Source organism: Lycium barbarum, chromosome 10 (assembly GCF_019175385.1).
Source record: "Lycium barbarum isolate Lr01 chromosome 10, ASM1917538v2, whole genome shotgun sequence".
NCBI lineage: Eukaryota > Viridiplantae > Streptophyta > Magnoliopsida > Solanales > Solanaceae > Lycium > Lycium barbarum.
This window is the reverse complement of record NC_083346.1, coordinates 117,307,713-117,379,653: the sequence shown is the minus strand read 5'-3', so window position 1 is coordinate 117,379,653 and position 71,941 is coordinate 117,307,713. Positions and strand designations below refer to the sequence as shown.

The 71,941-nt window shown below is 35.5% G+C and overlaps 4 protein-coding genes across 19 annotated transcripts; all 4 read left to right on the top strand.

Moving 5' to 3' along the window:
• Positions 1-27,134: 27,134 nt before the first annotated feature.
• LOC132613418 (uncharacterized) lies at positions 27,135-32,234 on the top strand. Its single transcript, XM_060327440.1, has 5 exons — positions 27,135-27,497; positions 30,304-30,415; positions 30,571-30,691; positions 31,003-31,187; positions 31,734-32,234. The coding sequence occupies exons 1-5, from the start codon at positions 27,292-27,294 to the stop codon at positions 32,037-32,039; spliced, it is 930 nt and encodes a 309-aa protein (XP_060183423.1). The 5' UTR covers positions 27,135-27,291; the 3' UTR covers positions 32,040-32,234.
• A 1,868-nt stretch (positions 32,235-34,102) lies between these two features.
• LOC132613406 (mediator of RNA polymerase II transcription subunit 15a-like) lies at positions 34,103-44,547 on the top strand. Of its 8 annotated transcripts, none has more exons than XM_060327425.1 (13): positions 34,103-34,309; positions 36,860-36,930; positions 37,525-37,696; positions 38,854-38,928; positions 39,496-39,900; positions 39,990-40,755; positions 41,144-41,242; positions 42,034-42,145; positions 42,724-42,801; positions 42,912-42,945; positions 43,028-43,096; positions 43,841-43,902; positions 43,996-44,547. In XM_060327425.1, exons 4-13 carry the CDS (start codon positions 38,863-38,865, stop codon positions 44,012-44,014), a joined length of 1,710 nt encoding a protein of 569 aa, XP_060183408.1. In that variant the 5' UTR covers positions 34,103-34,309; positions 36,860-36,930; positions 37,525-37,696; positions 38,854-38,862; the 3' UTR covers positions 44,015-44,547. The 8 variants fall into 8 exon arrangements, with proteins under 8 accessions (XP_060183408.1, XP_060183405.1, XP_060183403.1 ...); XM_060327422.1 differs by having other exon boundaries at positions 39,478-39,900; XM_060327420.1 differs by lacking the exon at positions 37,525-37,696 and adding an exon at positions 36,220-36,285 and having other exon boundaries at positions 39,478-39,900.
• Positions 44,548-46,763: 2,216 nt separating this feature from the next.
• On the top strand, positions 46,764-57,955 carry LOC132613413 (mediator of RNA polymerase II transcription subunit 15a-like). Of its 5 annotated transcripts, none has more exons than XM_060327430.1 (11): positions 46,764-46,953; positions 49,162-49,270; positions 49,426-49,543; positions 49,982-50,052; positions 51,190-51,264; positions 52,293-52,719; positions 54,189-54,209; positions 54,727-54,788; positions 56,171-56,245; positions 57,165-57,410; positions 57,583-57,955. In XM_060327430.1, the coding sequence occupies exons 1-11, from the start codon at positions 46,886-46,888 to the stop codon at positions 57,610-57,612; spliced, it is 1,302 nt and encodes a 433-aa protein (XP_060183413.1). In that variant the 5' UTR covers positions 46,764-46,885; the 3' UTR covers positions 57,613-57,955. The 5 variants fall into 5 exon arrangements, with proteins under 5 accessions (XP_060183413.1, XP_060183412.1, XP_060183416.1 ...); XM_060327429.1 differs by having other exon boundaries at positions 54,718-54,788; XM_060327433.1 differs by lacking the exon at positions 54,189-54,209 and having other exon boundaries at positions 46,765-46,953; positions 54,736-54,788.
• Positions 57,956-61,652: 3,697 nt separating this feature from the next.
• Positions 61,653-71,651, top strand: LOC132613414 (mediator of RNA polymerase II transcription subunit 15a-like). Of its 5 annotated transcripts, none has more exons than XM_060327437.1 (9): positions 61,653-62,202; positions 63,950-64,018; positions 64,652-64,722; positions 66,039-66,113; positions 66,655-67,234; positions 67,664-67,716; positions 69,590-69,664; positions 70,710-70,937; positions 71,382-71,651. In XM_060327437.1, the coding sequence occupies exons 2-9, from the start codon at positions 63,988-63,990 to the stop codon at positions 71,475-71,477; spliced, it is 1,209 nt and encodes a 402-aa protein (XP_060183420.1). In that variant the 5' UTR covers positions 61,653-62,202; positions 63,950-63,987; the 3' UTR covers positions 71,478-71,651. The 5 variants fall into 5 exon arrangements, with proteins under 5 accessions (XP_060183420.1, XP_060183418.1, XP_060183419.1 ...); XM_060327435.1 differs by having other exon boundaries at positions 61,655-62,202; positions 70,692-70,937; XM_060327436.1 differs by having other exon boundaries at positions 61,656-62,202; positions 67,655-67,716.
• Positions 71,652-71,941: the final 290 nt, after the last annotated feature.

The window sequence follows — 71,941 nt, the reverse complement described above, 5'->3', positions numbered from 1 at the left end:
AGCTAGTGATCACCAAAGTAAAGTTATCTTTTAGTTAGTGATCACCAAATGTATTACTAAATTAGTTTTTCTATAAATAGGACCACTCATGTCCTATGGAAGATATACAGAAGTGAAAGAAATCATATCAATCTTCAAGTCCCTCTCTTATATGTTCTCTTGCATTTTAATTTTTATTATTTTATAATACGTTATCAGCACGATTGTTTACTCTTGAGGATTAATATCTCCACCATGTCACTTTGAAACTTCTGCGTTTACCATATAAGGTATTGTATTCAATTCTTTATATTAATTTAGATTATTAAAAGTGCAGGGATATTTCATGCTTGGACTCTTAAGAGGTCCACGTTGTGCTCCAAATTTTCTCATCCATTACACTGACTTTGGCTTATATAAGAACATGAGCACCATTATCAATATGCTCAAGGAAAAAAATAACAAGCATTTTGAAAACAAAATTGCTTCAAAGAGCGTTTAATTCTTCCATGTTATCTATGGCACAAAGGTTTGAAGACTAAAGGTATTTACGAGTCTCTAATCTTATTTCTATTAGCACCTTGAATGTGATTCAAGTAATACTGCACTCATTGAATTAAGCTTGCAAAGGAACCAAAATATATATGATATTGCCTGACTATTTTGTGCCCACAAAATTTATTAATGGGAGAATGTACAATTTGCAGTTTTTGTTTGCTCCCATTTGATGTATATTATTGTTTTCTCTTTGGGATACTTCGGCCTAACTATAAAATTTTCTTTGTCTGATTATTTGAGGTTGACATCTCCATATTAGCTACAGGAAAAGAATTAGAGAAAGGTATTTTATGTCATATAACCTTTCGCTAGTTATCGCTCAAAATTATTTACGCGAAATATTATTTTTCAACAATACAAGAATTGATGCAATGGTGATACTTATATTTAGTCCATTGAATAACATTTTAGTGGTTATGCCTATAACAACATAATTGCTATACAAGTCAGACATGCATATTATAAGGATAATAATCACAATTCTCCTTGAGTTCCGATGAAACTAACATTCCAAGCATATTAGAGCTAAAGGCTGTCGATTTAAAAAAATTGATTTTCTAACTTATGTATTTGGGTCACATGACTATGTTAGAGATGTACCCATATTCCTTCTTGGAATTTAAATCACTTGTAAGCTTTATAAAAATATTGGGTTAGCATTAAATTGTTTAGATATTTGATATTATTTTGTTGAAGTATGAAAGAGATAATTTTCTTTCTCTCTTATGTTCAATTTGTATTACTTATTTTCCTTTGTTACTATGTCCATGAATGATTATTATTAACTTGAACTCTAATAGAGTTTATAAAAGTGTTGGACCCAAGAATGGTTATATTTCAAATGTCTTGTTGAAACTTAACTTACTCATGTATATAATAATGAAGTGGTTGAGGGTAAGATGGTGGATTCAAGTTTCATCACAATAAGAGGGCAAGACATCGGGTTTCGAGTGCTGGTGTACCACGATGACAAGATGTTGGGTTTAAGTCCCAGCGAATTATGGCCTAACACGCCTTTATATGTGTAAGGCGTTGGTTTTGAGTCCCAATGCACCATATTGATGATATAATGATGATTGCGGCAAAATAATATATACTTTTGATGAAACAAAATTATGAAGTCCATCCCACTGAATTTGCTCCATCCCCTAAAGAGAATGTGGTAGGAGTACATGATAAGTCTGAAAGATAACAAAATAATTATAGTGTCCGTATGAATGAGCGTGGACCTGACAAGGCAAAATAATCGGCATCATTATGATAATTATAAAAGGAAGAACACTATGGGTTCTCAAAATGATCCTTCAAAAGGTGAAGGTGATATTTGCCTCAATGTCGTGAGCACGTGATTGTTGTGTGACCTAATTTGATAAATTATATAAATCCTCCATCAAAAGAAAGGAATACAAAGCGGAGGCATACTTGACCTTTCAAAGCGATGTCGAGGTGGGTCATATAAATATGATAAATATTAAGACATGACAATGAGTTTATATCAAATTTATGAAACACATATATAATTATAGTCCATTCCTTAGAGAGAATGCGACTTGTGATAAGCATCGTGGATGCTGGCCCATTCTTGAAAGTGAATGTGGCAAGATCTGATAAAAGATATGGATAAATATGTGCTTATGTATGTATATGCTAATTCCACAACTCACCTCTGGGGGAGGTTTGAGAGAAATCGTTAATATGGAATAAGTAGTCATTGATCATCTTGTCGATTATGATTATTGACAGGAAAAGGTTAAAGAGAAATGAGTCTTGCCTATAATAATTTGATTGGAATGATATAAATTTCTCCTTTAAAAGATATGTTCACCATACGGATGGTGTTATGAAATATGTGGTAGTACACAATTAATTGGGAGCTCTGGAAGAGCCAATTTATTACTACTTTGGAGGAATTAAATTGATTATCAAGAAAGCATTATACTGTAGTAAGTCTCAAAGAAACTTATTGAGTTTCAAAGATTCGCCAAAGTGGCCATTCATATTCAGACTATAAATGATGGGAATATTTAATATCTTTATATTACTACAGTCATATAACGGGTAGGAAATATAAATGTGAAATGTTACCCTGCTTCCCTCCTGTTTGCACTACACAAATATGAGCATGATGATGGAATCACATGCGATGGTAAACTAGAATTTTATTGAAATAAATATCAGTTGGCATGACCGGTTGGCCATTCCGGTTCTAATGTGATGCAAAATAATTGAGAATTCACATTATTATATATTGAAGGAATAAAAGTTTCTTCAAGAATTCTCTTGTGCTACTTGTTCTCATGATAAATTGAACATTATACCAGCTAAAGATGGGATTGAATCCCTCAATAATTCTGGAACATAAAAAGGTGAATATGGACCCGTTCACCTGCCATGTGGACCGTTTGCTATTATATGATTTTAACAGATGCATCTATGTTATGGTCACATGTGCATTTGGTATCAACTTGCAGTTTGTTTTTTTTGCAAGGTTGTTTGCTCAAATTGTTAAATTAAGAGCATGGTTCCAAACTATAAAATTATATTGATAATGCTGGTTTACATCCAAGTTGGTTTAGCCGAAATTGCATGCCTCTAATTATAGCTAAACAATTGGTTATGAGAACAAATCTCCCAAACAGAGTTTTGGTATGAGATGTGTTATTTAATATGTAGCAGCTTATATGCATCAAGCCAACAAGGTTCCCCATTACAATTGGTTCAAAGTCAGGAACCAAATAATTCCCATCTAAGAATGTGAATGTGCGGTATATGATTCAATTGCTCCACCATAACGCACAAAGATGGGTCCCCCAAATAAGGTTGGGGGTAAATGTTAGATTTCCTAGCATTAGGAGGAGAGATGATAAGCAGATGGAAAAATAAATTATATATAATGAATTATCACTAGTATGATCCTCGTTTAAAATAGAATTTCAGTTAACTGCCAGACGTATTTGCTGACCAAAGTGAAAATCATATTCCAGCTGCAAATGCTCCTACTAGAATTAAAATCCTTGAAGGATAGAATCTATGGCACGCCTGAAGCGTGATAGACCAATCGGTTCCAAAGGTAAATCTCCTTGAAGAAGGAGAGGAGAAAATGATCAAAATGGCCATAATAATGAGGCAAGTGCTTTAAAAGAGCACCACGACATAACACTTCATAAAACCTTGGGAAAGGTTCAGGTACCTGAAAATGATTAAAAATGAAGAGATCTCAATAAGTTATGTCGCATTGGAACCGATATCAAATGACCGTTGACGACATCTTTGATATAATGTAGCGCTCAACATTATAAATGGTAACGAGGATCTTGAATTCAAATCTGTCAAGAAATGTGGACAGATAGATGATTGACCAAATGAAAATATGCAATTCAAGTATTTTTGATTTCACGTGGTAAATATGAAATATTTTGGATCTATAGTCCAAACATTTGAAGATATAATGTCAGTGGGGTATAATGAAACTTTTGAGAGAAAAGTGAAATGAATTATTAATCTGTAAGATATAAAATACGGCGCGTACCTTGTGGTATAAAGGTTTTTTGCAAAAGACCTGACATTATTGTACGGAGATGTGTTCTCTTGTGGTGGACGCAATGAGGTTTCATACAGTCTGGCAGTACATGAAAAACTTGAATGCGTATACTGAAATATTTTCATGTCTAGCTAGATAGTGAAGTTTATATGAAAATTCTTAAAGGATTGAAAAGGCCTTAAAGCGATTCCATTGAGTACCCCAATGCTGTAAGATCGCTTAACATAAAGAAAGATCAATTTTGGATGTAACACCCCGTACCTTTAACCTAAGCTTTGACCATGATCCTAGACTTAGAAAACCAGATAAAGAATGTGGGAATTGGAAATTTCCTCTTCAGCTGTAAGATGGTGGTTTACGCCCATGAACAGTGACCGTATTTCAGTTTACGGGCCGTAAATCAAATCGTAAACTGGTAGTTGAATGTCATATGGTTAAATACGGATCGTATTTCACAATACGGCCCGTATTTCAAATCGTAAACTAAAACCAAGGATTTCTGAGCATTCTGGAATTTGGCAATTTGATGTCAAATGGTTAAATACGGACCGTATTTCAAAATACGGCCCGTATTTCAAAATGTATTTGGAATTTGGGAAAACTTCCTTCATGAAAGTTGTAGAGCTTTGAAATACCTTACCAACGGTATATTATGGGGGTCAAACGGACATCTGTGCAAAGAGTTATGGCCATTTTACTAAAGAGACGCAGTGCAGTCCATATGTCAAAATACGGACCGTATTTCAAAATACGGCCCGTATTTCAAAATACGGCCAGTATTTCAAAATACGGCCAGTATTTAACTGGGCCAAAAATCTAATTTTTCCAGAACAGTATATATTCATCCATATCAGTTCAAATCATTATTTTTCATTCCTTCAAGCCCTAGAACGACTTCATACCCTCTTCCATCATCAAGAACACCAAGGTAAGCCTACTCTAATTATTCCAAATCAATTCTAATACCTATCCTTGTAATCTAAACAAGAAATCATCATTCCTAAACTAGGGTTTTCAATAAAACCCATCTCAAGGTTCAAGAATTCAAGATTTTGGAAATCTTCTTCAAAGCTCAAGTCTTTAATTCAAGTTTTGGAGCAATTAAGGTATGCAGAACTTCCATCCACATGTGGGAATCTCTACGTTCTTCCCCATGCTCCGTTTCTTGATATCCATGAAGTTCAAACCCTAGGGCATTAAACCCAACATATTGGTAGCCCGTATTTATGTATTTATGTACATGAATTTTGTATCTATATTCGTTATTGTATTCCTAATCTTCCATTACGGTTATTAGGAACCCTAGCTTAATCCATGAATCATGAATTCTTCCTCATGTATTCTCATTATGTTTATATGAAACTTTATGATTTTATGTAGCAAGTTACAAATATGTTTTCAAGTCAATTATATATATATAATTATGAACTATTGTTATTACTCATGAATCAAGAACATGTTTGCAAAACTATGACAAGTTATCTCATGAAACCATATTACAAGATATTTCATGAAACCATGTTTACAAGTTATTTCATGAAATCATGATTACAAGTTATTTCACGAAAATCATGGGCTTCTTAGCCAACTATATCATGTTCATGTTTTTGGGAATTGCTTAGTTAACCGAGAAGGCTCAGATAGCCTGAAACTACGTTGCCACCGTAGGATAAGGGTTGTCAGCAAGGAGGCAACACCTTCATTATGCAGTTTGGATCCTTACATGCTTATTATTACTTAAATCCCATATCCCTAGCAAGGTTGTGAGTGTTCTGTTGGTAGGACGCAAGTACCAGACCATGTTGTCGGTTATACTATAGCATTCCCCACGTTACAAGCAGTTTTACATACATGTATTTCCATTGATTTACTGTTTTCAGACTTTACTCACGTTTTATGCTCATGTCCAAGTTACATTCAGTTTCAGTTCATGTCCTATACCTATACTGTGTCATGTTCTTCATTTCAGCAGGTTTTACATACTAGTACTATTCACCATGTACTAACGTCCCTTTTGCCCGGGGCCTGCACTTCACGGTGCAGATACCGATTTTCAGGAGCATACATCTGCACAGTAGGATCACTTCAGTTATCAGCTTATTGGTGAGCCCCACTCCTCTCGGGGTTCAACATAGAGTCTGCATTAGTATTCAGTTTATGGTAGTCCAGGGCCATGTCCTGATAGTTAGTATTCAGACATGTTTTAGAGGTTTCATAGACAGATGTTAGTTCACAGAGTCAGTTGTGCTTTCATGTTTGCAGAAAATTTCAAGACTTTATTCCGCAAATTACATTTTCTTGATTCATTTAAATTGCATCATATAGATTATGTTGTTTTGATGCCCATGTTGACAAGCAAGCCATGGGGTTCGCTCGGACACATGCAAGCAAGGCCCGAGTGCCGTGTTACTCCCAGGCCATGGTTCGGGGCGTGATATTGGATCTCACGGAAATGGTTAGAAAGTACCATGTCTTAGTGCAATTGATGCACTAACGTATCCTGCTATTACTATCCATGAGATAATGCTTTTATTGATATGCAGGCAAGATATAGCCTCACTTTTATTCGTGGAGACATCAGGATGAATCAAATAATAATATGAATTTATTGATTCTAACTAATATTATCGAGATTTGTTGGTTATGAAATTCAGGACATTCATACGATCTCTATAAAGTTAGATCTCAAACAAATTATGTGAGGATGTTGCCATAATATGACGTTCTACATGACAGTCAATTATACTTATTCAAGTCTGCCAGGATATCAGCAACTTTTAAAGTAAGTCAGGAATGTATCTGGAAGCAAGTCAGGAATGTATCTGGCTGAGATCAATACCTCAGAACATTGTGCAATCATGCGATATTTATTTGGAGATGAAGATTCCAATAATATTATACGAAGCTTGCATAGCTCACTTGAAAGAAGGATATATCAAAGGAGACAGGATAAAGCATTTTGTTAGATTTCTTTTCAGACACAATCTTCAACAGAAGGTGAAATAAATATTCAATAAATTCGCTCGATTGATAATATGGTGAATCTGTCCATTGAAACATTCCAACCTCAACATTTGAGAAGCTGAGATACAAAATTGAAATGCATTGTCTTCGAGACAGCAAGTGAAGTTTTGATCAGGGGGAGTACAATACGCGCTGCACTCTTTTTCCCTTAACCAAGGTTTTTGTCCCAATTGGGTTTTCCTGGTAAGGTTTTTAATGAGGCAGCTATCAAAGCGTATTACTAGATATGTGTTCTCTTTTTCCTTCACTAGGACTTTTTCCCACAGGGTTTTCCCTAGTAAGGTTTTAATGAGGCATATTATCTATTAATGAACATTCAAGGAGGAGTGTTGTAAATAATATTTAATAGTGAATGTCCATGTATCATTCAAGTACTTTGGTGATCACCAAAGTAAGTTACCTTTTAGTTAGTGATCACCAAAGTAAGTTATCCTTTAGTTAGTGATCACCAAAGTAAAGTTAAGTAAAGTTATCTTTTAGTTAGTGATCACCAAATGTATTACTAAATTAGTTTTTCTATAAATAGGACCACTCATGTCCTATGGAAGATATACAGAAGTGAAAGAAATCATATCAATCTTCAAGTCCCTCTCTTATATGTTCTCTTGCATTTTAATTTTTATTATTTTATAACACATAATTTATTTTACAACACATTTTCAGCACGAAGCTCTAGTTTAATTCCGCCAAAATTAAATTTTATTAAGGATATGGAAATTCCCTAGTTATCAGTTGGACCCAAGATCAATTACGATGATTTATGGCTAAACTTACTGAGTTTCAAAGGCATTCGCCAAAATGGCTATAATATTGAGACTACAAATGATGAAAAGATTGAATATCTTTATATTACTACAATGATGTCGGGTAACAAATATGTGCTCAAAAAGTTACCCGCCCTTTACGGCTTATATCACACAAGTGTTTGCATGGTTGAAACGCATGTCATAGTAAACCAGAAGTTTACTACTTTAAATGATTTTTTTATTTGGCATGACCGGCTGGTCCATTCCCGATTCTAATATGATGCGCAAAATAATTGAGAATTCATACGGGTTCTCTTTGAAGAACCAGAATATTTTCAATACAAAGAATTCTCTTGTGCTGCATGTTTTCAAGGCGAATTAATCACTAGACCATCAGCAATTAAAGTCGGGTTTGAATCTCTTGCATTTCTGGAACGTATACAGGGTGATATATGTGGGCCCATTCACCCACCATGTGGACCATTTAAATATTATATGGTTTTAATAGATGCACCTACAAGATGGTCACATGTGTGTTTGTTATCAACTTGCAATTTGGCGTTTGCAAAATTACTTGCTCAAATAATAAGATTAAGTGCACAATTTCTGAATTATGCAATTAAGATAATTCGCCTCGATAATGCTGGTGAGTTTACATCCTAAGCTTTTAATGATTATTTTATATAAACTAGGATAACAATTGAGCATCCGGTTGCTCATGTCCATACTCAAAATGGTCTAGCAGAATCATTAATCAAGTGCCTCCAATTAATTGTTAGACCAATGCTTATGAGAACAAAACTTCCCATTTCGGTATGGGGTCACGCTATTTTGCATGCAACAACTGTTATATCTCATTTTAACCGGGTCAAAATAGTGTACAACATATTGGTGATTCCCAATTGATTGTGCAAAAGAATCGCCGCCTAATTATTTTTAAGGTGAATTAGGACACTGAAAATAATGTCAAATTAACTCTGTTTAAAGGTTCACGTAACTTATATGAATCTAGGTAAGAGTTCTAGTTATCCTAAAGGAAAGGTGTTAAGTATCCTTTAAGATCCGTTAAATACGGTTAACCTGCCAAACTTAGGTGAATGAAATTAAAACTATATATTTGTCTTAAGGCCTCAAATAGGTGAATAGTTAATTTAGAAAACACTTATTAACCTCAAGATGAATTAAGAAAGAAGTGACTTATAATTATCACAACAATTTTGTGTTTAAGAAAATTAATGTCACACCCAACCGTAGGTAAGGCGTGATTGGCACCCGGCACCTTGCGGAAACTGAGCGAACCAACTTACAATTGACATCCTCTATGTCTCGAACGGCAACAATAAGATCAAGAGGCTAAATATGAACATAATATCATGCATAAGTAAATGTACAATAGACTCATGATGTCGACATTACTATTGTCACACTCTGACTAAGATGTACACAGGAACTGTCTGCAAAGCCTCTATGAACATGACTGAGGTGTACAAGCCGGGACAAGGCCCCGACGTACCCTTAACACAATTCATATATATATATATATATATATATATATATATATATATATATATATATATATATATATAGACTCAGACTCGGCAATGCTTCGGGAAGAAGTGGAGCCACCACTCGAGACCAGTACCTGAAGGCAGCCTACGATGAAAGGTCGTCCTCGTCTCGTCTATCTACACCTGCGGGCATGGACGCAGCGTCCACAAGAAGGGACGTTAGTACGAACAGTATACTGAGTATGTAAGGCATGAATAGTAACATAGTAAGCGATACCGAACATGGAAAATAATATAGTGAACGTATGAAGATGAAGTAATATAAAAGAGATCAACCCGTGCCTCTGAATTCCCTTTTAAGGCGAATGTCGTACATGCTTAGCTTTTAAAAAAAAGACTTTTCCATATATATCTATATATAATATCTCGTCCGGCCGTTAAGGCCCGATAATACATATATATACACATAGCGTCTTGCATGGTATTATCTTACCCGGCCATGTAGGCTCGGTGTCATCTTATCCGGCCCTTTCGGGACTCGGTGTTATCTTACTCGGCCCTTTCGGGACTCGATGTTATCTTACTCGGCCATTTAGGCTCGATATTATCTTACTCGGCCATATAGGCTCGATATTAACCCCAGCTGATCAGTGGGATGCAATGCATACATACATACATACACACACATAAAAAAATACATACATGAAATCAACATCATCATTGGCTTTACCATTATCATCATATCATTCCTGAAGGATTAACCATCGTAAGATGAAATCGACGATGTCACGGGAATCTTGAGAATCATGAACTTAGATAACATTGGAAATAGAATCATTATCTTCGCTATGTCTCACCTCGAAGGAACGAATAACATGAGGTGAGACCATCAACAATAAGTAAGATCTAGGGATTCATGGAATGGCTCAATAATCTCATAATGCCCTCAAACCATAGCTTCGGAGTTTCTAGAAGAGGATCATCATCATCGTCACAACCATCATAGAGCAATATTCTCATCTTTGACATCATCATTATCATTGCGAAATCGTGTTCATCGTTGTTATCATAAGAGCGTACGGAGTCATAAATCGCTGGTTTGGAAAATACGAATATTTTGGAAAACATTTACGAATTATTAGGAAAGGAATTATGCGTTTGAATCGTAAACTTCTAACCTTGAAAACAAGGAGGATATGAAAATATTTATGGAATTATAATCATAGGAATCATGCCTTTGAAAGAAAAGGGACGAGCCTTAACATACCTTTTTGGTCGCCTTAACTTTAACTACTCAACGCTTGTCCTCCCAGGCTCGTAAATCTATATTCAAGAAAATTTATATTGTTGTTTGACTCACCTTTATACGCTTGTCTTCGTCCTTCAAATAAATCAATTTATAATCTGCCGAAACTCTGCCGGACACCATGACAGGGTTCGTCATCATCCCTACAGCCGCCCCATCCAGTCATCACTACAAGTTTTGGCAGGTGGTTCTTCAGGTTATAGCGGGCACAGTTCTAAGCAGACTTCCCGAGGTTCTTACTCTCGATCTTCAGACCGCGGAGGGTATTCTGGTTCTTCTATGACAGTTCAGCAGCCTATGGCCAGAGGAGTATGTTTTGAGTGTGGCGAGACAGGGCATTACGCGAGAGAGAGTCCTAGATCCAGGCAGAGTTCCAGAGTTCCGACATCTAGGCCTCCAGCATTGCCAGCTAGAGGAGGAGGATATTCTAGTAGAGGGGGTTCGCAGTCGGGCAAGGGTGGCCATCAGCCTAGCAGAGGTGGTCATCAGTCTGGTAGGGGCAGCGCTCAGTCAGTGAGAGGAGGATCTCAAGCAGTCTGTGGTGGTCGTGGAGGCACACAGTCCGAGGGTGGACGTGCCCATTTCTATGCTTTTCCGGGTAGACCAGAGGCCGAGGCCTCTGATGCAGTTATCACAGGTATTATTTCAGTTTGTCACCAATCAGCTTCTGTCTTATTTGATCGAGGTTCTACTTTCTCTTATGTGTCCACCTATCTACGGGTCTGGATATGCTTTGTGACATGCTTGATGTACCTATTCGTGTCTCTACTCCTGTCGGAGATTCTGTGATAGTAGATCGGGTTTATAGGTCTTGTGTGGTCACGTTTATGGGGTATGATACTTGGGTAGACTTGGTTATTTTGAATATGGTGGACTTTGATATTATTTTGGGCATGGACTGGTTATCTCCTTATCATGCTATTTTAGACTGTCATACCAAGACAGTCACGTTCGCCATGCCAGGTATTCCACGGTTAGAGTGGAAGGGTACTCCTAGTCTAGCACCTAAGAAGATCATATCATTTCTTCGGGCGAAGAAGTTAGTGGATAAGGGATGTTTAGCATATTTGGCTCATATTCGGGATACTAGTGTGGATACTCCTTCCGTAGAGTCAGTGCCAGTTGTTTGTGAGTTCTCAGAGATTTTCCCTACAGATTTGCCTGGCATGCCGCCTGATCGAGATATTGACTTTTGCATTGACTTGGAGCCAGGCACCCGACCTATTTCTATTCCACCCTATCGGATGGCTCCGGTAGAGTTGAAGGAGCAGTTGCAAGACTTGTTGAGCAAAGGATTTATTAGACCCAGTATTTCTCCTTGGGGTGCTCCCGTTCTGTTCGTGAAGAAGAAAGATGGTACCATGTGGATGTGTATCGATTATCGACAATTAAACAAGGTTACAATCAGAAATAAGTATCCAATACCTCGCATTGATGACTTATTTAACCAGCTTCAGGGTGCGTCGATCTTTTCTAAGATTGATTTAAGGTCAGGCTATCATCAGTTGAAGATTCGAGCGGAGGATGTTCCGAAGATCGCTTTCAGGACCCGTTATGGTCATTATGAGTTCTTAGTGATGTCTTTCGGGCTTACTAATGCCCCTGCAGCCTTCATGGAGTTGATGAATGGGATCTTCAAGCCTTACTTAGATTCATTTGTGATCGTGTTTATTGATGACATCCTGGTGTACTCTCGGAGTAAGGAAGATCATGAGAAGCATCTGAGGATCGTGCTTGGCCTGTTGAAGGAGAAGAAATTGTATGCCAAGTTTTCAAAGTGTGAGTTCTGGCTCAGTTCCGTGGCCTTTTTGGGACATATAGTGTCCAAGGATGGGATTATGGTTGATCCCAAAAAGATCGAGGCGGTTAGAAATTGGGCCAGGCCTACTTCGGTGACTGAGATTCGGAGCTTCGTAGGCCTTGCGAGTTATTATCGCCGATTTGTGAAGGGATTTTCATCTATTGCTTCCCATTTGACTAGGTTGACTCAAAAGAATGGGCCTTTCCAGTGGTCCGATGAGTGTGAGGAGAGCTTTCAAAAGCTTAAGGCTTTATTGACTTCAGCCCCGATTTTGGCTTTACCAGTGGAGGGAAAGGACTTTACTGTTTATTGTGATGCTTCACGCATTGGCTTGGGATGTGTGTTGATGCAAGAGGGTAAGGTGATTGCGTATGCTTCGAGACAGTTGAAGGTTCACGAGAAGAACTACCCCACTCATGACTTGGAGTTGGCAGCAGTAGTCTTCGCTTTGAAGATTTGGAGGCATTACTTGTATGGAGTTCATTGTGAAGTCTTCACAGATCATCGTAGCCTTCAGCATGTGTTTAGTCAGAGAGATTTGAACTCGAGGCAGCGTAGATGGATGGAGTTGCTCAAGGATTATGATATTACTATCCTTTATCATCCGGGAAAAACTAATGTAGTAGCTAATGCGTTGAGCCGAAAGGCAATGAGTATGGGCAGCTTGGCGCGTCTGATTGTGGGACAGCGTTCGTTAGCTATGGAGGTTCAGTGTTTGGCTAATAGTATGGTGAGGCTCGATATTTCAGAACCTGGTAAGGTTCTAGCTTGTGTGGAGGCGAGGTCGTCACTTTTAGAGCAGATTAGGGCCCAGCAGTTTGAGGATGTGAAATTGTGCAAGATTCGAGATAAAGTGCTAAGTGGAGAAGCCAAAGAGGCTATTCTTGATGATGAGGGTGTTTTGAGGATTAAGGGGCGCATTTGCGTTCCCAGAGTTGGTGATTTGATTCCGTTGATCTTGAAAGAGGCTCATAGTTCCAGATACTCCATTCATCCAGGAGCAACAAAGATGTATCGTGACTTGAGGCAACACTATTGGTGGGGTAGAATGAAGAGAGACATTGCGGAGTTTGTTGCTCAGTGTTCGAATTGCCAGCAGGTTAAGTATGAGCACCAGAGACCAGGTGGTGTGCTTCAGAGGATGCCCATTCCCAAATGGAAATGGGAAAGGATTGCTATGGATTTCGTGGTTGGTCTTCCGAAGACTTTGGGCAAGTTTGATTCGATTTGGGTTATTGTGGATAGGTTGACTAAATCTGCACACTTCATTCCAGTTCAGATTACTTATAATGCAGAGAAGTTGGCCAGGATTTACATTCGAGAGATAGTGCGATTGCACGGAGTTCCTATTTCCATCATTTCCAACAGAGGCACTCAGTTTACGTCCCATTTCTGGAGGACTTTGCAGAAGGAATTGGGAACTCAGTTAGATCTTAGCACCGCGTTCCACCTGCAGACAGATAGTCAGTCCGAGAGGACTATTCAGGTGCTTGAGGATATGTTGAGGGCTTGTGTTATTGATTTTGGTGGCCATTGGGATAAATTCTTACCCTTGGCAGAGTTCTCGTACAACAATAGCTACCATTCCAGTATTGATATGGCGCCATTCGAGGCTTTATATGGTAGGAGGTGTTGTTCTCCTATTGGGTGGTTTGATGCTTTTAAGGTTCGACCTTGGGGTACAGATTTGCTGAGGGAGTCGTTGGATAAGGTGAAGCTTATTCAGGAAAAGCTTCTGGCAGCTCAGAGTAGGCAGAAGGAGTATGCTGACCGGAAGGTTCGTGATATGGAGTTCATGGTTGGTGAGTAGGTCCTATTGAAGGTTTCACCCATGAAGGGTGTGATGCGATTTAGGAAGAAGGGCAAGTTGAGCCCGAGGTTTATTGGCCCTTTTGAGATTCTTCGTTGTGTTGGCGAGGTGGCTTATGAGTTGGCTTTGCCACCAGGTTTGGCAGGTGTTCATCCGGTATTCCATGTTTCCATGTTGAAGAAATACCATTCAGACGGGTCTTATATCATTCAGTGGGATTCGGTACTATTAGATCAGAATCTATCATTCGAGGAAGAGCCGGTAGCAATCCTAGATAGGCAAGTGAGAAAGTTAAGGTCCAAAGATATTGCGTCGGTCAAGGTACAGTGGAAGCACTGTCCGATTGAGGAGGCCACTTGGGAGACCGAGGCGGATATGCGGAGTAGATATCCTCGGTTGTTCGACAGTTCAGGTACCCTTTTCTCCATCTTTCCCTTGTCGCTCGAGGACGAGCGATTGATTGATTGGCATCTGATGTAACGACCCGTTTGGTCGTTTAGCACTTTTGAACTCTTTTTCGTTAAAATACCCTTTTCGTAGCTTTAAATGGTATTCCTAACTTGTGGGGATAGGGACACGGTTATATAATTGATGTGTAAATTTTGGAATATAATTATTTAATGTGTGTGAATAGCTTATTCATAGGAATTTTATTTGCAGTTATATAAGGTATAAGTTGGAGAATTAATTTGGTGGCTAGTGAGCCTAATTTACACTGTTACATATTAGTTGGATGACTAAGTAATTTGGATAATTTATAAGAGTGGGCTAGGCCCATTTATTCTTAGTCCACATACTAGAATATGTGATATATTAGGGTGAAGAATTATTATTGGCTTTTGGGATTAAAAGTTTGCACGAAAAGAAGGAAAAAAGAAAAGAAAACTGCTCACCGTGAGAGGAGAAGTGGCAGTGCAGTTCCCATCAAATACTAGTTCAGGTTAGACAATTGAATTAATTTCTTCACAGTACCCTCCTTTAATTCGTGTGCAGTCCTTGCCTGTATATATTAGAAATTGGTGAAATTTAGAGGTAGCATAATGATGACTCAATGATTGGAGGGTTCAATTAATGATAAAATAATATAGAATGGTTGTTGGATAATGGAAACTGTACGTTTCTTGTTTGATGGAAAGCATTGGGTCCAACATTCCTATGATTTCTTCTCTTTAAGTTCGCACAAACAGCTCTTTTTGTTTGTGTGTCTTTTTATTCTCATTAAGGACCATTTTGATATTTTCTTTTGATATGGTGTACAATTATCGTACAACTGCGGAGACCCAAAGTACCACATTGAGTGCAGATTTTCATCACCGCAAACGCTTTGAGAATTATTGGTACAAAAAAAAATGTTCTTTTGACATGGGATTGGAAAGAAAATTGAAATATGATAAAATATATATTATTTTATTTAATGTCATAATTGTTTTATGGAATGTTAACGTTTGTCTTAAATTGATAAGTTATTACTGATTTATTAGTATTATAATATAGGAATTTGTAGTAGTTTATCCATAATTATTAAACATTGAAAGTTGATTAAACATTTTAAACCATCATTAGTCTTGTTCCACATAAATCAACACGTGTATTTTTGGGAAATTGCACCACCGCTTACCTTTTGATATTAGATGAGATATTTGTCTTCTTGATCCATTGATATCATGATGTGTATGTACCAAAAGATTGTTGTTGTTCTTCATTTTCATTTTAAGATCACAATGAGCAGCAACAATAATTTGAGCTTCCATTTTCCATTTTCTCCATGAAATTCTTTCAAGGCAAGAGCAATTTTGAGTTTAAAAATGCATATCCCTCTGCCAAATTTATAATTTACTTATTGTTATCTCATCCATGGACTAAGTAAGGTTGAGATTTGTGTTTGGAAAAAAAAGGGATGTTTGGTTTGCTGAAAGGTACCAACACGAAGTTTAGAGAAATATAATATATATATTTAATGCATTAGAGGTGGTTGACTTTGCAATTTGAAGTTTTATTCTTTTTGTTAATTTTATATATATTGTGTAGATGTAATGGAATATTGAGTGTATTGGATTATATGAAAACCTTCAAATCCATGGTATTTGAGTTGTGCAAAGTGAGAATTAAATCCTAAGTTAGGATTTAGACTCGTAATTAACGTAAGTTATATATTTGATAGACACTGTCCGTTTGGAAGCACTTAGGAAGGGAAAAGCTTTGGTGTGAGAGTTTGTGGCACCTGTTCGGCATTGAGGTAGGTTACGGTCTACTTTAGTTAGACTCTGATTAGAGATTCGTATGTAGTTGTAGAAGGTGACGGGGATAGCATATAGGCCTTCGGGCATGAAGTGGAGGTGGATTCCAATTAGGTTGGCTCTGTCAGCTGTTATGTGGGCTTGTCGCCATATGTGTTACTTTCTGTGATTATCACCTGTTTGTATCCCTGTCATATACTAGCTCCCTCATTATATGAAAAGGAATGATAACATTAATATGACTTGTATTTGTTGATTGTATATTGGTGATATTGTTGAGACTGATATCATGTATGACATGCCTTCCATATTATTCTTGTGATGATGGTGAGCTAAGTAATTGAGAGACTCCGAGGTTTTTGCAGGAGAATGAGAGGGACAGAGAGACTCCGAGGTCCTTGCCGCAGATTGAGAGTGATTGAAAGCCTCCGAGGTTTCTGCCGGAGAGCACGAGTGGTACATGGACTTCGCGGGTCCCCCATGGGTCATGTCTTTGAGGCACTGCCCTTAGCATGTGTGTACGAGAGTGGAGTGAGAGAGGTGACTGTTGCATTGCATTGCATTCATTCACTCATACACTTGACTGATCATCTGGTGAATTATATCTGTCTTGATGGATTTCATGATTCCTTTACCCTTTACTTGTGTATTATATGTGGCCATACCTGTTTGCTCTATGTGCTATTTGTTAGTTTCCACTTCTTCATGCGTTATCTAATCATTGTCGGCCTATGATACTTACCGGTACTAGCGTTGTACTGATACTACTCTTGCTGCACTTTTGTTGAGTGCAGAGTACGATCCAGGCTCCAGTTTTACACCCCGTGGTTGATACGCGAGGGTGACATCTTTCAGTAATTCAGGGTGAGCTACTTGGTCATCTGTGGCCCCTGAAGGACCTCCTCTATTTATTTTTGTTTTTGTATTCGACAGACAATATGTAGCCTTCGGGTATTTTCAGACTTATATTCCGTACTATGTTAGCGCTCTTGTACCCTTTGACTAGATTTTGGGGTTGTCGTGACATTTCTAGTTATGATAAGTATTTAAGACTTGATAACTTATTCTTATTTAATTTTCCGCTTATCTAACTTGTTATTAGTAATGTGATTCGCCTACTCGGAGGGATAGTGTAGGTGTCACCACGACTCGCGAATTGGGTCGTGACAATGGGTTTATATTTTATTAGAGAAAATACATAGACATGGTCTGCGTAATATATCTAACTAAACAAAAAGCAATCACCATCTTTGATCATTTCTTACAGAGAAATGTACAGACAGCATTATAATTTCCACCATATAAAGATACCAAATGAATTAATAATTTGTAGCGAAAACTGACTTCGTATAAATATCTAATCCTCAAACAAAATCATTCTTTAAGAAGAAAACATGACTTTAGATTTCTACAGGTCTCAAACTAAACCGAAATATCATTTTTAATATCATTTTTATCATAGCTAAGCTAAACAAAACTCAGTCTTTGACAAATAATTTATTAAGATAGGCATAGTGTTTATCACAAAGGCAAAACAGAGAAAATAAGGAGCGGGTATACCTTTTGGTGCAGCGAACGGGGCTTTCGATCACCGATCTACGCTCAAACCTGATGTTCAGATTCGAGATTTTGGCAAAGATCACAAGAGAATAAATACCTAGTGCTTTGAGCAAAACAGTACGAAGAAGATTAATATTTTCAAGGGGATAAGTGGCGGCCAGAAAAACCTCCCCTCGAACAGATGCTAATGAGATTCATTTATAGGTGATGGAGAGCTAGGTTAGGGTTTCGGATTTCAAATTTTATGGCTCCAAAACGAAAATCAAAGAGCCGTTTGAAATCAAATCCAATCTCTGAAAGTTGATTTTCTCTTAGAAATTTGAAAAGTATTTTGGTCTTTTGTGTTGACCAAATTAGAGAGTAGATATGAAGGGACATTATAGGTCCTGTCTTTTACCCGGAAATGAAAGAACAAAATTTTGCCATGGCTGATGAAGGTTGAATCTTTAGCCAAAAATGAGTAGAAGACAAAAAGATTCTACCATAAAAATAAAGAACGGAAAGAAGCGTTGATAGATGCTAGGGATTGGGCGGGGTGGGGGGGGGGGGGGGGGTAAGAAGGTAATTTTCTTATTATAGGTTTTATTTGGAATGGATCTGCTGGGTTTCAGTTTTGGGCTCAAATTAGCTGACTTGGGCTGCTTTAGTCTTAATGCTCCTTTCTTTCTTTAATTTCTTTGGCTTCTAAATTTACCATAATTCTTATTTTAATACTAATATGTAATTATAGCAAACATACAATGATGACAATGACAATTATAATAATAAATATTAACCATAATAATTATTAATAAAAAATAGTTGTAGTAGTAATAGTAATAAAATAGTCGTAAAAATAAGGTACTTGATATTTTACTAACTTAGAAGATCGAGAAAACAAGTTAGAAGAAAGGAGCGTCACTATTGGATGTCAACAACAACTCTTGTGAGGATCAGGCCCACAAGTTATCATAATGTCTCCCCATTACAATTGACTTTTGGTTAGGAGCTGAATATTTCCCATCTCAGAATATTTAGATGTGCGGTATATGTTCCAATAGCTCCACCACAACGCACAAAGATGGGTCCCCCAAAAAGGTTGGGGATATATGTTGGGTATGAATATCCTTCTATTATAAAATATTTGGAACCTACGACTGGAGATTTATTTACGGCAAGATTTGTTGATTGCCATTTTGATGAATCAATATACCCAGCATTAGGGGAAGAGATAAGCAGCTGAAAAAGGAGATAGATTGAATGCATTGTCATTGTCTCATTTAGATCCTCTATAAATCAATGTGAACTTGAAGTTCAAAAGATAATCTATTTGCAAAATATTGCAAATCAACTGCCAGATGCATTCACTGACCTATCAAGGAGTACTAATCTCATATTCCAGCTGCTAATGCTCAAATTCGAGTTGATATCCCGGCAGGGCAATCAATTAAGGCAAATGAGTATAAAGCACAATTAAAACGTGGTATACTGATCGGTTCCAAAGATTAAAAAAAAATCCTCGAAAAAGAAAAGAGCAAATAATCAAAATAATAATAATATGGAGGCGGTTGCTCAAGAAAAGCAATAGACATAACAACTGATAAAACCTCGGAAGAGTTTCAGGTACCTGAAAATAATGAAAATAAAGAGATCTCAATAAGTTATGTGATCTCAATAAGTTATGTCTCCTCAGGAAAAATATGGAACCGAAATGATATATTTGTCGACAATGTTTTTGCCTATAATGTTGCTGATGAAATAAAGCAACAGAATGAGGATCTTGAACCAAAATTTGTCGATGAATGTAGACAGAAAAATGATTAGCCAAAATAGAAAGATGCAATTCAAGATGAATTAGCTTCAGTTGAAAAACGGGCAGTTTTCGAACCTATAATCCGAACACTTGAAGGTGTAAAGCCAGTGGGATACAAATAGGTTTTTGTGCAAAAACGAAATGAGAAAAATGAAGTCATAAGATATAAAGCATGACTTGTGGCACAAGGATATTCGCAAAAACCTGGCATCGATTATATGGAGACATATTTTCCTATGGTGGATGCAATCACCTTCAGATATCTTATAAATCTAGCAGTTCATGAAAAATTTGATATGCATTTAATGGTTGTTGTCACAGCCTATTTATATGGCTCATGGACAATGATATTTTTATGAAAGTTTGAAGGATTCAAAATGCCTGAAGGATATAAAGATTCCCGAAAAAATCATTCAATAAAGGAACAAAAACCTTTATATGGATTAAAACAATTAGGCGCATGTGATATAATCGCCTTAGCAAATACCTATTAAAAGAAGGTTATAAAAATGACCCAATTTGTCCTTGTGTCTTTATGAAAAGGTCTGGATCAAAATTTGTTATAATAGTTGTATATGTTGATGACTTGAATATTATTGGAACTCCTGAACAGCTTTCAATGGCAGTAGAATTTTTTAAAAAGGAATTTGAAATGAAAGACCTTGGAAAAACAAAATTCTGTCTTGATCTACAAATTGAGCATTTTACAAATGGAATATTTGTACATCAATCAACATATATTGAAAATATTTTAAAGAGATTTTACATGGATAAAGCACATCAATTGAGTACCCCAATAGTTGTGAGATTACTTGATATCCATAAAGATCCATTTCGACCTTATGAAAATGATAAAGAATTTGTTGGTGCTGAAGTACCATGTCTCAGTGCAATTGGGGCATTAATGTATCTTGCCAATAACTCTCAGCTAGATATAGCTTCCTCTGTAAGCTTATTAGTAAGATTTAGTTCTTCCCCAACCAGAAGACACTGGAATGGTATTAAGCATATATTCAGATACCTCCGAAGGACCATTGATATGGGACTGTTTTATTCAAATGAATCCAATTCACAACTAATTGGTTATGCAAATGCAGGATATTTGTCTGATCCACATAAAGGTCGATCCTAGACAGGTTATTTATTTACATGTGGAGGTACGGCTATATCATGGCGTTTAACAAAACAAACTATGGTTGCTACTTCTTCAAATCATGCAGAGATAATAGCCATTCACGAAGCAAGTCGAGAATGTGTTTGGTTGAGATCAATAACTCAACATATTCAGGATACATGTGGCCTTTCATTGGAGATGAATATTCCAACAACATTATCTGAAGACAATGTTGCATGTATAGCTCAACTAAAAGGAGGATACATTAAATGAGACAGAGCAAAATATATTTCACCAAAATTGTTTTTTACTCATGATCTTCAAAAGAAGGGTGAAATAGATGTTCAACAAGTTCGCTCAAGTGATAACTTAGCAGATATGTTTACTAAGGCATTGTCAACCTCAACATTTGAGAAGCTAATATCTAAGATTGGAATGTGTCGTCTTTGAGATATTAAGTGATGTTTTCATCACGGGGAGTACTCCTCACTAAGGCATTACTAGTAAAATATGTGCTACACTCTTTTTTCCTTAATCAATGTTTTGTCCTATTGGATTTTCTGATAAGGTTTTTAATGAGGCAGCAAGCAATGATATTACAAATAAATATGTATGCTTTTCTTTCAGTAGAATTTTTAATTTACATGCACATCTAAGAGGGAGTGTTGTGAACAAATATGAATGACATGTGGATGGCATGTTGGCTATCACTGTAGCAACTCCTCTAGCCCAAGTTTAACTAGGCTATAAATAGCCATGCTCTGTAAATGAAAAGGACATAAAAAAAAGGCTGAAGTAACTAAAACACCCCTAAACTTGGCACGAATTGCAACTTCAGTCTCCAAACTATTGCTGCACTTCAAGACATCTCTAAACTTGGCTAACTGAGTTTTAATACACCCCTGAGTTGTCACATGGCACAACAAGTGTAGTCACACACCAACAGACGCGTGAGAGGTGCCACATTAGCTTTTTTTTTTTTTTGAAAAAAAGAAAGAAAGAAAAATCAATTTTGGAAAATTCATTAAAAAGTATGTTTTTTAAAAATCAGAACAAACTAATTTTTTTTTAAAGAAATATGGAAAACCCATTTTTTAAAAATAAATATGGGCTGGTTTTTTTAGTAAAAAATATGGAACTTTTTAAATCTTGAAAATTGATATTTTTTAAAAAAAAAATGTGCGAAAGCCATTAATTTTTTTTTTAAAGAATCTGGAAAATTGATTTTTTTTTATTTTATTAAAAAACCTGTACTTTTGAAAAATCCGAAAAACTAAATAAACATATTTTTTCTAAAAAAGAATATGGAAAATTGAATTTTTTATTAAAATCCTGGACTTTTTTGAAATTTGGGATACTAATTTTTTTTTAAAGAATAAAGTGGAAAACTAATAATCTTTTTCTAGGTTTAAAAATTAATCTAATTTTCTGGGATTATTTAAAAAAAAAAAGAAGGGTTTTCCACATCTTAAAAAAAAAAATAGCTTTTCCAGTTCTTTTTTAAAGAAGTGTCCTAAAAGAATCATGAAAATCTGGATTTTTCAAGACAGTTTTAAAAAATTATCAAGTTTTCATTTTTTTTTTAAATTCATTTTTTACAGATTTTAATTAAAACTCTAGTTTTTCATTTTTTAAAAAATCAAATTTTCTAGATTTAAAATAAATATTTCATTGTTCCAGATTTTTTATAAAAAAATAAATAAATCAATTTTACATTTTTTTTTCAAACAATTTATCTATGTGGAGGACACATAGGATTAAAATGTCAAGTGGACGGCAAGTGCATTCCACTTGCCATGACATGTCTACTCAGGGGTGTATTAAAACCCAGTTAGTCAAGCTTAAAGGTGTCTTGAAGTGCAACAATAGTTTAGGGACTAAAGTTGTAATTCATGTCAAGTTAAAGGGTGTTTTAGTTACTGCCAAAAAAAAAAAAAAGTACTACTCCTTGCTTTCTCTTTATCTCTGTGCCTTTTTGTTGCTTTTTAGTTTTAGTATGCAGTTTTACTTTACAACAAGGTAGATTGTATAATAAATTTATAAATGATTATTTTATTTAAATTAATGACAATGTCTTGAGGGATAAAGTATACACAGACTTTACCCCTTACTATCTAAATTTAAATTAATGACAATAAAATTAAAAAAATCCATAGACATAATAGAAAATAAGGAACTCATATTTCTATTTTTCTATTATATATAAACGGTGAAAGAGGGCGACGCTGCACTATATTGTTGTACTAAAAGTAATACGAATTGTACTCTCACTTTTCTATAACCACGTGTATGCACTTTTATTCAAGGCAAAAGTCATAGATAGCCCCCTAAACTTTGCCACATTTTTCTCTGGGCTACCTAAACCGAGGGTTGTACCTATTGGGTACCTAAACCAGTCTAAATTGATCCTATTGGGTACCTTTTGCCTATGTGGCGCAACAATTGATTACACTTTTTATTGGGCGCGTGACAGCCCTTTCATCCTTAATTTTTTTTTGGTTAAAACTTTACTTCTTTTAAATAAAATTTAATAGATAAATTAATAAAAAAATAACCCACCTCCCTCCCCCCCCTAGCCGCACCCCACTGTACGTTTTTCTCTTCTTCTTCACTGTGTTCAGTTCTCTTCATCTTCTTCTTCCTTTTTTTTTTTTCTCTTCTTCCTCTTCATTATAACAATTCATTTAACCCACCTCCCCCCCCCCCTCCAGCCGCACCCCACTGTACGTTCTTTTTTTTCTCTTCTTCTTCACTATATTCAGTTCTCTTCATCTTCTTCTTCCTTTTTTTTTCTCTTCTTCCTCTTCATTATAACAATTCATTTCTTTAAATTTTATATAAAATTAATTTGTGAATTGGATGTTATTTCTTATCACCATTTTTTTAGTCCTTTTTAGATCTGAAAAGTAACATTACCATCTTGTTCACCGAAAAAAATGGAGATTTACCATTACTATGACTCTTTTTTTTCATCTCACCTTTCATTAAAGGTTGGTGGGTCTTATAAAGACATTGATAGACCTAAATAAGAGAATAAAAAAGAAAATAAATTATTGGTGGGGTGGGGGGACGGCGGTTGGGGGTGGTGGTGCGGCGGCTGGTTGCAGTTCGCGGGGGGAGGAGGGGGGGGGGGGGGGGGGGGGCGAAGGGGATGAAAATTGGGGGGTGGTTGTATAATTTATTTTTTAATTATTATGATGGATCCCCACCGCCACGTGTCATGTTTTTATTTGATAAAGTTGCCACGTCACGGAGAGTGTAATACACTCTCCTAATTTTACTGATTGTTGTGAAAAAGATACCCAATAGGATCGAATTTGGACTGATCTAGGTACTCAATAAGTACAACCTTCGGTTTAGATATCTCAAAAATGTGACAAAGTTTAGGGGCTATCTATGACTTTTGCCTTTATTCAACTTCCCTTTTTATGAACACATGCTTACCTTTTTTACTAGCTGTGTAGGGGTCAGCTGGTATCCACATTCATTTTCACTTCTTTCTTCTTTTTACTATGTTCATTCTACCCCCCTCTCTCCCCCCCCTCTCTCTCTCTGTTACTAAATTCTTTCCTTGCTCCAAATTGGTCCTGAGCTCTCCGTCCTTTATCTTTGTGCTTATATATAAGTGTCCAAGAGGGATTAACACAATAATGAATACTTGTATCAAAAGCTACATAAATTGTACACTTTAATTAATTATTTTTTTATCTCACATGGACACACAATTGGTTACATTACTAAAAATATATGTCCAAATTACTTTTTCATTTATAAACCAAGATAAAATTAATTAAATTTTTCCCATCTTACCCTCTCCGTCCCATATTACTTGGCCACATTACTAAAAATATATGTTCAAATAACTTGTTCATTTACAAAACCAAGATAAAATTAATTAAATCATTCCACCCTTAGTAATAAATGTTCTTAAAAATAGTCAGTTTTGATTAGAATATATTTATTGGAGTGAGATAGGGGTAAGATAGTAAAATATATCTTTTATTTATGATTTCTTAAGGAGCGTGCAAAAGGAAAAGTGGCAAGCAACATGGGATGGAGGGAGTATATATTTTACTATAATATTCATATTTATTGGTGCAAGTCTCAATAGCCTTGAAAAATAATTTGAAAATGAGTAATTAATGTGAAGGGTAAAATTAATAATAAGAACAAAAATTTCTTTTTCTAGATATGTTAACGTGGACAAGTAAAAATGAATGGAGGGAGTGACTTTTATCTCCGTTTTCCTTCTTTGTCAATACTTTAAACGTAAAGAGAAGACAATCAATAGAAATGTAAATTTGTACAAAAAGTTATATAAAGTGTACACTTTAACCAACTACTTTTTAGTCCCACTTGAACATATATCATATTACTGAATATTTTATTCTCTTCTCATGTATACACGTATGCACTTCAATTTTAATTCTCCTACATATATTTATTTCCTCCATGCACTTTTACTTGTCCACTTTTGAGTTTTCACGTTCTCTAAGAATTAATAAATGAAGTATATATATATATTATCATAATACTTGGTGCATAGCCTCAATAGCTTCAGAAAATGATATGAAAATGAGTAATTAATGTGAAGGGTAAAATAAGAAGAAGAAAAATTTCTTTCTCTTGATATGTTAACATGGACAAGTAAAAGTGAAGGAAGGGAGTGACTTTTATACCCGTTTTTCTTCTGTGTCAATACTTTACTTATTTTACTCTCGTTTGCTTTCTCTGATTATTGTTTCTTTACATTTATATAATGTATGACTTTATATTTTCATTTCGGAATTAAAATTTGATGATTTACGATATAACATATTATACCATTCTAATTTTGATTTCTTTGTAACAATTCTTTTTTTATTTTGATAATTGTTAATATAAGAAATTATAATATATTTTTTTAATTAATTTAATAAAATATTTTATTAGTTTTGCTTTTAAAAATTTCAATATATACATCAATGATTCTAATGTTTGGATCTGAACAATTAGTTAATTGAAATAGATATCAACCTGTCGGTATACATATAAGATATTACAGAATTTAAAAGAAAAAATCTAGAATCAAAATATTAATTTTTCCTCATATTCTTACTATTTTTTTTTTATATCGATGAGCAACTTTTATTGTCATGACAATAAGAAAAAAGTCCGACTCTTTCCATCTTAAATATTTAATTCCATCATCTTTTAATTTTTAAACTCCATTTTTTAATTATAACTAAAGTGATAGTACATAAAATACATTTTGTATGTATTGCATATATACTAACAATTACTCCCTCTATCCCAAAAAGATTGTCCCCTTTATATTTAGAAACAATTTAACTTTATGAGATGATTTACAACCACACAAATATCTAAGACTTATTTTGGACCACATATTTTAAACGGAAAAGGGCCAAATATAGCCCTATACTATCGGAAAAGAGTTAAATATACTCCTTATTATATTTTGAGTTCAAATATACCCTTCCACCGTTAAAGTTAACTAAAGTAGAGCTCAATTCTATATGACATTAATATTATAATTAAGTAAATACACGTGACATGCCATCTCATAAACCAAATTCTTTTTTTTTTTCCTTTCCTAAACGTACAAGCCTAAACTTCTTTTTGTCTGAATTCTTAAATTTCCGATTACTCCATTTTGGTCGGAAAAATTGTTTTGATCCACACCAAACACTTTGTTCAGTTGCTATTCCTTCAAATCAACAGACTACAGGTTTTCCAATTGATGCCATGGCTTGAACAATGGCATTAGAAAATGAGCCGAAAAGGACTTCCAACTGAAGCCATGGCTTCAATAATGGTGGAATCAGTTTCTACCAATTTCGCCGGACGTAATGACCGGAATCAGTTCCAACTGAAGCCATGGCTTAACGGTGGAAGGGTATATTTAAATTAAAAATATAATGGTAAGGACATGTTTGAACCTAAAATATAACGAGTGATATATTTAATCTTTTTCCGATAGTACAAGGGTATATTTAGCCATTTTTCGGATTTTAAAAATCTTCTTTTATTTTTAAAATTTGTGTCAAATCAAAAGAGGTCGGGGGAGTAAAATATTTTTAAAAATTATTTTTAAAATACAAAACAACACACGCACACACAATAAAATAAAACAAAAAAGTAGTGGTTGACTTTGTAACTATAAAACGATCATCTTCTTTTAAGGAGAAGTAATGCACTTGTATTCAGTCCCTGGGGACTCTCTATTTGTTTTAGGCATTTTTCTTTGATCGGAAGCTGTAAAATTCATTTTCGATCGGTAAAAAAAAGGTAAGTATTAATCAGATCAGAATTTAGATGGATGTGAATAATCGAAGGGCTCTGGCTCGGTCCCGGGCTCGGGCTAGGGCTGGGGCTAAACGGGCTGAAAGTACCGCCACCGCCGGAGTTTTCGCCGGAGCTCCTGCTGGAGTTGCCGCCGGACATGCTGCCGGAGCTATAGAATATGTTGATTGGCGGACTCAACTTGCACCAGATAGTCGTCAAAGGATTATCAACAAGATGTAAAGTTTCTTTTTTAATATCTCTTTTTGGCAGCCTGGTGGTTCCTCCGTTCTAATTTGTTTGACATTTTTGGCTCAAACTTCTTAATTTTGACCGCCGTGTGTTTTAACATAGAATTTTTAAATTTTTCAAAATAAAATTTATATATTTGGAAGCTACTTAAAAAGTACTATAATTTCTTTTGTTAAACAACAACAACAATATACTCAGTTGAATCCCACAAAGTGGGGACAGAGTGTACGCAGACCTTATCTCTACCTCCCAAGGTAGAGAGGCTGTTTTCGGTAGATACTCAGCATAAGGACAAGCAATTTCAAAATAATATAAGGAGTCAGGATAAAATAAAATAATATAAAAAGCATGATAAAGCTATCTGACAAAAAATGTATTTGTAACTATCACAAATGCATACGGTAATTGGATTTCCAATTTAGAGTTCCTTTGTGTTTATTAGATTTTTGAAAATAACCACTAGGCAGAAGTTTGACAAGTCAATTGGGGATTATCATTTAGATTAGGGATTTCAATTTAATATACAAAAATAATTGGGTTAACAATCAAATATTTATACTGCTAAGGGGGTGATTTGGTAGGGTGTACAAGAATAGTACTGAATATGGTGTACAGTATTAGTAATGTTGAGATTAGTTATGATGAGATTATTTTGTCATCGACTGTTTGGTTGTGGGGTATTAAAAATAACATGCATTGCATAATTTCTAAAAGAATTACTAATTGATTACAAAAATACCCTCCATATTCTTTGGCTTTGAAGGACTTAATACTACTAAAAAATCACTATTTTTCCACTGAAATTTTTTCTGTGGCTATTTCCTACCAAATGTCGGTGGGAAAAACCTAAATAGTAGAGTTTTCACACGGAAAAATTAGAAGTTTTTCAGCGTTTCAATGGAAACTTTTTTCCCACCATGCGTTTTTCCAGTGAGATTGTTCGCTGGAATGAGGTGGAAAAATCATGTTTATAGCACAAATTTTTCACTGAATGTCGGTGGGAAAACCCTCTTTTTCTAGTAGTGTCAAAGGAAATTTTGTCTTATGCTTATTCATGTATTAATAGTCTTGGTATTGTTGATACCGGTGTTTCAGTGGCAAAGCCAGGATTTTTACGAAAGGGGTTCAAAAATATAAAGAAGTAAACACACGAAGAAGCCAAGGGTGTTCAACCCCTTGTTCCTTACTGGCTCCGCCCCTCCATAGTTTGCTATATATTATTAGTTATACACAGGATAATATCAAGTAGAGTGTTATAGCCTATGTTGCTCGGACCCTTCACTTTTGCCGCCGTACCCGTGTCCGACACGACACGACACGGGTTTGGGTACGGAATTCGTGTCGGATCCGGTCAATAGAGATCGGATACTTTGACCGAAATTCATGACCAAATTAAAGAAAATTTTTGAGATTATGATTTCTCAAGATAACAAAAAGTAGAGATTTGAAGACATGAGATGGCATACCTTCAATATTATGTAGAAAATTTAACTAGTTTCTCGGAGCACGCAGTCTAGCACCTAGTAGAATGGAAGATTGAATCACATGTCTGGTACAAACTACATGTAGGTGCTTCCACAAAAAGCTCTCATAATCTAGGCATATTCTTGTAGCTATATTATTAGAATTTTGAATTATTTTTGCCGAATCCCCGCACCCGTATCCGTACCCGGATCCGTACCCACGAATCTTAAAATTTAGATCATACCGAGTCCGACCTCTAGATCCATACCCGTATCCGACACCCGCACCCGAGTCCGAGCAACATAGGTTATAGCCTGTCTGGCTAAGCTTCTAAAATCAGCTTATTCTGAGGAGTGTTTTTTTTTCAAGAGTGCTTTTCAAAAAAGCACTTTTGGCGAAAAACAGTTTGTGTTTGGCCAATTAATTTGAAAAACACTTTTGAGCAGCAATTAGTGTTTGACCAAACTTTTAAAAAGTGCTTCTAAATGTAATTTTCTCAAACGTGTTCTTCAAAAAAGTGCTTTCAGGCAAAAACTATTTTTTTAAGCTTCTGAAAAACTGTTTTTGCTACTCCCCATAAGCACTTATTTTCTCCCAAAAGTTTGGCTGAACACCTCACTTTTATAAAATGAGCACTTATTGGAAAAAATAAGCACTTTTGAGAAAAAATAAGCTTGGCCAAACAAGCTACTATTTGTTAGACATAGGTTGAGAAAGTGTACCAAACAAGAAATTAGTAATACCAAAGCTAAGACATGTATTATTTTCTATAATACATCCTACCAACAATCCCTAAATATTTAATGAATCTCTTAATACAAAATACAGTGTCTAGGAAAAAGATATGGTTCACTCACATGAATGCAAACTTATAAGTTAGTATAAGTTAGCTAGGTCTGCCCCTGTTCCAATTCCTAGCTTGGTTAATCGAATTTCTAGCAAGAGGTTTATGCCCTAGATATTTCCATTTCTGGTGAGCACTCAAGGAACTAGTTCAAGTGGAAAACCTACTTTAACTCTCCACAGATTGCTGCTCATGTTAATTGGATAATAACTGATGTTTTCAAGAGAAAACAAGTTTTTGTCTTTCACAGTTATTCACAGGTTTTAGTCTTCCGCAGCAGGGCGTATCAATATCCTTAAAAACATTTAGTCGTTCGCAGCAGGGCGTATCAATATCCTTAAAAACATTTAGTCGTTCGCAGCAGGGCGTAATGTCAAATTATCTTCAATTTCAAAGAAGCATTTATCTTGATTGTGCTCTTATCAAACCTCTAGCTCTTATCAAACCTGTAAGGCTGATTTTATTTTGTTGATATGGCTGTTTAGAATGGAGACCTTAAGCAGGCATCTTCCTGTCTATGAGCAAGAAGGATTACAGGAGCTTGAGATGATTGCAGTGCGGTTTGAGGAAACGATCTATGCTAATGCAATAAGTCAAGTATGCTTTCTAAACTCATTTCTAGTTACTTGAATGATGCAATTTTTTCTCCACTTCAGTTGACGTTATTCCTGCTTGTGTAAACGTGCATTCATTTTTCCAGTCATCTAGACGTGTTGTGTGCATTTTAATCTTAAATTTATCTGATATTGCAGCAAGATTATCTGCGGAAAATATCTTTAAAGATGCTGACCTTGGAGGAAAAACCTCAAAATCCTATGACCAATTCTCTACATCCCTATCCTGCAAATAGTGGTTGGAATGGCCATGGCCCAGGTGAACAATGAAAGTTCATGTTCTGTATCGCAGATTTTCACTTGCAATTTGAAATTAATGATCCTATCATTTTTAATGTTTCTTTTCATTTGTTTGTTTTCAAATTTCCTATGCGGTCGTATATAGCAATAGGGAAGCCTATTTTTGCAAAAGTAGACTTAAAAGGGACTTGTTTTTAAAAGGAAACTAGAAATTAAATCTTGAATGTAAGAGCTTTGTTGGAAGCAAATTTCCCATAAAAATCCCCCCTTTTTCCTTGTCGTTTTACTCGTTTCTAAAGTCTCCCTTTAACATTGAAATTTGTACCTAAGTGATGACGATGGGAGCTACTACCTATGAAACTACTTCTGGGCCGGAGGTGAGTGACAAGGAGCAATCAACAGAAGAGGAAGGTGGGGACGTGTCAAAGGAAGATAGTGTAGAGGAGGTGGTGGTTACAAAAGAGCAAAACTATGTTGTTGGACACAAAGAGAATGTCAAAGTTGGGGAAAGTGAGGTAATTTTATTTTTGTCTTTCTGCTTTCCCATTTATTTTCTTTCTTGGAAGCCTTTTCTTTCATTAAAAAACGGAAGAGAAGAAAGTGGACTATACCACTGATTTAACTGTTGTTAACGATACAACTTGAATATTTGCAATTGCTAAGTTGAGTAGCGAGCAGAAGAACATAAGGCCAATGATTTATATTTTGTTGTTTGACTCTCCCATTATTAGCTACACTCTAGAATCCACATTACCACATGTACCAAACCTTGTAATGGAGTAATCCCAAATTAAAGAGGTTGTTTTTTATGGTGGTGGGATGGGGGTCAGGGGATGGGGTAGGCAGTGTTAACTTTGTACTTGTGATTATGCTCCCGGTATAAATTTCTTGAGTTACTAATGATCTCCCGTGTTTTATATAAATGATCTGTTCTGTTTTGTTTTAAGATCTCCTGTGTTTTCCTTCATAAAAAAAAAGATCTCCTGTTTTGAAGTTAATGGTCTGTTACAATTTATAAACCTCTTAAGTATCTAATAGTTGCTCGTGTGTTTTGTCCTAAGATCTCTTGTGGATTGAGTTCTGGTGCTAAACTTGATGAGCGTTTATCGCAAGTTGAGGAACGATTGGAGAAAATGGAGGCTCATTCGGAAAAGGTGGAGACATTGTTGGTTGATATTAATGAAAAATTGAATCATTTAGTGCAGATGCAGGATGTTGAAGTTTCTAGGGACATTAAACGTCCAGCTAAGTACATGAGCTCCTCATGGACCGGTAATGGTCGACAAAAGAGGAAACATAGAGTAGCTGAGATGATAAGGCAGTCGTGCAAGCATCGACGATTGGGAAAAGGTGCAATAGGGAAGTAGTTTCACCAGTTGCTTTGCATGAACATTGTGTCGAAAATGACCAATGTTAGATGATGAAAGTACAAAAAAATTGATGATAATTACTTATGTTTTTTCCTTCCTTTCTAGACTCTTAAGATTGTTATGACTAGCACAATCTGTAATATAAATCTATCTCTCATGTTTTATTTAAGTGATCTCTTTTGCATCGTCATAGATCTCCTATGTCTAAAGTAAATTTTCTCTAGCAATATAAATCTCTTAGTTGACTAGGTTACCCAAAAAAAAAAAAATCTCTTAGTTTAGTAATCATCTCTCAAGTTTTATATAAATCATCTCCTTGGTAATGTCTAAGATCTCCTGTGTTCAGGTTAATGACTCTTGCAATTTATAAGTCTCTTAAGATACTGATAACCTCTCCTTTTTATATGTATATAACAACAACAAACAACAATTATCTCTTATGCTATATTCTAAGATCTCCGGTGTTCAAATTAATTGGTCTGTAACAATTTATTAGCTTCTTAGGTTCCTATAATCTCTCTTATTTTATATAAATGATCTCTTATGGTTTGTCCTAAAATTTGTTGTATTAAAAGTTAGTGACCTCGTGCACCTTGTACTCCTCTCTTAAAATGAGAGAACCTTCAAGTTTCAAGGCCGAGATTGAGAAAGAGGATAATCCAGAGTTTAAAAGATAACATTTGCGAAACATGAAAGAAATATTTATTGATACGTTTAAGGACAAATTTAGAAAAAAATTAACAAATTTCCAACATTGTGAGGACGATAAAATTGAAAAATTAAACATTTTAGCATTTTAATGAACTCATAGAATTTACTGATTACCAAATCATAATTTCACGCGACAACTGTTTATGCAAGTCAAATTTAGTGATTGAAGATTAGTTTTAGATGCAATTCAGGAAAACCTTTAATATCAATAAACAAACTTCAAAAATAAATTTAGTCCTTTATGTATTCTTTATACTTAAAAAGATTTCTCCATTTATCAAACAAGAGATCTTTTAACGAATTAAATTATTCGTAAAAACCTATAAAGTTGTCTTCATATTCAATACTATTTGGCAATGCATCACAAAATTTCAGAGGTGATCGGTGAAATTGGGCAAAATATTACGTATACTAATATTTACATCAAATTATACTTATTTACCGTGGTTATGTAATAAACTAAAGTGAGAATGTGTAGTTATGTAATAACTACGATCTTGTGATAACCCTATTTGTTAAAACATGTATCACGTATTATTAGCTAGTGACCCAATATAGTTTTCAACTTAGTAGAAATGTGTCTCCTAAAAACTACCTATGTACGTAAAATCATGTGCGTGACAGCCACTTGCCGTTGACGTGTCCAAGAAACAAATCAATTAGTAACACTTGTAAAAAATTGAGTTAATGGCAAAAAGTACACTCGAACTATCATGTATTTACGAGGTTCTCAGCTCAATTATTAATTGTTTTCTTTTCCTACCTAAACTATCATTAAGGGCGGAGCCATGAGTTTTTCCGAACCCATTAGATAAAAATTACACTTTATAATAAGATAAAATTATTTTTTATGTATATATAATTGAGGTTGAATCCCCTTAGTTTTTTTGTGTGTTTAGTTCTTTATTATTTTAAACAATCTTAGTAAAAATCATGACTCCGCCACTGACTATCACTGTCTGTGTATTAAAATACACTGAAGCTAATTAGATCAACTATAAACTATTCTCTATCTATTTATTAAAATATATCTTGAAGCTGATCACGTCATCTATTAACTTTTTTTTCTACCTAGAACTATTAACTAGGTGTACGGTGATAATTAAGACAGGAAAAGTAAGAAAAATGACAGTTTCAGGTATGAAACTCGCCATAAAAGTAATACTTCACATTTTTTTTTTTCTTCCCCTCCCATTTTTGAAGGATTTACAGTGTTTACACACTTCCCCTCCAGTGTGACTCGAACCCAGGACCTACCGGTCGTGGATGGAGGTGCTTAACCACTGAGCCATCCACACTTGTCTAATACTTCACATTTATTTTGAACGTTATGTCAAAAAAAAAAAAAAAAAAAAAAAAAAAGAAAAATGAACTGATACATGTATTTATGGAAAAAGAAAAGAAAAAAAAGGAAATCGCATTATAATCTCCCTCCATTCTTGATTTTCCGGTAACCACCAGCCTTCAACATCAGTAGCCGTCATTACAATGCAATACACACAGTTACTGTGTCCCGAAAGTGAAAGACAAAATACTCATGTAGTGACTGCTGCAAGGTTAGATGTTTTAAAAATAACAATTTGTTGGAGTACAAAATTTGATTTTGACAATATGTATTTTGAAAATCACTTTATTTGTTTAATCATGTTTCATTGGGTGTTCTTGTTTTCAACAAATTTTTCTTTTTGATTTACTTGATTATTTATGATAAGAGAAATAATCTAATTATGAGGGAAATGTTGCCTTGCAAAAATGGAGGAAAGGGGGCATAATACACCTTAACTTAGCCTCAACTTCGAGATGCATGTCTAGACACCTAAACTTGTCTCCACTGTGTCAGTTGAACGCTCCAACTTACAAAATGATCTTCTAAACACCTCCAAAATTTATGTGCCACGTCGGCGTTGGGTGTCCACGGGGCATAGTGGAGACTAATTAAGGTGTCAACATGGAGTATTTATGAGACACATTTCTGCCAAGTTGAAGTGTCTATTTGTTCATTTGTTAAGTTTAAGTGTCTATTTGTTCATTTGTTAAGTTTAAGGGTCTAACTTACAAATCGTGCCAACTTTAAGGCTATCTTCTAATCAATCTTCGAGGGCATAGGCTCGTGTAATTGTGGGGTCCGTATGTGGAAATGTAAAAACCACTATTATTTTTAGGGAAATAACATGAAAATGCCTATTTTAAGCCATTCACGCGCCAATATGAAGTGCAAAACACGCAATTTGCCATGTCAGCATGTAGTATTTATGAGACACATTTCTGCCAAGTTGAAGTGTCTATTTAGTCATTTGTTAAGTAAGTGTCTAACTTACAAATCGTACCAACTTTAAGGGACTATCTAGGTAATAAGCCTACTATATTCTAATCAATCTTCGAGGGCTCAGTCTCAAGGTGTAATTGTGGGGCCCCTATGTGGAAATGTAAAAACAACTAATATGTTGAATGTTTTTAGGGAAAAAACAAGAGAATCCGTAAGTTAAGCTATTCACGCGCCAATATGAAGTGCAAAACGCACAATTTGCCTTGTCAGCATGGAGTATTTTGAGACACATTTCTGCCAAATTGAAGTGTCTATTTGGTCATTTGTTAATTTTAATCTCTAACTTACAAATCGTGCTAACTTTAAGGCTATCTTCTAATCAATCTTCGAGGGCATAGGCTCGTGTAACTGTGGGATCCGATGTGGAAATGTCAAAACCACTATTACTTTTGGGGAAATAACATGAAAATGCCTAATTAAGCCATTCACGCGCCAATATGAAGTGCAAAACACACAATTTGCCATGTCAGCATGTAGTATTTATGAGACGCATTTCTGCCAAGTTGAGTTGTCTGTTTGGTCATTTGTTAAGTTTAAGTGTCTAACTTACAAATTGTGCCAAGTTAGGGTCTATCTAGGCAGTGGCGGACCCAGGATTTTGAGTTCGGGGGTGCTGGACCCAGGAATTTTGAGTTCGGGGGTGCTCTATTAACTATTTATATCTGTTTCCTTTATATTTTCTATACAGCTATACACTCCGTGACTGAGTTTAATGGGTGCTGGAGCACCCAAAAGTTATACATGGGTCCGCCACTGTATCTAGGTATTTAGCCTACTATCTTCTAATCAATCATCGAGAGCATAGGCTCAAGGTGTAATCGCTGGGCTCGTATGTGGAAATGTAAAGACCATTAACATGGTTAAATTTTGTAGGGGAAAAAACAAGAAAATGCCTAATTTAAGCTATCAATATGAAGTGCAAAACACACGATTGCCATGTTGGCATGGAGTATTTATGAGACACATTTCGGCCAAGTTGAGGTGTCTATGTGGTAATTTGTTAAGTTTAAGTGTCTAACTTACAAACTGTGCCAAATTTAAGGGGCTATATAGATATTTAGCCTACTATATAATCTTCGAGGGCTTGGGCTCAAGGGGGAAAGAGTTAGGTTAAAATTGAGATGGATATCAATACTCTAGGTGTTGAAGGTACCGCAGCAGCCATGGCTGTCGCTGGATCTTCGGCCGGAGGATTTTCAACAAGAGGTAAGTTCTTTTCTCCTTGAAACTTGTACTTGTTTCTTTTTGCTTTTGTCAATGATTTTACACTACTAGTACATATTCGTAGATTTGAATCTTCAAATTAAAAACAAGATATCGATACTGTTAGTTTCACGGATTCTATGAAAATAACAAAGCCCCGAAGGCATTTGGTCTAGTGGTAAGAGCGAATTTGTGATGCGTAGGTTAGACGCCGCCATTGGCCTCAGGGATTTCTCGACTATAAAAGGGTAAGAAAATAATGAAATTTATGAAAATTAATTGTAATTACAATGTTATCCAACACAGAATGCACTTAATGGTAATCAATTTTTCGTGTTGGAGGTTCGTACTTTTATAATAATATAGATTAAAAGATGGAAATATTAGTATATTACCAAATACCAATCAATACCCTAGTGTAAAATGGGAAACTTAATTTTATTAGACAAGCACATTTAGAGGGCAATTAAAATGTATTAATATACCTGAAATATCTAACACTGTCCCAAAATTTTCCTGAAACTTTAATGCTGTAAGGAATCAAGTTCTTTAATTATTTGTGCTATTTTATTTGCAGCATATTTAGATTCTAATGTTCAGATGGGAAATGCAAATGCAGCTCATTGGCAAGAGGAGGTTTACCAAAAGGTATTGTTTGCAATGGCATATATTTTTATCTTGGTAACTAACAAATTGTATTACCAAAGTAGGAGTGAAAGAACAGAATATCACAGTGTTGGACGAGTCCCAAACACTGGAAGCAAACGAAAGCAAATTACATAAAAAAGAAACTATCTAGCATCGCCTATGGATGTGTATTACTAGTAGTAGTATTCAGTTATCACATAGTTTCTTATTCCTTGATGTGTATTACTGTCTCTTTTCTTACAATTCTGCATCAGTTACTTTTCTTTTGAGCCGAGGGTCTACTAGAAATAGCCTCTCTACCTCACAACGGTTGGGTTAAGGTCTGTGTACATCCTATAATCCCCAGACTCCACTTGGGGGATCACACTAGGTATGTTGTCGTTGTCGTAGATAGCTTATGCCCATTCATGCCACCCCAAAGACCTCCTCTGAAAGCCTAACCAGAGTAGAATCCTGTGCCAAACAACGGCTGAGTATCTACCAAATTTAATTACTATTCTCCTTGCATTAGTCTCCTTTACTCTATGTCCATAAATAGCAATGATTGCTATGTTATTCTGCTCCAAAAACGCATCTAACTCCCTTTTCTTATAGGACTTTTTTAACCCTCTCACGTTGCTCCTCCTAAGTAGTGGGTTGTGTCCCTATTTGAACCTGCTGGCCAGCAGGATCTTTTTCAGGCTGTGAGGTTTCAACCTGTGGTGCTTCCTCAGGTCTTTTTCGCCATTTCTTTGTGACAACCTGCTGGATCTTCTCTTTGGACTCTGTGAGAACCTGCTCTTTGAGCTCTGTATAATCTATACCTGTACTTTTATTTGCACAGGATTTTGAAAACTGAGGAAATTGAAATTTTGGCAATTGAGAAGTGATGTGGATTTTGATAAACTGACTGGTTGTGACAATATAAGAAATAGCTGAATGTTCTGAAATATTTACTGTGTTTGATGGAGTAATAGAGGAGGTTTACCATAATTAGTGTTCAGCTAAATTCATGGTTGTACACCGCCCTGCTACGTGCTTTATGTATTCCAGTTCTTAGACGAAATGGAAAATTGAGCATGTTAACAGGTAATTTGTTAGAAACTGATATATTCTTAATTGAGAAGTATTACTACAAGACTACAGCTCAATAGTCAATCCCAAGGAAATTGGGGCTCAGCTATATGAATCTTCAATGTCCATGATGCTTTGTTTAAGCCTGTCTAGTTCCAATATTATTGCTAAAAAACGAAAACTAGTTTCACAAGAACTGACATAATTGAGAAGTGAAGTATTAGTATTTGTTTGATAAATTAATTGGTTACAAAAAAATTAGTTAAAAAAAAAAATTAGTAGTTGAATGCTGTAATTATTTGAGGTAATATGTGTGTAAGTTCCGGACAAAGTCTTCATGGCATGTCACCAATTTGCTTTATTTCCGCGCAACTAAAACCTTATTAGTAGGGTAATATAAGAGAGCTCTGTATAATCCATACCATTGTTTTTAACTTGTGAAGCCAACTACATTGCTATTATTCCATTGTTTACCCTCGTTTTGCTTCATGGACAATAAAGGTGTAAAGTGAAAAAATGATGATTGCCATTAAATCATATTCTATGTCCCAAACGAACTGTAAAATAGTATATTCTAATTCCTCCTGGTTGGACTGGTCTATGATCAAATTTGGGAAGTTGTACTCTTGATGTGAACAGAAATGTGTACCAAGAAGCTAAGGGAAGCAAGCTCAGTTGCTTATTTTACAATTCACATGTTAATCCATTGTAGTCTTCTACTTCACTTTTAACCTTTTTATCTCTAAGGTTCTTTCATGAAGATTCTCTAGTTCTCTACTGCATCGTACTGTTGATCTAATTATCACATATCAACATGGGAATGCAGTCTTGACATTTGTGCAATTGACTTAATGAAAATTTGTAATGCAGATCAAGTATATGAGGGAGATGTATTTATCAGTGCTCAATAAGCTATACCACAAAATTGCTTCTATGGTGCAGCAGGTATGCTTTTAAGCCAAGTTTGCATTGATGCCAAGAGAACTTAGGTCCTTGATGTATCTATGGTTAATGGATTTTAAGTCTTAACTCCTCTCTGTTACTACCGTCAATCATCATAATGTCCCACCTATCGATGCTTTCGGACATGTTCTTAGGGCATGTCTATACCATCTTAGGTGAGACCCATCTTAGGCTACGTCTCATTTAACTTGTATGTGTAGCTGTGCTATAGATGTGATTTTGGTGTTAGTCTATTTTCCTTTACTGAAAGGGATCAAGGCTTCCCGAATTCTTTGGGCAAGGGCTTGATATATCTGAGTTTTAAAAAGCACTTATGTCAACATTTTATTGAAACATAAAGTGTTGGTTATTATTTTTTAGAAAGTTAGCATATGTATTCATTTTTAAACTATGTTATTTGTCTCTTTACGCTATTTCTTAAGTTTTCCTCCTTTTTCTTGGCCGTGAGAGGTACTTCAAGCATGACTATTAGAAGTTTGCAAAGAGCAAGAAATAGGGCTGTGACTAAACTGATTTCTTTGTGGTTTTGAGTATGACTCTCTTCCTCAGTGTCCTCAACATGAGCAAATTGAAAAGCTCAAGATGTTCAAGATGTCACTGGAACGGATTGTGCTTTTCTTGGGGCTTAACAAGCATGATATTCAACTTACTCACAAGGAGAAACTGTTTTCAGTTGAAAAGCACATAAGTTTCTTTCTCAGTTCCAACAGGCCGCGCGAGTCTTCCATGCAGCTTCAGCAACCACAGTCTCTTGATGGTCAAACTGATCCATCGATGCAACCCGCACAGGGTTCCATGGCGGCAATGCAACAGAACCATCTCACCAACTTGCAACATAATTCCTTGTCTAGCATATCGACAATTTCCAACTCTCAGCAACATATGATAAATATGGTACAACCTCGTTCCATTGTGGATTTGGGACAGGGTAATTCATTGAACTCACTGCAACAGGTGGCTACTGGCTCTTTACAACAGAATCCTGTTAACAGCAAGTTAGCATAAGGTCATTAAGTTCACAAAGTGGATCTAACCCTGTGCAGGAATACCTCGGTTTCCTACAGCAAAATTCAAACACCTTGCAACAGTCGCTTCCTAAACAGCACGAGCAGCAGATGCAGCAGAAACTTTTTCATAAACAGCAGTTAATGCAACAGCAGCTGATTGCACAGCAGAACCAACTGATGGGCCAACAGAACACGATGCATGATGTGCAGCAGAGGCTAGTGGGCCAACAGAAAAACTATAACAGTCTGCACCAGCAGCAGCAGTTACTTAATCAGCAAAACAACTTTCAAAATATGCATCAGCAGCAGTCGGGCTCTCAAAGTAATATTGCTGGGGTCCAGCAGCAACAGTCGCTTCCTAAACCGCACGAGCAGCAAATGTTTCAGTACCACCAGCAGCAGCAAATTTTTCGTAGACAACAGTTAATGCAACAGCAGCAGTTGCCTGGAACGCAACAACCCGGTAACGCTGGCTTGACGTCTAATCAGCACCCTATCAATATGTTGCAACAATCAAAAGTTCCTGTACAACAGCAAATGCTGCAGAGTACTACAACCTTGTTACCAAGTCAAGGTCAACAAGCACAGCCGCAGCCAGCACAACAGCAAATGATATCTCGGAGTCAATCACAACCAGGACAGTTACAACCACCTTTGGGTTTGCATCAACAGACGAATCAATTGCAAAGGGCAATGCAACAGAGGCTTCAAACATCAGCCCCCTTGCTTCAACAGCGGAATGTAATTGAACAGCAGAAGCAGCCAAATCAATCACGAAGAGCCGTACCAGCAGCCTCATCAAGTATGTATTCTCTTAATTTAAAGCTTTCAATTAGGTCTCGTAAGTCTTTTTTTAGCACTTTGTCATTCTTAGATATTTCCACTTTTGAAGCCTTATGTGTGAAGGTATAGGACTTCTACACTATTTTTACCACTGGTTTACATTATTTTTAAAGTAAAAATGACTAGTCTTTGAGTGGTGGAATGCACCTAGTGATGTTGCTGTTTTGGTTAGCTTAACCATACTATCATGGAAACTCAGAAAGAATGAGATCTGAAAGATGCATTTGATTTTTTATTAAGAGATGGAAATCTTAGTAAATTTTTAAATTTGTTGAATATTATTGAATTTATTGAAGGGAACATGCTGGAATTGTTCTCTTCCTGATATGCATATTTTCATTGCCTAGGTGATTCCAGCAAAGGCGGGAAAGGAAAGAATGCTGGCAGTGGTGGTAAAAGTCAAAAAGCAAAAGAGCCTCGTCCTTTGGAGCTCCGAGTTGAGCAAGGTTTTCCTTCACTCCTGATTCTCTTTTACAGCTTGAACATGAAAATATAATTTACTTCTCAGATACTTGCTAATTGGAAATTTTGATGCCAATTGTTATTTCATTTATGAATTTTGCTCTTGCTCCTTTGCCTTCATAATTTTAAAAACCGTTCCATATTATCCAAAATCGACCAACCCTTCCTTTTCTTTTCTTTTTTTGCCTATTCCTTTATTATCGATCTCTTATTTTAAGCGTGTGTTCCAGCATACTATAGCGAAAGTCAAAGTAGATCTACACTCTCAATTTTATATAAACTCTCTTGGCTGTCCCTATAAAATGAAAAAAGTAGTGCGCCCCTGCAACATGTTCCTCCAATCAACATCAGAAGTACATATTGACTTTGATGTTAATAATTATACATAGTCAAAAGCAAAAAAATGAATTTGGAAAGCAGACCCTACTTATATTATTGGGGAAGTATCATAAAAAGGGCAGCCCATTGTATAAAGCATCCCGTTTCCTAGTATTCTGAGGGTTCTGATATTGTGTGATATTACTGTAAAGAATAAACCTTGAATCAACTGTCTGATACCTTATCTGAAAATTCTGCCCCACACAGTATATTTAGATTCTTCTTTAGATGAAGTTGAGATTTGGACCTTAGTCTAGGACCTTAGTGAATTGCTTTGCTAGTTCAGTGTCTATTGTATTTGGTAATTCAAGCCGTAAATGGCTTACTATATGAGTAGGCTGGTTAAGTGTAATTCTATTCTAATTTTCCTTTTAAAAATCTCTTGATTTATATTCAGAACTTCCAGCCAAAAAAATATGCCTGATGGACTCTGAAGCTGCTGATATTTTGCAAGGAATCCAAGAGAAAATGGTGGAATTGTCTGAAGATCCAGCTATAAAACTACCTGTGTAGGACAGCATTTTCGGCCTTCAGCCTTTTTCTTGTCAGGAATATGAGAATTAACCTGTGTAGTACTGTAGTTAGGGGTGTCAAATGGCCAGGTTGGGCTGAATTTGAGCGGGTTGAAATAAATGACCCACCCAAAAGCTATTTGGGCTGGAATGGGTTAAACAGCGGGTCATAACCCAACCTGCCCAATTCTTACTAAGTTTTAATTTCTTTGTTTTCTAGCGGGTCATAACCCAACCTGCCCAATTCTTACTAAGTTTTAATTTCTTTGTTTTGTCTTTTATAATGTCTTAAGTACCTAATAAAACTATGTTTTTCTTTATTATGACTATATATAACATATCAAATTAAAAATGTCTTTTGGATAATATTTTGACAAGATTTTTTATGGGCCAAGTTGGGCTACATATCACAACCCAATTTTTAGATGGGCTGAAATGGGTTCGGCTAAAATGGACTGAGCTAATAAATGGGCGGGTTAATGACCAGCCCAAACTTAGAAGGATTGGGCGGATCATGTTTACATGGGCTAATTTTGCCACCCCTATGTATAGTGCTTGACTTTGTTTGCTACCAGTTCATTTGACAGGGGATTGGCATATGCACAAAGGAACAAGCTTTACAATGATCCCCAGGCTATTAAACAAATACTCAAGTATCCTTGTCCTTTTATTATAAAAAGAGAAAAAGAGAACTTCCGTATGGCTTGTTCTAAATTGTCTCTTGAAAATTTTCTAGTGCTGGTTTTCATTTAACTCAGATCAGGCCTCTAAAAGTGCATGGCGTTTCTGATGGGGAGGTATCGAATTTCCACTTGTTAATACTTTGATTTTCTACATGCGAGGAAATGTTTTCATTTTTGATTTGTTGTATGGATGCAGCTCTGCATGATTGCCAACTTTCACTTGGAATCTGTTGATGAAGTATTTGCTGTTGTTCCCTCATTTAAGGTATGGACTGAACTGTTTCGAATCATATTCTGGAAGTTAATTTTGTTTCAGAAACATGCTACACAAAGCTTTGTCAGTTCCAATCTGACATTTTTAAGAGTCCATCCGCCAACTTTCCTAGATTTGACAGATAATGATGAATAAATTTGGGTGTTGAGGTTGCTTCAAACTGCTGCTACTATTCATTGAATTTTAAGTTTGACTAGTCAAGGACCATAAAAGCTACCATTAGTTTTCTTAAAGAAACTTCTATCTTGATACTAAGAAAAGATTACTACACACACAAGCACACACATAGGAGTGTCAAATGGACAGGTCGGGCTGAATTTGGACTGGTCATGATCTGCCCAAATGCGCTAAAAAGTGGGTTATAGCCCAACCTGCCCAATTTTGACCAGGTTTATCATGGGTCAATTTGAGCTCTACATATCAGCCTAATTATTAGATGGGCTGAGATGAGTTGGGCTAAAATGGGCTGAGCTAATAAATGGGTGGACCAATGACCCTCCCAAACTTGGATGAGTTGGGCGGGTCATGTTTTTATGGGCTAATTTTGCCACCCCTACACACACACACCGTTCATGCTCATTTCTACATAGAGAGCAAGCGACATGAGTGAGACAATTACCGCTGTTAGTTTCTCACTTATCCCAAAAAAAGAGGAAATGGAGTTATTGCTTTTGGTTTCAAAATCTGTTTCCAGTGTCGAGCATTTGGACAATGATTGCATCATTGGTTTCACAGCCAATTTGTAGGTGTCCGACAGCACCAACTGCTTGCTTTCTCTTTCGAGGTTCTTGCCAACTGTATGCATGTTGTGCTTTGTCTATATCATTTTATTTAGTTTTTGTACTTAGCATTGTATTAAAACGGTCTGACGCTGCTGCCAAAAATTGCAGACTAGAAAGAGCAAGCTGAGAGTTCCCCTCGAGAATGTCTTGGCTGAACTAGCCAGACTTAGAAGGGCAGCATAAATGGCTCAAGAAGAGCATTCTATGGCAATGTCATCATTTTAGTTTTGGTCTATACTCGTACAAATAAGAATAGCGACTGCCAGAAGATGATTTTATTCCAAGAGGGTTTACCACAGCCGTCATTTATGCTAAATGCGGGTATGTTTGTGGTCAGGTATTTGTCCAGAGGGTTATGCATGTGTGACTAAAGGGAATGCCAAACAGTTGAGCAGCCAGCAACTGATGTTTTCTTTCGTTCCATGTTCGCTAGCCAGCTAGAGGCGAATCCAGGATTTAAAGTTTATCGGTTCCTATAATGATCTGAAGTTATACAGTATTAATTGAGTTCACAATTAAATATTTAAAGATATTTAGCATATTTCATAATACATATACAGGGTCTGATAAAAGCTACTAGGATCACCCTGTAGCTAGCAGCTATTGAAAACATTGCCGAACTTTGATCGTTCGGAAAACTGAAACAAAGACTTGAATGTAGCCTTGTTCTTGTGCTCATGCATAAGCTTTCGGTCAAATAACTATCTGAGGCCATGAATGATTGAGAGAGTTTAGACCCTATATTGTTCCAAAGTGAGTTTTGTCTTGGTCAATATATATCTATCCAATTTTCTCAGTTTAGCACTCCCAAGGCATTTTAATTTTGGCTTATCATAATCTGGAGAAAAATTCACAAATAGGTACTTTTTAGTCACTGTAATTGAACTGGTGGGTACTTCTAATGTAATGATTTAGACGGATGATATGTCACATCTAATTTAAAAACTTGAATATGCATTATCCCTCCGTTTCATTTGTTTGTGATAGTTCGACATATACAAAGGTTAATAAAGGAAGGTTATTGAAATTTCTGAATTTAAATATGTATAATATTTATGTAGCTATAAAACTCTTAAAAATTCATAGTTTTAAACATGTCATATATTTGTATAGCTATAAAAAAAAAAAAAAAAAAAAAAAAAACTTTAAGCATAGGAATGTGTCATTTTATTTTGAATGGACTGATATGAAAATGATGTCGAACAAAGTGAACAACTGAAATAACATTGTTCGCTTGTGGTCTAGATCCGCAAGGTTTTAAAACGCGTCACTAGAATATAAGATTTGCCCTTTCATATATCAACCACGGAATTCAGTGGCTTCATTGAGATTTGCTCCACTATTATCTCAAAGGTGTATAATCTGCCTAAAATCAATTGCACACTACCGCCAAAGTTTCATGCAAAGTAGTTTTGATATCATTAGTAGCGACCTAGCCAATAATAACAACAACATACCCGGTGTAATTTCACAAGTGAGGTCTGGAGAAGGTAAGATATACGCAGATCCAGTGGCGGACCCAAGATTTTGAGTTCGGAGGTGCTGGATCCAGGAATTTTGATTTTGGGGGTGCTGGATCCAGGAATTTTGAGTTCGGGGGTGCTCTATTAACTATTTATATCTGTTTCCTTTATATTTTCTATACAACTATACACTCCGTAACTGAATTTAATGGGTGCCGGAGCACCCAAAAATTCTACATGGGTCCGCCACTGCGCAGACCTTACCTCTATCTTTGGGGGTAAAGAGACCGTTTCCGATAGATGCTCGGCTCAAAAGAAATGTAACCGATGCAGAAATGTAAGAAAGAAAAAGGGACAACAAACTAGCAAATGTACAAAAATGTAGTAAGGACCTAACCGCCAGTGATATTGTCTATTTTGGGCTCAAGTCACTGGAGCTTTAAAATGCGTTACTAACTTTGCAAACTCCCACATTTTTTGTCAACATGGGGTTTGTTGTAGGTGTTACATAAACCCCCTAAACTTATATGGAGTTTTCACATAGAAGAGATGAAGTCCTTTTCCAAGTATGGCAAATGATCTAATACTCATTGGGACGAAAATCTTTATATGAATCACCACAGGTTCTGATGGTGTAAAAAATATTATCACATAAAATAGCTCAGCTAAGTATGTAAACTCCTCTAAGGTGATGATCGGCCAAAGAGGAAACATAAAATAGCCAAGATGGTCCGACATTCATGCAATTGGAAGAGGTGCACTTTGCATGATGGATTGTGTCAAAAATGACCAAAGGAAGTTGGATGAGGAAGAACACATTCGATACGGGTCGTTTGTTTTGCGGACTAAATCATTCCGGGATTATAGTCTTGAGATTATAATTTTAGAACTAATTTATCATCACTTGGAAGGTGGGATTTGACAAGACAAGGTGAAATAACTTTATTGACAAGATAAATTTATCCTGAATTTATTAGATTAATATTATTTCACCGTTTAAAAGGCCAAAATAAAATGCAAGTTTTAACCCGATTTACAAATAAAATAATAGGCATAATACATAAAATGACCCTCAAATTTAGCTTCAACTGACAAGTATGTCTATTAACTTTGGATGTATACAAGTAGACACCTCAATTTGTAAATAATTGAACACATAAACACAAATGCTGACGTGACGCTGATGTGCACATAAATTTTGGAGGTGTTTAGATGATGTTTTTGTAAGCTGAGTTGCTCAACTGACAAAGTGGAGATAAGTTGAGGTGCTTCTTCGTGCACACCCAAAATTGAAGGGCATATTTAGCCGACGAGGCCAAGTTTGAGGGTTGTTTATGTATTATGCCTAAATAATATTGCGATTTTGGTTCATTTTTTTTTCTCTCTTGACGACATATATAAGCTTGTAATCTATCTCAAATTGTATATTGTCATTGAAAATATCGTAACATAGTTTTGTTCTTTCACTTTGATCAAAGCAATAAACCTGAATTTTCTTTTAGAAAGGAATTTTATTAGATTAGAATTGAGGAAGCATGGACTCTGGTGATTGGCGAACTCAACTACCCCTACCTGATTCTCGTCAAAGGATTGTCAACAAGATGTAAACTTTTTTTTATTTTTTATTTTGCACTTGTTCTTGTTTTTTTTTTTTTTTTTTTTTAGAGTTAATGATCTTTTTCGCGAGTTTCTCACCCAAATTATCAGTTGTTTCTTTTTTCTATTTGAACTATCATCATGTATGTGTTAAAATAATCTAATCAGCTTCGGGGTGTGTTTTAACAAGATGTAAAGTTTTTTTTAATTTCTTATTTTGCACTTGTTCTTGTTTTTTTTTTAGAGTTAATGATCTTTTTCGCGGGTTTCTCACCCCGATTATCAGTTGTTTCATTTTTCTACTTGAACTATCACCATCTATCTATTAAAATAACCTAATCAGCTTCGGGGTGTATTTTAACTAGACGTAAACATTTTTTAAAAATAAAAAAAAAATAAAAATTGCAACTTGTTCTTGTTTTTTTTGTTTTTTGTTTTGAATTAATGGTCAACAACACGCCTGAATTATCAAATTTTCACGAATTTCACATACCAACTATTAGTTGTTTCCTTTTTTTACCCGAACTATCACCATCTATTTAAACACACCTTTAAAACACACATCGAAGCTGACTAGGTGTATTTTAATACATATGGTGATAGTTTGGTAGAAAAAATGAACATCTGAATAGTTGGGTTGTTTTTTGGCAAATGAAGGTCAGGCTGAAGATTTTCATAGATGGGAGAATGCATTCAAGGAAATGGAGTTTTTGTTCCTAGTAGCTTTAAATAGTGTAGCTTATGAACGATCTTAAAACTTTTTAATATTTCCAATGTACCAAAAAAAGAAGATAGTTGGGGTGTGAAACTCGCGGAAATGTGATAGTTGAGGTGTGTTTTTGACAACTATCTCCTTTTTAGGTTTCCTTTGTGTTTATCAGTTTTCTGAAAATAACCATTTAGGCAGAAGTTTTGATGAGTCAATTTGGGGACCTGTTCTTTTCAGCTTTCCATTTGGTAATAAGTCAATGTAATGAACTTGACAATTCACAATATGAAAAATGGCAAGTCTATTGACTGAAAAACGACACTGACAACAGATACAGAATTCGAATTGAAATTAAGACAATTAACCAGCTTAACAAGCTCAATCCAACAACATAAATGAAATTGCAGAACAGGAAACTAATCAACTAACGACAATTTGATTAGATTTCATTCGAGCTCACATCCCATCACCAGCTCGAGTTCAGCTCAACATACCTGAATAACCATCTAAGTTGCTCGGACTCGCGTTCTGGTGTCCGATATCGGTGCGGATCCTTCATGATCTAAATTTTAAGATTCGGGTGTATGGATCCAGGTATGGATATAGGTGGGGAGACTCGGCTAAAAATAATTCAAATATCTAAAAATAGAGTTGATGTCTAAATTATGAGGCATTATGTGGAAAACTTACAAGGTATTCCGATGAGAAAATATCGATCAAGAATAGAATCCTAGAAGGAGATATACGGAAAAGGACTGACATAGAAACTTTTATACACAAAGTATTTCATTTCCTTCAATTTCACCTTGTCTCGAGTTTCTCCGTCGATTTTGGTCAAAGTACCCACACCCACACCCACGTCGTGTTGACACAGGTGCGACACCGAAAGTGAAGAGCCTCGAGCCACTTAGATAAGCATGCAATTATGGATTCATTGAGTGAGATTTTCGAGTCACAGGGAATTGAGAAGAAGAGAAGGTGAACTAAGGATAGGGAGAGGAATCAGATCTGGGAGAGAAGAGAGATTGAAAAGAGAGGAGAAGAGTGCACGGGAAAGCATACTAGAATTCTTCACGCCTCTCACGCTGAATTTGGATGCATTTATACTCCAGCTAGGCAAATGTCAGCCCTTCCTTTCCTCTAATCTGGATCGTCCCTTTTTATTGAATTACCATTAATAGTAGCTAAATCCCTTCTTCCAAACGACGTCGCTCTTGTTAATTGACTCTTTCCCATTACGATCCCAGGATATTACATTCAAGGAACTAGTTCAAATGGAAAACCTACTTCTACCTTCTCTGTTTTTACTACCTTTTTCTTTTTACATGCTGCTTGAGCTAATTGTTATATAACTACTGATTTTTATTTTTTTTAGAGAAAACAAGTTTTATTCTTTCGCAGCAGCGCGTATTGTCAAAGTATCTTCAACTTTTAAGAAGCATTTAACTAGAGTGTGCTTTTATCAAACCTTTAAGCTGATTCTTTGTTGTTGATATGGCTGTTTAGAATGAAGACATTAAGCAGGCATCTTGCTGTCCCAGGGCAAGAAGTGCTGGAGCTTCAGAAAGTCGCAGTGCAGTTGGAGGAAGAGATCTATGCTGTGGCGACTAGTCAGGTATGCTTTTAAACTCGTTTCTATTTACTTGACTGATGCAATTTTTCTCCACTTCAGTTGACGTTGTTATTCCTGTTTGTGTAAACGTACATTCGTTTTTACAGTCATCTAAACATGTTGTATGCATTTTAAGTTGAATTTATCTAATATTGCAGGAAGATTATCTGCGGAAATTATCTTTAAAGGTGCTGACCATGGATACAACTCAAAATCCTATTACCAGTTCTTTACATCCCAATGCTGCCAGTAGTGGTCCGGACGCCCATGGCCCAGGTGAACAATGAATGTTCATGTTTTGCGTTTCACATTTTCAGAAATTAAGAGAATGATCCTATCATTTTTAATCTTTTTTTTCCCTTCATTTGTTTGTTCTCAAATTTCCTATGTGGCGTTGTAGATAGCATTCGGCTCGGGGATTTCTCGGCTACAAAAAAGGCTAAGAAAATAATGAAATTTTTAAAAATAATTGTAACTACAATATTACCAACACCGAATGCACTTACGAATGGTAAACAAAATTTCGTGTCGGTCGTACATTTATAACAGTATGGATTAAAAAATGGAATTGTTAGTATATTACCAAATACCAATCAATACCCTAGTGTGGGAAGCTTAACTTTCTTAGACAAGTACATTTAGAAGGCAATTACAATGTATTAATATACCTGAAATATCTAACGCTGTCCCAAAATTTGCCTAATTTATTTATAGCATCTTTAGATTCTACAGCTCAGATGGGAAATGCAAATGCAGCTGATTGGCAGGAGGAGACTTACCAAAAGGTATTGTACGCAATGGTATTTTTATTTGCCAAGATTTTGGGAACTGAGGAATTACATATGTAGATTTTGATGAACTGGCTGGTTATAACAATATAAGAAATAGCTGAATGTTTTGAAATATTTCCCTGTGATTAATTGAGTAATGTAGGAGGTTTACCATAATAAGTGTTCAATTGAATCCATGGTCGTACCCCTCCTGCAACATGCTTTATGTATTCCATTTCTTAGAGGAAATAGAAAATTGTGCATGTTAACAGGTAACTTGTTAGAAACTAATATATTCTCAATTGAGAAGTACTGCTACAACTACACCTCAATCCCAAGCAAGTTGAGGTCGGCTATATTAATCCTCATTGTGGATGGCGCTCTGTTTAAGCCTGTCTCTATCCAATATTATTTAGTTTGACAACCATTAACATAATTGAGAAGTGAAGTATTTTTTGATAATTTCATTGATTACAGAAAATTAGTAGTTGAATACCGTGATCTCTTATCCAAATTCATGAGGTAATATGTTTGTAAGGTTCGGGTCAAAGTCTTCATGGCATGTCACCAATTTGTTTATTTCCCTGCAACTAAAATCTAATAGCTAGCTCCAAGGATAAACCTACTCGTGCAAGAAGTATATACCTGAATATGTGGCAATAAGAAGATGTTGTGAAAAGAAATCCGTTCATCTATATTAAATGGTATACTTTTTTAAAAAAAAAAAAATAGTAGAGAAATTTGATGTTTCCGTCTTCGAAACTCGGTAGATAACAGGCCTGCTACTTTATCTTTCTCTACTTAAATCCCCGACTAGGTTTACTTGCTAGGAGTAAGTTGGAATACTTTGAGTTCTCCAAGAATAAACATATACATTAACATGCTCTTTATACTCCATTCCGTTGTTTCTAAGTTGTGAAGCCAACTACATTGTTATAATTCCATTGTTAACCCTCTTTTGCTTAATTGATGTTAATCAGTTGTAGTCTTCCTCTTCACTTCACTTTTAACCTTTTAATCTGGAAGTTTCATTCATGAAGATTATCTAGTTTGTTTTCTACTGCATTGTACAGGTGATCTAATTATCACCTATCCACATGGGGATGCAGTCTTGAAATTTGTGCGATTGACTAATGAAAATTTGTACTGCAGATCAATTCTATGAAGGAGATGTATTTATCAGAGGTCAATGATCTATACCAGAGAATTGCTTCTAAAGTGCAGGAGGTACGTCATCAACATTTTATTCTATTATTATCATACCAGCTGTATGGTGCAGCATGCTCGATTTACTAGATTTTGATATACTTTGAGATGTTAATAGTACTTAGATATCATTCTTCTTATGGGGGCAGTACTTGCAATCATATATTTTTATTCTACTTATCCTAAACCATTGCCCTTTAAGTGCTTCATCATAGTTCCAAATTATTGGTTGACTCCTTGAATGTTTCGTCAATTGACTGACACACCATCATTTGCATATGGCATGCACGATGGTGTACTGCATTTTGTATTCTATTGGTTAGGTCATCCATAACTTAGGTACACCAGTACTGGTGTCAGATTGATTTTTATGAAGCTATGTCTATTGGAAACTCCTCTTATCTCTTTGCATGTTTCTCACACCTATTATAGCTCCTTCTTACATATGTTCTCTGCAATTTATATTTGATACAAACTCCTTGATATTGCCATAGGTAATCCTAGAATATTATCTAACTGAGAACATCAATTGAAAGCTGGAAACTCTAAATTCTCATTTTTGCATCTTTGGTTCCTTCCTGTCATCTTGAGAAACAGTTGTCATAGTGGGAATATATTGTAGTGGCGGTGAATTCCTTTTCATTTCTTGCATCTGCATCATTTGTCTGTGTTGAAGCATTATGTATGATTGTGAAGTAGAGGTGATGGTGGACACCATAAAAGGAGTTATTTGGCATTTCTAGGTAGACACTTCACGTAAATGTCATTTTTATGTTAGCCTGTTTTTATTTCGGGGAAGGGATAAGGCCTCCCTAATCCTTCAGGCAAGGGCTTGATTTATCTGAATTCTTACAGAGCACTTAGGTTAAATTTCTGATGAATTATGGGCACCTGGTTAGCTATGTTATTTATCTCTTTATGCTCTTTCTTAAATTTTGCTCCCTTTCTTTTTGCCGTGGGAGGTACTTAAAGCATGACTTTTAAAAGTTTGCAAAGGGCAAGAAATCGGGCTGTGCCTAGACTGATTTTTTTCTTCTTCTGATTTTAAGCATGATTCTCTTCCTCATCGTCCTCAGAACGAGCAAATTGAAAAGCTCAAGATGTTCAAGATGGCGCTGGAACGGATTGTGCTTTACTTGCAGCTTAACAAGCATGACATTCAACTTTCTCACAAGGAGAAACTGCTTGCCGTTGAGAAACACATAAGTTTCTTTCTTAGTGCCAATAGGGGCAAGCCTGCTTCTTCTCCACTACCGGGGCAACTTCCTGAGTCTTTCATGCAGCAGCTGATTGCACATCAGACAAATGTTGCAAACCTCCAGCGGAACCAACTGATGCATCAACAGACGAATCAATTGGAAATGGAAATGCAACAGAGGCTTCAAACATCAGCCCCCTTGTTTCAACAGCAGAATGTAATGGAACAGCAGAAGCAACTATATCAACCACAAAGAGCCGCACAAGAAGCGTCATCAAGTATGTATTTTTCTTAATTAAAGCTTTCAATTAGGTCTCATAAATCATTCTTTAGCAGTTTGTCATTCTTAGATATTTCCACCTTTCATGCCTTATGTGTAAAGGTATAGGACTTCTACACTATTTTAACCGCTGGTTTACATTATTTTTATAAAGTAAAAATGACTGGTCTTTGAATGGTGGAATGCACCAAGTGATCTTGCTGTTTGGATCAGCTTAACCGTACTATCATTGAAACTCAGAAAGAATGAGATCTTGTTTTGTTCAGCTTAACCTGTCACGGCCCAATTTAGGTCCATGACCGGCGCTAAGGGGTAGGATCCTAAAGCAAGCCTTAATGGGAATTTACCGATAATCGGGCAGAGTTTAACCTGTTTTGGGGCCTATCCATAAATTTTCGTGTCTCAGAAATCAATAACACAGCCATCCAATATTAACCAAACAGCCATAATCAACCTCAATCAACCGTTTTTGACATAATAAAAACTAAAACAGTCTCCAAAATACGAGAAAAAGTCCAATACCAGTCACATGTCTATAATAATATAAGAATACTCATGAGACAAATAAAATGACTGTGGATCAACTCTAAGAGTTCAAAAGAAAAGACCATAACAAATAAATAGACTCTTCGCCCATGCAAACAAGTGCGGGGCTCACCGGGAACTTTCAACTCGTGCTCTCTTGTTAATAAATCCTCATCAATGTCACCTGCGGTCTCTGTAAAAAAAAATAGCGAGGAGTGAGACGCTAGCTCAGTGAGTAATAACACTTTACCACAACCATTTTTAGTGGGACAAGTCAGAAAACATGCTTATATAATGATCATAAAATATCATGAAATAAATGCCCTTTCAGAAACGGTAACAATACTCAATCTTGTCTGTTTTCATGTAAGCAAAAATCAATTAACCATTTGGTGAAAAAACTCTATAAACACTGTCATATCAAATCTTATGTTTGGGCGGTAATCAAGAAAGGATCGCTTAATCGGTATCGCTACGGACCCCTTCATAAGGAGTCAAATATAACTGTAGGTCCCTACTTGAGGGAAAACTGTAACTGTATGCTAGTTCTACCTTCCCACTAGCGAGAGCTGTAACTGTAATCTGTAAATACAATGTGCACCAGGTCTAACGAACCCGCCCTGCCGTTAGCTGCGGGATCTTTCAAAGTCTTCTCCCTTTTATATTTTTTTCTTTGTAAACATTGAATACTCGTATAAAAGCATTTTCAAAATAGTATAGGGCATTTCAGTTCTCATTAAATCATGTAACTTCATTTCAGTAACAGTAATCATATCTCAAGTAACAGTAAAACATGTCTAGTATTAGTGAGAACATCTAAAATAATGGTAAACATCTCAAATAAATGTCTCGGTATCATATCAAGTAAAAGACTTGTCCCACATGCAATTTCAAGGCATTCGGTAACACATTTTATTTCAAAATCATGTATAAACCATGCAGGTTATGAAAACACAAATTGCGGTAAGATTACTACTCACAGTACTCATGTCGAAGTACCAAACTCGTCACCTTGAGCAATCCGTACGACTTCCCTCGATCAATCTATAATTTCATCATATATTCGTGTTAATATTCTTGTTTAGATGAATTCATAACTAAATTCAATTATTTAATATAGGATATTACATAACCATACTATCATGGAAACTCAGAAAGAATGAGATCTGAAAGATGCATTTGATTTTTATTTAAAAGATGGAAATCTTAGTTTATTTTTAAATTTATTGAATATTAGTATACTACCACATACCCATTCATCCTGGTCTAAAGTGAGAAACTCAACTTTCTTACATAAGGACATTTGGATGACAACTAAAGTGTATAAACATAGTTTCTCAAAAAACTTGTGTGAATATTACCTGAAATATCCAACACTCTTTATATTCCAAAAATTTCCTGGAATTTTAATGTTGTACGGAGTCAAGTCCTTCAATATTTGTGCTATCCTCAACTTTCAGTTTATTTGTAGCATTTTTAGATTCTACAGCTCAGATGGGAAATGCAAATGCAGCTGATTGGCAGGAGGAGGTTTACCAAAAGGTAGTGCTTTTTCAATGGTACTTTTATCTACACAGGATGCTGAAAACTGAGGAAATTACTGATGAACTGGAAACTGATGTTTTGGCATTTGATAAATGAAGTGGTTTTTGATAAACTGACTAGTTAAAATAATATAAATAGTAGCCGAATGCTGCGAAATATTTCCTATGAAATATTTCCAAAATAAGCATTGAACAAAACTCATGGTCATACCCCTTGCCACAGGGCACTTTTCCAATTCGTAGAAGAAATAGAAAATTAAGCATATTACAGATAACTTGTTAGAAATTGATATATTCTCAATTGAGAAGTGAAGTACTACAACAGTAACAACTACTATTACTCAATGTCAATCAAGTTAGGGTCGGCTATATGAATTCTTGTTGTCTATGTTGCTTCATTTGAGCTCTTCCCAATCCAATATTATAGCACAGCACTAGAATTCCTTACATTTTCTACCGGCACTATTGAGAAGTGAAGTAGATTTAATAGATTGATTGGTTACAAAATCTTTTTATTTTTGTTTTGATGAAGTGATTATAGATAGCTCAATGTTGTTATGTATTATCTAAATTCATGAGGTAATATGTCCGTAAGTTCGGGTCAGGGTCCTCATGGTATATCCCTAATTTGCTTTATTGCCGATAATTATTTTTTTGGCTAGGGTAAACCTGTTCATGCAAGAAGTATAAATCTGAATATATGGCTATAAGAAAATGTTATTCTGTATGAAAAGACACCCATTCATCTGTATTAGTTGGTATGCCGAGAAACTCGTTGTTTCCTGCTTCAAAATGCGGGTGATAATGGGCCGCCTCTATACTCTCTTCTACTTAAATACCTGACCTGGTTTACTTGCTACGAGTAAGTTGGAATACTGTATGTTTTCCAAGAATAAGCATATAACATCAACATGCTTTTACTTGTGAAGACTAGTACATTGTTATTACTCCATTGCTTACCCTCGTTTTGCTTCATTGATAATAAAGGTATAAAGTGAAAAATAAAATAAAATATGATGATTTCCATTAAACCATATTATATCTCCCAAACTGTAGAAAAGTATATTCTGATTCTCCTGGTTGGGCTGGTATATGATCACATACTCTTGATGTGAGCAGAAATGTGTACCAAGAAGGTAAAGGAAGCAAAATTCAGTTGCTTATTTTGTCATTCACATGTCGTGCAAAATGGATTCTTTAATGAGCAGTAGTCTTCCTCTTCTACTTCACTTTTAACCTTTTTATCTGGAAGGTTCTTTCATGAAGATTCTCTAGTTTGTTCTCTACTGCATCTTACAGGTGATCCAATTATCACCTGTCCACATGGAATGCACACTCTTGACAATTGCGCAGTTGACTTTATGAGATTTCTTAATGCAGATAAAGTCTATGAAGGAGATGTTTTTATCAGAGCTCAGTGATCTATACCAGAAAACTGTTTCTAAAGTGCAGCAGGTACGTCATCAACATTCTATTCTACTGTTATCGTTTCTGGAGCAATTCTACCGTTTGTATGGTGCAGCATGCTGGATTTACTAGATTTTGATATAATTTGAGATGTTAATAGTTCTCAGATTTCATTCTTCTTATGGGAACAGTACCTGCATTTTGGTTGACTCCCTGGAATGTTTCGTCAATGTATTATATTGGTTAGGTAATCCATAACTTAGGTAAACAGATACTGGTATCAGATTGATTTTATGAACCTATGGTTATTGGAAACTCCTCTTATCTCTTTGCATGTTTCTCACACCTATTATAGCTCCTTCTTACATATATTCTCTGGCATTTAGAGTTGATACAAATTCTTTGATATGCCCATAAGTTATCCTAGAATATTATCTAACTGAGAACTGATGCAGAAAGCTCGAAACTCTAAATTCTCATTTTGCATCTTTGGTTCCTTCCTGCCATCTTGAGAAACTGTTGGTTCATAGTTGGACTACTACGGTTAATCTCTTTTCATTTCTTGTATCTGCATCATTTGTCTGTGGTGAAGCATTACGTATGATTGTGAAGTGGAGGTGATGGTGGACACCATAGAAGGAGTAATTAGCACATTTCTACATAGACACTGTGATGTAGATGTCATTTTTATGTTAGTCTTTTTTCCTTCCGGGGAAGGGATCAAGGCCTCCTTAATTCTTCGCGCAAGGGCTTGATTTATCTGAATTTTTGAAGAAAACTCAAGTCAAATTTCTGTTGAATTGTGGGCACCTGGCTAGCGTTGTTATTTGTCTGTTTATGCTCTTTCTTAAGCTTTAATTTGCTCCCTTTCTCTTTGCCATGGGAGGTAATTGAAGCATGACTTTTAAAAGTTCGCAAAGGGCAAGAAACAGGACTGTGACTAAACTGATTTTTTTCTGCTTTTAAGCATGATTCTCTTCCTCATCATCCTCAAAACGAGCAAATTGAAAAGCTCAAGATGTTCAAGATGACGCTGGAACGCATTGTGCTTTACTTGCAGCTTAACAAGCATGAAATTCAACTTTCTCACAAGGAGAAACTGCTCTCGGTTGAGAAGCACATAAGTTTCTTTCTTAGTGCCAATAGGCCGCGCAAGCTTGCTTCTTCTCCAGTACAGGGGCAACTTCCTCAGTCTTCCATGCATACAAGTCAGGTATGCAGTATATAAATCTCTCAAGTTAATGATGTCTTGCAGTATATAAATCTCTCAAGTTACTAATAATATGTCATGTTTTATATAATAATCTCGCATAGTTAATGATTTCTTGCAATTTACTCGTACTTTTACTAATTATGTCTTGCACATTATATAATGTCCTACACAGGCACAGAACACATGTGCGCCAGACACCTAGGGTTGGTTCCGGTCAACAACATATTGCTTCCGAGTTTGATAGACTTCTGAATTTGGTAGATTAGATGGTAGTTCTGGTGGACTGGGTTATGTTAGTTTCGATATTACTATCTCCCTAGACCCCACTTGTGGGACTACACGGGATTTGTTGTTTTTGTTGTTGGTATTGCTACTTATGTTATTAATTGATTGGGTTGTAGTGATGAACGTTTAGCCCATGCAGGGACGGATTTACATGGATGGGTATGGGTTCACATGAACCCATGCACCCGTCCCTAGATTATGCAAAGTACTGCAATTATTCTGATAAATTATTTAAATTTTATGTGGGAACCTTTGATTCATTGGTGGCGGTGTGCATCATTGTTAACCAGGTCTTGAGTTCGAATCCGTACCCTCTCATTTCATTAATTTCCCATTTTTCTGTGTTTTCGGTCTTTTTAGTTAATCTTTTGCAAAGTTCTTTCTTTTCCTTTTTGTTACTGTTTTTTCTGTTCTTTCTTTAATATTCCTCTTTTCTTTTCCTTTTTTTGCTTTTCTTTCTTTTCTTTTTAGTTCATTCTTTAGTATTAAAATCCTTAGAAGTGATATATCCGTCTCCTCCAAGTTGTTCTCTCTATCTGCATCGTTGGCAACACTTTTACATACAAAGGTCATGCTTTTTATTTTTATTTTTTATGGTCTATTTCTTTTCTTTTTCTTTGATTCGTGAAGTATGTTTCCTTAAATAATGATACTATTATTAATCATTTTCAAATATAACTTTTTTTAAAGAACAATTACAAGCTGAATATATATCTTTTTCTTTTTTATAATAATATTAATTAGTATATACTTGTCAAGTCGTCATGGCAAAATTTTATCGCATTAAACCTAAAGATAGTATAATGCATTTAGCCTCTTGAAATTCTAGATACGTCATGTTGAGGAACAATTAGGCATTGTTGAGGAACGGTTAGAGAAAATTGGCTCATTCGAAAAAAGTGGAGTCATGGTTGGTTAAGATTAAGAAAGAGAATGAATTATTCGGTCAAGATTCGAAAACTTAAAGTTTCTAAGGATATTAAACGTCCAACTAGGTATGTGATGATTGATCAATGAGGAAATATAAAATAGCTATGATAGTGAGACAGTCCAACCACCATCGACGATTGGGAAGATGTGCAATAGGAATCTAAAATGACTAACAGTTGCTTTGCATGATGATTGTGTCAAAAATGACTAAAGGAAATTAGATGAGGAAGAACAAAACATTTGATGATAATCACTCATGTCTTTTTTTCTTTCAACACTCTTGCGATAGTTATATGACTAACAAAATTTGTAATCTATCAAGTCACTAATGATCTCTCGTGTTTTATATAAATATTTTCTTTTGCTTTAGTTTAGATTTTCAATGTGTAATTTAAATTATCTCTTGCAATGTATAAATGATTTTAAAGCAATGTTAAATGATTTTCACCCCCTTTTTTATACATTATCTTTTGTATTTTTTTTTTCCTAAGATTTCATGTATTTAAAATAAATTGCTTAAAGAAAAGAATAGGTAGTTGGAACAGAAAATAGAAATATATAATATAAAATTACTACTATATATAAAGTTGATATGAGTTTTTAGTCGTCGGTGGATCGTAATTTTGGTTTATTCTTTAATGCAATCAAGTGGCAACACATGGCTGAAAGTGGGTCCCAATACCCAATTTGTTTGTCCTCTTTCTTCGTTCACGGTGAATCTTCAGTAACCAAACCACAATGTGCAACATGTATGGCCTACAATGGACACTTGTCACACAGTGGGACCCTCACACAATTGAGTCTCTTTGTTAAGACCACTTCCATTTGGACCTTTTTTTATTGGTATACCGTAACTTTTTGTAGATCCGCCCCTTATTTTGTTACATCTCCGTTTCAAATTATTTGTCATGGCTATTAAATTAATATTAAATTTGTCATGGCTATTAAATTTTAGAAATTCAAGGCAAAATTAATTATTTTTTCCCATTTCATCCTTAGTAGAATTTTATCATTAATAAAGATGACACATAATAGAATAAACATTTTACTTTGTTTGTCCTTTTACATTATCGTAAATTTAGGCAATGTTACCAGTCTTTTTTTCTAACTGAACTTTTATCAAATCTCATTATAGGTTAAATATATCTCACGTCATCCATACATGTTTTTTCAAGCTTTTTTTTCTTTTCAATCCATACATGTGCTTGTGGAGATCTCTCTCGAATCATTTTCTCGCATAATTTCAAAAAGAAAATTATTTTATAAGTTTCTTGAATTATTATTACTATTATACTTATAAAATTATTAGATTTATTTGGAAACATACATTTTGAAATTTTTGTTATTACGTGTAATTGTTACTTGTTATTTCACTCATTTCTTTTCAAATATCTAATGATGTATAATAAATAATGAAAGCAGAAATCTTTAACGAGCAATTCCTTATAGAATTGAAATTAAAGCCGTTATAAGTCAACAATTAAATTATCTTAAAAACCTCTAATTTGATTAACCGATCAAGTAATCTTTTTAATCACAAAATATATTCGAAGAACTAAATTATTTCTTGAGGTTCATTTTAATGATTTTTTTTTTTTAAAATTTCGTCTAAAATTAAGGTTAGATCATCATATTTAACTAGCATAAACTCTTGCCACATGAAATTCCCCCCCCCCCCCCCCGCCCACCCCCACCCGTGGTCCCCGTTGCGTATTATTTGATTTTTTTAGTTATTTGCACACATATTAAGAAAGTTATTTGGAATATTAGTTAAGAATGTTATGACTATATTAACCTTTAACTCTTTTCAAATTTACTCATAGAAAGAAGCAAAGACTTTTTAGAAAGTTCGTTTAAATCATCTATTAAAAAGGGTAACTTTAGAAAGAAATTATTAACACCTTTTTAAAAAAATTAATTATTTTGGAATAAATAAAAATTCCTTAAAACGAAATAAAAAGGAATAGAGGAAGTTATAAATACCAAAAGAGTTTACTTCTATGTACAACGAAAGAATTATATGCTCATAAAATCATAAAATGCCAACATAGTTTTAAATTTATGAGCTTTGCCAAGTTAACTTTGTTTTTCTACAAAATAATGTTACTTTATTAAATATCGAATCACTTGTGTCTTTAATTTGGTGTTTGCTAATTCCATGCCAAGCTTGCTTCCTAAAAAAAAATCTTTCAATTATTTTTTTAATTTCTCATCCGGTGTCCGATATATGCTTTGGGGCCCGACTAATTCGGATTCCCGTCGGAAGGTCTTTGCTTTGCGGGTGAAACACTCCCTGCCAAAACGACTCTATCCCAAGGGTTCGAACCCTAGGCCTCTTGTTAAGAATAAAAAAACACTTACCATTTCGTCACAACTTTAAAGATAAAAATTATGTAACTAAATTTTTTTAATAATTATGAAGACTTATCAACAAGACAAAATTAACATGTCACTACATTAAATTAATTATAACAAAAAAATATGACAAAAATTACGCTTCCTTAATTAATGTCATTTTTTTGCGCGGATTGCCTTTCTTTTGGGGTGGTCTTTAAATTTTGCCCCTCATATTGATGTTCTTTAATTTTTGCCCTTCGCGTTGCAACCCTGAGCGTTCACGCAGAAATCATGAGGTTCTGGGTTCGAATCGCCGCTTAAGTATAAATTAAATAAAAAAATTGCAAGGCAAGATTTGGGTCGCGTGTATGCCGAACCCGGCATACGCTTGTTAAGGAATTACCAAAGTTATGTCGGACCCGGCATACTTATGCCTTATGAGCAGACTTGGCATAAGTATGCTGGGTCCGGCATAACTTTGGTAAGTCCTTAATAAGTTTAGGCCGGGTCCAACATACTTATGGGCAAACTTTTAGTTAAGCATTAACTAAAAGTCTTTTCCTAATTATGCCTTATGAGACAGACTTTAATTAAGACACAACTAAAAGTATGCCCATAAAACATAATTTTTTCTTTAATACATAAACTTTGTCTTATGTCTTAAGACCACCTCAAAAGAAGGACAATTCTGAGAATTGCACAATTAAAGTTACTACTCTTATCTCGTGAGCATGGGCGTTCTCCAACTAGTATAATAGATACACAATAATCAGCCATTTTAGACCACAAAACGACACATCTTTGCCATTCATTTTTTAACAACCACCAACCCACCACGACACCACCACCCTCCACCGATGATCACCGCATCTCCATCGTTCAACCACCCACAAAACAGACCCCGAAACCACCGTTAAACCACCCAAGAAAACAGCCCATAAAACCCAACTGAACCTTGGTCGAAACACCTCTGTTTCCGATGACCAAAACCCGTAACTAAACCACCACTTTCTCCACGAACAACATCAACACAACCAGCGACTAAACACCGACTTCATCTTCCATTTTTACTTTTTAACACCCAAACCACTTGACCTTACACCAATAAAATCATTGTTTGCCGTCTCTGTTTTCGGTTTGGGATTCCGGAAAAGCTTAATATCGTGGTTGAGGATTACTCGAGTCGAGGTCTCCGGTCGGCCACTGTTTCGTTCGAAGCTCGAATTTTAGATTAGCTGAGGTCCATTTCTAATTCCTTCACTTTGATATTATCATTTTCTTGAATGGATTTGTGTCGTTCTTTGATACGTGCTATATGCGATTTAAAGTTTAGGCAAAATTGGCTAATCCCCGGGGTTCGTAGGCAAAATTTTAGGTTTATATATTTGTGTGTGTTTTCTTTTACTCGCTTTTGAATATTATGTATTTATTTCCGGGTGGGATGTCCCGGTAGAAAACTTAATGTAACAGTGGCGGCCGTCCGTGGAGAAGACCCCAGATGTCGGGGATAGCTTAGTATAGTTTGGCATAGTGTAGTATAGGTTTATTTTCTCGCACTTTTCTTTTATTTCAGGTTGTAATAATTCGAACTTTATTTTCAAACTTTCCTTCGTACCCGTGCTTGCTTGTTTGTTTCAGTTTATTTAATTGAGTTTCTATTTAAGTCAATACGAGTTAATTAAAGCGACTGTGTTAAAATCACGGGACTCGAGTATGCCTCACACCTTCCCCGGTCAATAGAATTCCTTAACTGGAATCTCTGTCGCTGATCAGTTTTTAGAGGCAAACTTGTTTTGAAAGGGATATTGATTTTTACGATGACTTGACACACCAAAACTCGATGTCAAGTGGCGACTCTTTTTCTCTAAATAAAATCTCTTTTTGAAACACAATTTTCGTCACTTTCGATTTGAAAATCCTTTTGAACTTCACATAATAAATCTTATTTTTGTGGGAAAAAAGGGGTGTGACAGTAGGTGCTTTACTGATTTTGGTTTAAGTTTTAGAATGATCATAATACTAAATATTATGGGTTCTCAAGGTCACTTCATATACATTTTAAAATATATTTTTGCACGTATAACACAATTTGGCCAAACTCATACCTCCCAACGTAGATCCGACATTGACCTCACAAAGGTTTGCATACATCTTATGCTCGCTAGACCTCACTTGTGGGATCACACTAATAGTTATTGTTGTTTGGGCGATCTAAGAATTTTTTAGCTAAGATTTTAAGATATATTTATAAATAATCTTGCAGGGAACGTAACTGAAATTTATGTTGACTATTTTTACATATTGGTTTCTTGAAAAGGAAGCTAATTTCAACAAGCAATTCTTCAAGGTTGTACTTGTATTTTGAACCCATAATATTGCTTGTTGGTGTATATCATATGATTATGAAGGCTTGTGCTTGGCAATCAAGGTTGTGGCCTAGTGGTCAATAAAGTGGATTGACCATCATGAGATTTCAGGTTCAATTTTTAGACTAGACGAAACACTAGGTGATTTCTTCTCATCTGCTATAGCTTTGGTGGACAGAGTTACCTAGTACTTGTCAAGACACCACAATTTAAAAAAAAAAAATGATAGGTTTTGTGCTTGATATATGCACGTTAAAATCCAAAAATTGGGGTTGTGATATTGGAAGTGATGGTGTAAGTTGAATATTAGCTAATGAATCGGTTGAAGAAAAATAGTTGTTTTGCTGGATATTAGCTAGTGGGGTGGTGGAGACAGGAAAAGGACATAAAGAAGAAAAAAGAAATTAATTAAAAAACTTTGGTTTCTTCCCTTTTTAAATTCTTTTCAACTTTTATTACTTTCCTTATTTTATTTTCTTGACAATGGAGAAATTTTTTGAATAACAATTATTTCTCTTTTATTCAAAATCTGAATATTTAAACATAAGTTCCTACTCAAGTATTATTTATATATTTACAAATACTAAGAATATCAAAATACAATAAGAATTCTATTCTCAGGCTCAGGCTCAGGCTCAAGGGGGAAAGAGTTGATCAGAATGGAGATGGATATTGATCAGGGTGGTGAAGGTAATTTCCTTTACCTCTTGCAATTTGTACTTGTTTCTTTTTATGTTGTCAATGATTTTACACTACTACTACTACATATTCCTAGAATTGAATCTTAAATTAAAAACAAAATTTCAATACAGTTAGTTTCACTCTTTCAAGGATTGTAAGAAAATGATGAAGCCCCCAAGGCCTTGGTCTAGTGGTAAAGAGCGAAATTGTGATGTGTGGGTTAGACGCACATTACATGCTCGAATCCTATCGCAGATAAAATCTTGGTATTTAAGTGGAGAAGGATATAGGGGTGGAGCCGATATCTACCGAGTTTGAAACATAAAATTAATTGCAATTACAATATTATCCAACATAGAAAACACTTAGGAATGGTAATCAAAATTTCGAGTTAGAGGTTCGTACTTTTATAATAGTATAGATTAAAAGATGAAAATATTAGTATACATTACCAAATGCATAATGCCCTATCAATACCCTAGTGCAAAGTGGGAAACTTAACTTTCTTAGAAAAGTACATTTAGAGGGCAATTGAAATGTATTAATATACCTGAAATATCTAACACTGTCCCAAAATTTGCCTGAAATTTTGATGTTGTCAGGAATCAAGTTCTTTAATTATTTGTGCTATTTTATCTGTAGCATCTTTAGACTCTACAGCTCAGATGGGAAATGCAAATGCAGCTGATTGGCAGGAAGAAGTTTACCAAAAGGTATTGTTTGCAATGGTATTTTTATTTACACAGAATTTTGAAAACTGAGGTTATTACAGATGACTTGCTGGAAATCGAAATTTTGGCAATTGAGAAGTGATAACTGGCTGGTCATAACAATACAAGAAATAGCTGAATGTTCTGAAATATTTCCTGTGATTAATGCAGTAATAGAGGAGGTAGGTTTACAATAATAAGTGTTCAGCTAAATTCACGATCATACCCCCCTTCGAGCAAGGCACTTAATATATTCCACTTCGTAGAGGAAATAGAAAATTGAGCACGTTACCAGGTAACTTGTTAGAGACTGAATTGTCTTGGTCCAATATAATTTTTTTTTAAAAGTTAAGAACTGGCATAATTGAGAATTGGAATATATTTTGGTAACTTGATTGGTTACAAAAAATTAGTTGTTGAATGCTGTGATCTTTTATCTAAATTGATGAGGTAATATGTTTGTGTGTTCGGGTCAAAGTCTTCATGGCATGCCATTGATATGCTTTATTTCCCTGCAGCTAAAATCTTTAATTGCTAATTTGAAGGATAAACCTATTTGTGCAAGAAGTATATACCTGAATATGTGGCTATAAGAAGATGTTCTCTGTGAAAAGACATCAGTTCATCTGTATTAGTTGGTATATTTTTTCTGTTTTCTTTTTTTCTTATAATAGAGAAATTTGATGCTTCCGTCTTAGAAACCCAGTGGGTAACATGCCCGCCCCTCTATCCTTCTATACTTACATCTTCGACTTGGTTTACTAGCTAGGAATAAGTTGGAATACTTTGGGTTCTCCAAGAATAAACATATAACATTAACGTACTGTATGCTCCATTACATCATTCTTTACTTGTGAAGCCAACTATATTGTAATTATTTCATTGTTACCCTCGTTGTGCTTCTTGATGATAAAGGTGTAAAGTGGAAAAAAAAAATCTGATGATTGCCATTAAAACGTATCATATCTACCAATCTAACTGTAAAAAAGAATATTCTAATTCCTCCTGGTTGAGCTGATCTATGATTAAATCATGAAAGTTGTTACTCTTGATGTGAGCAGAAATGTGTACCAAGAAGCTAAAGGAAGCAAAGTTCAGTTGCTTATTTTTTCATTCACATGTCGTGCAAAATGGATTCTTCAATGAGTTGTCGTCTTCCTCTTCTACTGCACTTTTAACCTTTTTATCTCTAAGGTTCTTTCATGAAGATTCTCTAATTTCTTCTCTACTGCATCTTACAGTTGATCTAATTATCACCTGTCCACATGGTTGCAGTCTTGACATTTGCGCAGTTGACTTAATGGAATTTCTTAATGCAGATAAATTCGATGAAGCAGATGTTCTTATCAGAGCTCAATGATATATACCAGAAAATTGCTTCTAAAGTGCAGCAGGTATGTTTTTAGCTAAGTTGCATTGACGCCGAGAGAACTTAGGTCCTTGATATAATTCCTGTTGATGGATTTTAAGTCCTAACTCATCTCTGTTACTACCTTTAATCATCGTCATAATGTCCCACCTGTCAATGCTTTCAGACGTCTTCTTAGAAGTTAGGACATGTCTATACCATCTTAGGTGAGAGCCATCTTAGGCAACGTCTCATTTTAACTTTTATGTGTCACTGTTATATAGACGTGATTTTGATGTTAGTCTCTTTTCCTTTATTGAAAGGGATCTAGGCCCCCCGAATTCTTTGGATAAGGGCTTGATATATCTGAGTTCAACATTTTATTGAAACATAGAGTGTTGGTTAGTTTTATTAAGAAAGGTAACATATGTATTCATTTTTAAACTATGTTATTTGTCTCTTTATACCATTTCTTAAGTTTTCCTCCTTTTTCTTGGCCGTGAGAGGTACTTAAAGCATGACTATTAGAAGTTTGCAAAGAGCAAAAAATAGGGCTGTGACTAAACTGATTTCTTTGTGATTTTGAGTATGACTCTCTTCCTCGGTGTCCTCAACATGAGCAAATTGAAAAGCTCAAGATGTTCAAGATGTTGCTGGAACGCATTGTGCTTTTCTTGGGGCTTAACAAGCATGATATTCAACTTTCTCATAAGGAGAAACTGTTTTCAGTTGAGCAACACATAAGTTTCTTTCTTAGTTCCAATAGTCCGCGCAAGCCTACTTCTTCTCCACAGCAGCAGCAACTTTTTCATGGACAGCAGTTAATGCAACAGCAGCTGATTGCACAGCAGAACCAACTGATGGGCCAACAGAACACAATGCCTGATGTGCAGCAGAGGCTAGCGGGCCAACAGAATAACTACAACAGTATTCAGCAGCAGCAGCAGTTAATTAATCAACAAAACAACTTTCAAAATATGCATCAGCAGCAGTTGGGCTCTCAAATTAATATTGCTGGAATCCAGCAGCAACAGTTGTCTGGAAGTCAACAACCCTGTAACTCTGGCTTGAGGTCTAATCAGCACCCTATCTATATGTTGCAACAATCAAAACTTCCTGTACAACAACAAATGCTGCAGAGTACTACAACCTTGTTACCAAGTCAAGGTCAATAATTTAAACTGTAACTTTTTCTTTTTTAAGTAAAAATGACTAGTCCTTGAGTGGTGGAATGCACCAAGTGATCTTGCTGTTTTGATCAGCTTAACCATACTATCATGGAAACTCAGAAAGAATGAGATCTCGAAGATGCATTTGATTTTTAATTAAAAGATGAAAATCTTAGTATATTTTTATAAATTTATTGAATATTAGTAAACTACCAAATACCGATTCATCCTGGTCTAAAGTGAGAAACTTAACTTTCTTAAAGGACATTTGGATGATTACTAAAGTGTATGAATAATATCTGAAAAATCCTACACTTTTTATATCCCAAAACTTGCCTGGAATTTTAATGTTGTAAGGAGTCAAGTCCTTCAATATTTGTGCTATCCTCAACTTTTGGTTTAATTGTATCATCTTTAGATTCTACAGCTCAGTCAGGAAATGCAAATGCAGCTGATTGGCAGGAGGAGGTTTACCAAAAGGTATTGTTTTTCAATGTTATTATCTGCACCGGATGCTGAAAACTGAGGAAATTACTGATGAACTGGAGTTGATGTTTTGGCAATTGATAAGTAAAATGAATTTTGATAAACTGACTGGTTACAACAATATAAGAAACAGCTGAATGCTGTGAAATATTTCCTGTGGTTGATAGAGTAATAGAGGAGGTTTACCATAATAAATTTTCAGCAAAATTCATGGTCATACCCCTTGACACAAGGCACTTTCACGGTATTCCAATTCCTAAATAGAAAATTAAGCATATTACAGATAACTTGTTAGAAATTGATATATTCTGTGAGAAGTGAAGTAATACAACAACAACTATACCTCAATGTCAATCAACACTACAAGTTAGAGTCGGTTATTTGAATTCTTGTTGTCTATGTCGCTTCATTTGAGCCCTTCTCAATCCAATATTATAGCACTAGAAATTCTTTATATTTTCTACTGGCATAATTTGAGAAGTGAAGTAGATTCGATAATTTGATTGGTTATAAAATCTTTTTTTTTCTTTTTGTTTGATTAAGTGATTATAAATAGTTGAATATTGTTGTTATACAACGACAACAACATACACATTGTAATCCCATAAGTGGGGTCTGGGAGGGTGGAGTGTACGCAGACCTTACCCTTACCCTTACCTTGGCAGGTAGAGAGGTTTTTTCCGATAGACCCTCAACTCAAGTAAAGCAGAAACACAACAATTTTGAAAACATATGCAATAACAACATTAGGATAGTAAGAAAACCGAAGCAGAAGAGACAACAAGGAGTAATAGAAAACTAAGAATAAAAAATACAGGAATACTAAAATAATAAAAAGACGAAAATAATACTAATCCTACTACTAGCTTTCTACCCTAGTCCTCGACCTCCACACCCTTCTATCTAGGGTCATGTCCTCTGTAAACTAAAGACTTGTCATGTCCTGCCTCTACCTCTCCTCCAGCCCTCCATCTCCGACCTCTCACACCTCCTCACCGGAGCACCAGTGCCTCTCCTCTGAATGTTGTTATGTATTATCTAAATTCATGAGGTAATATGTCTATAAGTTCGGGCCAGGGTCCTCGTGGTATGGCCCTAATTTGCTTTATTTCCCGGAAACTAAAAATTTATTGCTAGTTTGAAGGGTAAACCTATTCATGCAAGAAGTATAAACCTGAATATATGGCTATAAGAAAATGTTGTTCTCTATGAAAAGACACCCATTCATCTGTATTAGTAGTTGGTATACTTTTTAAAAAAAAATTGGGATAACCAAGAAACTCGTTGTTTCCTGCTACGAAATGCGGTTGATAATGGGTCTGCCCCTATACTCTCTTCTACTTAAATAACCCACTTGATTTACTAGCTAGGAGTAAGTTGGAATACTTAAAGTTCTCCTAGAATAAGCATATAACATCAACATGCTTTCTTGTGAAGCCAAGTACATTGTTATTTCTCAATTGTTTACCCTCGTTTTGCTTCATTGATAATAAAGGTGTAAACTAAAAAAAAAATGATGATTTCCATTAAACCATATTATATCTCCCAAACAACTGTAGAAAGTATATTCTAATTCCTCCTGGCTGAGCTGGTCTATGATAACATCTTGGAAATTGACCCTTGAGGTGAGCAGAAATGTGTACCAAGAAGCTAAAGGAAGCAAAGTTCAGTTGCTTATTTTGTCATTCACATGTCGTGCAAAATGGATTCTTTAATCACTTTTGGTCTTTTATCTGGAAAGTTCTTTCATGAAGATTCTGTAGTTTGTTCTCTACCGCGTCGCACAGTTCATTTAATTATCATCTCTCCGCATGGCAATGCAGTCTTGACATTTGTGCGATTGACTTAATGAAAATTTGTAATGCAGATAAAGTCTATGAAGGAGATGTATTTGTCAGAGCTCAATGATCTATACCAGAAAATTGCTACTAAAGTGCAGCAGGTATGTCATCAACATTTTATTCTATTATTATCATTTCTGGAGCAATTCTACCAGCTGTATGGTGCAGCATGCACGAGTGACTTGATTTTGATATAATTTGAGATGTTAATAGCACTCAGATATCATTTTTCTTATGGGGACAGTCCTTGGAATTGGAATCATATATTTTTATTCTACTTATATGCTAAACCATTGCTCTCTAAGTGCTCCGTCATAGTTTCAAATTTTTGGTTGATTCCCTTGAAATTTTCATCAATTGCCACACCATCATCATTTGCATATGGCATGCACGATGGTGTAATGCATTTTGTATTCTATTGGTTAGGTCATCCATAACTTAGATAAACAAGTACTGATATCAGATTGATTTTTATGAACCTATGGTTATTGGAAACTCCTCTTATCTCTTTGCATGTTTCTCACACCTAGCATACCTCCTTCATACATATATTCTCCAGTTTTTATAGTTGATACAAATTCCTTTATATGCCCATAACTGAGAACTGATGCAGTTCGAAAGGTCGAAACTCTGAATTCTCATTTTTGCATCTTTTGTTCCTTCTGTCATCTTGAGAAACAGTTGTGTCCTAGGGGGAAAAGATTGTGCTGCGGTTAATTCCTTTTCATTTCTTGCATCTGCATCGTTTGTCTGTGTTAAAGCATTGTGTATGATTGTGAAGTAGAGTGTTGGTGGACACCATAAAAGGAGTTATTTGCGCATATCTTGGTAGACACTGTGATGTAGATGTTATTTTATGTTAGTCTGTTTTCTTTTCGGTGAAGGTATCAAGGCCTCCCTAATTCTTCGGGCAAGGGCTTTTTTATCTGAAATTTTAAAGAGCACTTAATTCAAATTTCTGTTGAATTGTGGGCACCCGGTTAGCCATGTTATTTGTCTATTTATGCTCTTTCTTAAGTTTTGCTCCCTTTTGCTTTGCCGTGGGAGGTACTTGAAGCATGACTTTTAAAAGTTTGCAAAGGACAAGAAACAGGACTGCGACTTAACTGATTTTTTTCTGATTTTAAGCATGATTCTCTTCCTCAGCGTCCTCAAAACGAGCAAATTGAAAAGCTCAAGATGTTCAAGATGACACTGGAACGCATTGTGCTTTTCTTGCGGCTTAACAAGCATGAAATTCAACTTTCTCACAAGGAGAAACTGCTTTCGGTTGAGAAGCACATAAGTTTCTTTCTTAGTTACAATAGGCCGCGCAAGCCTGCTTCTTCTACACTACAGGAGCAACTTCCTCAGTCTTCCATGCATACAAGTCAGGTATGCAGTCTGAACTTGTTTCTAGTTGTTTGAATTATTCAATTGTTTTCCACCTTGTTGAAGTTGTTTTCCTGCTTGTGTTACATGCATCTACATTTCCAGTGATCACTTGCACCAAACCTTGTCATGCAGTAATAAGGAGAGTTTGGGGCGGGGTTGGGGTTTGTTAACATCTGACTTGTCATTATTCTCCCAGTATAAATCGCTTAAGTTATCAATGATCTCTCATGTTTCTTCTGCCTTGTTCTGAGATCTCATGTGTTTAAAGTTAATGATCTCTAGCAATTTTATAAACCTCTCAAGTTACTAATGATCTTTCGTCTTTTATATGATGATCACCTTGGTTTTGTTCAAAGATTTTATATGTGTAAAGTTAATGATCTCTTGCACTTTTCTCTTAAAGTTACTAATTATGTCTTGCACGTTATATAATGTCCTACACAGGCACAAAATACATATGCAGGTCAGACGTCTATGATGGGTGCCAGTCAGCAAGATATTGCTTCTGAGTTTGAGAGACTTCTGAGTTTGATAGATTAGATGGTAGTTCAGATGGACTGGGTTATGTACGGAATGATATTCAGTTTCGATATTGCTATCCTCCCCAGACCCCACTTGAGACTACACTGAATTTGTTGTTTTTTTGTTGGTATTGCTACTTACGGTATGTATAGGTTGGATTCTAGTTTTGATGGATTAAGTTCTGGTACTAAACTTGATGAATGTTTCGCGCATGCAGGGGCGAATTTACATGAAGGGGTATGGTTCACGTGAATTCATGTACCCCTCCTAGATCATGCGTACTACAATTATTTTGATAAATTTTTAAATTTTATGTGGGAACTCATGCTAAAGAGGGCATCTTGGTCCATTCATGGCCGCGTACACCATTCTTAACCGGGTCTTAGGTTCGAATCCCGTCCCCTCTCATTTCATTAAATTTCCATTTTTGCTTGTTACTCTTTTGTTTTTTATTTCTTTTTTGTTTCTTGAGTCGAGTGTCT

Coding starts and splice junctions, on each gene's coding strand:
- LOC132613418 (XM_060327440.1), top strand. CDS start 27,292: ATGGATGTGAATAATCGAAGGGCTCTGGCTCGGTCCCGGGCTCGGGCT. Junction 27,498..30,303: donor CAAAGGATTATCAACAAGAT/GTAAAGTTTCTT, acceptor ATGGCTGTTTAG/AATGGAGACCTTAAGCAGGC. Junction 30,416..30,570: donor ATGCTAATGCAATAAGTCAA/GTATGCTTTCTA, acceptor CTGATATTGCAG/CAAGATTATCTGCGGAAAAT.
- LOC132613406 (XM_060327417.1), top strand. CDS start 36,201: ATGGATATCAATACTCTAGGTGTTGAAGGTACCGCAGCAGCCATGGCT. Junction 36,931..38,853: donor AAGAGGAGGTTTACCAAAAG/GTATTGTTTGCA, acceptor TTTGTAATGCAG/ATCAAGTATATGAGGGAGAT. Junction 38,929..39,477: donor TTGCTTCTATGGTGCAGCAG/GTATGCTTTTAA, acceptor TGTGGTTTTGAG/TATGACTCTCTTCCTCAGTG.
- LOC132613413 (XM_060327429.1), top strand. CDS start 46,886: ATGGACTCTGGTGATTGGCGAACTCAACTACCCCTACCTGATTCTCGT. Junction 49,271..49,425: donor ATGCTGTGGCGACTAGTCAG/GTATGCTTTTAA, acceptor CTAATATTGCAG/GAAGATTATCTGCGGAAATT. Junction 57,411..57,582: donor CTTCCATGCATACAAGTCAG/GTATGCAGTATA, acceptor TGTCCTACACAG/GCACAGAACACATGTGCGCC.
- LOC132613414 (XM_060327434.1), top strand. CDS start 63,988: ATGGAGATGGATATTGATCAGGGTGGTGAAG. Junction 69,665..70,691: donor TTGCTACTAAAGTGCAGCAG/GTATGTCATCAA, acceptor TCTGATTTTAAG/CATGATTCTCTTCCTCAGCG. Junction 70,938..71,381: donor CTTCCATGCATACAAGTCAG/GTATGCAGTCTG, acceptor TGTCCTACACAG/GCACAAAATACATATGCAGG.